The sequence below is a fragment of the Gossypium arboreum genome, chromosome 11, assembly GCF_025698485.1.
Source record: "Gossypium arboreum isolate Shixiya-1 chromosome 11, ASM2569848v2, whole genome shotgun sequence".
In the NCBI taxonomy this organism is placed as follows: Eukaryota; Viridiplantae; Streptophyta; class Magnoliopsida; order Malvales; family Malvaceae; genus Gossypium; species Gossypium arboreum.
The window spans coordinates 130127422-130199510 of record NC_069080.1 but is presented as its reverse complement, the minus strand read 5'-3'; the positions used below and the strand labels follow the sequence as shown (position 1 = coordinate 130199510).

The window sequence follows — 72089 nt, the reverse complement described above, 5'->3', positions numbered from 1 at the left end:
GTATCTTGTTAAACACGCATTGTCTTAATTCTCAAAAAAATAAGTTTAATTTAATATTTAATCGCGATTCGATTGAAATACGAGAATTTGAAATTTTTGGTTTTTTAGAAGGACGTCTCGTTTTTAACACGAGCCAATGATATCCACCCAATATATCAATGAAATCAGTGACTTAGTGTTGAAATCAGTACGTTGCATTATTTATTGAAATTAATTAAAAACATAAAAACCTAATATCATTTGCAATAGGAATTTGTAAATAATATGAACAATGATACAATTAATGAAAAACTATTAAAATACAATATTAGAATAAAAATAACAATAATATTCACAATAAAGAAAATGATAATAAAAATAATGTTCTAATAATATAATAAAAGAAATAATATATTTGTAATAATAATAGAAAATACTAACATGTACATGAAAAATACGTGTATATATATGTTTGTAGCACCCCAAACCCGCCCGAAGTTATGGCGGATTCGCATGCCACATCAAAACGTAAAAAAATTTCCATTCTAAGTCCGAAAATCGTACTTGATGTTCAAAAGATTAATTCATTAAGGGTTAAAGTGAATGGAAGTCATGCACGGTAGGAAACCGGAAAAAGGTGGTGAGTCCATCGGATCGCTAATACCAAGCTCCTTCGGATCCAATCCTAGACATGCATACCGCCATTGCCACACCTTAATGTCATGGATATTTCTAGGAAACCGATTTGATTAAGTCATTTTTAGGAAAAGTGATTAATTTTGGAAAATACTTTCATTGCGGAAGCTTTGCTTGTTGTCGTGTTATTTTGAAATCAACTGTTGTTTTTGAAAATGCGCCCTAAAGCTATCCAATTTCAACAGTTAAAATAAGTATTACCTATCTTAGTAATACATATTAAAACCATAAAAAATAGTTAAGTGGCCTTATTACATTTAAAAACCCAAAACTTCAATCGTAAATAAAAGGATGTCCAGTTCACGAGAAGAAAATCAAACTTTCAGAACGGGTGGTCACTCCGAATTCCCTCACAGCTCCAAGCCCACTATGGTTGGGGATTTCCTGCGTGGATGAAAATAAAAGGGGTGAGTTTGGGGAAACTCAGTGTGTAAATTAACCCAACCTAGTCTATATCAGCTCAAACCACAGAAATATAATAAGTTAGCCTTAGCCCAGAATAGAATTCAGAATAAAGCCCATAGGCCCATAGCAGAACAGAACAGATATTACATGTTTATGCAGAAACCCAACCCAGATTCATCCATAACACCCCCGTACCAGCGTTACACCATGTGGGGAGACTACTCGACCCACCCAACCGCTACACACCACAGAATTTGCAGCATGGCTGCCAGAACAGATAATGTGACAGAGTCACCAGATCTGAATAATCGTGGCGGGGCCACGAGCAGAATATATGTGGCGAGCCACCGGATCGAATATTTGTGGCATAGCCACCGAACGCTTCCTCCATAATATAACCCATGTCCCCATGCAACAGATATATAATCATGGCATACATCATACGTAATCAGATCGTCACCTTTTCGGTCAAAATTAACCCTAAGGGTATAACGGTAATTTTGCACGTAGGGTATAACAATAATTTTCCATACATAGGGGTATTATAGTAATTTAGCTACTTTTAGGGTTTTCATGCATATCCTAACTATTTACGTACTATCGAACACTTACGCGCATACTTACGAATTGGGCCGTTGGCCCATGAACCCGATCTTTGGCCCATTAAGCCCAAATTATCAAAATGTACGAAATCGCGTCATGCAGTTTATTACTTTAGATTACCAAATATACAAACCCAACTATCTTACGAGCATTCAGACATCATAAATTCCCAAAATACCGACTTTTCGGCATTTCGCTTTTCGGCTTTTGCCAATCTAGTCTATGAGAGGGTGTCGGTTACACACTTTTGCGACGATATCTTGTGAGATCCACACACGAACCGCCTACAATTGGATTACTAACACGTTAATCTAACTATTCAAATACAAACTACGTATTAATCCCTTACAATATTTGGCCAACCACACCTACAGATCATTGTAAGCTTATAAGAAAACAATAAGCAACTCATTAACAAATTTTTGTCAATGTTTACCACATAATCATAATTTCACTGCAAGCTGTCTTCCTGAGCAACAGTCACTAAATCATTTATAAATGGATCTACGAAACTCCAAATCAAGTTCCGTTAATTTTCCTTGAAAATAGACTCATATACCTTCTATCCATAAAATTTTCAGAAGTTTTGGTCTGTCCAATCAATACCAGATGTTTCTTAAAGTTTCCCATGTTTCACTGTTTGACTAATCTGACCACTCTTCATTACGAATCAAATTTCTCATTGTACAAAATTCAAAATATGTTCTTATTTATTTCATTAGAAACTAGACTCAATAAGCTTTAATTACATAATTTATTTAGCTTCTAATTCATCTCCCACAATTTATGGTGATTTTCCAAAGTCACGTTACTGCTGCTGTCCCAAGCAGATTTATTACCAAATCACTCTTTCATACACCTATCTTGCATGCATGTTATTTAAACATGTATATCACCAATCAATCATCACATATCTATGATTTTTACTTAAGCATAATCTCCATTTCATCATTTCAAAGCACAACATGCTAGCCAATTTTTCCCTTTAGCATCTAAGGCACATGCATGCTCATTTGTTTGGCTCAACTTCACGTATCTTCCATTTTTCATCAAAAGAACATGAAACAACAACCATTTCCTTCATTTTAATTCATGACCAAATGCTCACAACACAACTAAAAATCAAAATATACTTCAAGAGTTAAGGTAGAATCAAGAAGAACTCATGAACCTCAAAATAGAAGCAAGGTACCAAGAACTTACCTTCAATTTTCCTCCTCCTAATGACCGAATACTCAAGAGCTTTCTCCTCTCATTTCTCTTCTCTAACTTTCAGCTATGATGAACAAAGATGGACAAAACTTTGTTCTTTTCACCCCTTTTTCTTTTAATAAAACTTCATATTTCATCCATTTAATTCTTTAATACAAAAGACATGATATTCTTATCTTGAAACATTTACCTAACCCATTATCATGAAACATTTACCTAACCCATTATCATGGAACATTTACCTAACCTATTATCATGAAACATTTACCTAACTCATTATCATGGAACATTTACCTAACCTATTATCAATTTGTATCAATTTGTACCATAAATTATGGATATCAAGTGTACATTTTGTCTACAACAACATGATGGCTGGCCACTTCATGTAAAATGGGAGGTTTGTCATGCAAATCCTCCTATTTTGCACTCCTATTTATTTGGCCACTTCAATTTAGCCTATAGCATTTTCAAACATTTTCACATAGGTCCTATTTCATCATTTCACCCCCTTTTTCTTATGGAACAAAAATTAACTAAAATTGACGGGTTCTATCTTAAGCTTGGGCTTTTTAGAGGCCCACTAACATAATTAAACCTATGCCAACATTCACAGGATTCCCGAAAATTGGGCCGTTACAACTCTACCCTCCTTAAAGAAATTTCGTCCTCGAAATTTACCTAATCCAAACAGATGAGGGTATTGCTATTGCAACGTCTCTTCTGGCTCCCAAACTCAGAAGTTTCCCCTTCCTTAACTTGTTGAAAACGAGCAACCAAAGACTCATCGTTCAACTATTTTTCCTTAATCTGATCCAACTAGGTTGGCCTCACTTGCAACTCAGCCAACAGGCTTCCATCATCATACAGACTCAGACGAGCAAACATTGCTCTCGGATCGATCTGACTCTACGACTTAGAGCATCGGCTACCACATTAGCCTTGCTTGGGTGATACTCGATCGAACAGTCATAATCCTTAAGCAACTCAATCCATCTCCTTTGCCTAAGGTTCTGCTCCTTCTGAGTCAACAAATACTTAAGACTCTTATGGTCAGTGTATATAATACACCTTTCTCCGTACAAGTAATGTCTCCAAAGCTTAAGTGCAAATATCACTGCTGCCAACTCTAAATCATGAGTCAAATAGTTTCCCTCATGAGGCTTAATTTATCGTGATGCATATGCAACCACCTTACCCTCTTGCATTAACACGCAGCCCAAACCCACGTGTGATGCGTCCACCGCATACTGATAAAATCATTCCCAGACTCATTGAATTAACACAAGTGCTTGATCGAACTTTCTTCAACTTCTCAAAAGCTTCCTACTATTTCTTAGTCCATACAAACGGTACTCCTTTCCTTATGTGTTTTGTTAGAGGTGCTGCCATCACGAAAAACCTTCCACAAACCTTTCAGAGTATCATGCCGGCCCTAGAAAACTCCGTATTTACGACATCGACCTAGGCGGCTTCCACTCCAAAATCGCTTCAATTTTCCGAGGGTCCACCTTAATCCCTCGCAGAGACCACATGTCCTAAGAAGGTTACCTCCCTCAACCAAAGTTCGGACTTGCTGAATTTCACAAAGAGTTCCTTCTCCTTAATACTTACAAAGACTATACGGAGATGCTCATCATGTTTCGTTTTAGTTTTAGGATATCGTCAATAAAGACGACTCGAACCGATCCAAAATGGTTGGAACACACGATTCATCGATCCATAAATGCTGCAGGGCGTTCGTCGGTCAAATGGCATAACCGAAACTCGTAATGACCATACCGAGTCCTGAATGTCGTCTTTTGGATATCTGCCTCCTTGACCCTTAACTGATGATATCCAGATCGAAGCTCGATCTTGGAAAATACAGAAGCTCCTCTAAGCTGGTCGAATAGATCGTCAATCCTTGGAAGTTGATACTTATTCTTAATCGTCAGTTTGTTCAACTGGCGATAATCAATGCACATCTGCATCGTACCATCCTTCTTTTTCACGAATAGCACTGGTGCTCCCCATGGAGACACGCTTGGCCTAATAAAGCCCCTATCCAACAATTCTTGAATTTGAGCATTTAACTCTACTAAATCCTTCGGTGCCATCCTATATGGTGCGATAGACACAGGCGCCATTCCAGGCAACAAGTCTATTCCAAACTCAACTTCTCAATTCGGAGGCAATCCTCGAAGCTCCTCCGGAAAAACATTTTGGAACTCCTTTTCGGTCCTAACCTTATCCACTGTCAGTCCCTCCTCTTCCTACTGACTTACAAATACCAATTAGGCCTCACAACCTTTTCGAATCCACTTTTGGCTCTTAATGCCGACACCACATTGGACAAATAATCCCTTCTCTCACCTATCACCATAACCTCCTCATCCTTTGTAGTTCTTAACACCATTCGTTTAGAAGCACAATCCGAGTCGCCTTATGCTTAACAAGCCAATCCATTACCGAATGAGGTCAAACTCTCCGAACAGTAACTCCATCGATCTTCGGAAAAACATTGCCTTGAGTTTCTAAGGGTACATTCCTATACAGTTTGTCTACCCTAACCAAAGTGACCTAAGGGACTTAGTACAGATACCCCACTCACAATCTCCTCGAGCGTCTAAGTCGTCCATAATCTGTCTGTGGCCTCCAACCAATATTCCGCCACATTCGGGGCTATACCAGACATGCCCTTAAAGATCTCCGTTCCGTTAATCCCGAAGTCATTCAGAAATAGATCTTTGAATTTCCTTGCCCGAACTTGCTCCGGCAACCCTTTCCAGAACACGAAGCATTACCTGTGATAGGGCATCATCCTCGGCACCGCGGTCATGAGACTCTACCTCTGTTGTCGGTGGTACCGGTGCATCCACCGCCGGCATATGTCTCAAAGACGAAGATCTCGCACGAGCACTTCCTCGGCTCCGTCGACGGCCTCTTGTACTCATATCGTATTATCTTGATTACGAATTTTTATGCATCAATTAATATTCCGGTGTTTATTACAGATGTTTTATGAATCGACGAAGAGTTCGAGTTTGTTTTCGCAGAATCGAAGTCTAGCTACAGTTTCAGTCTCTTATCAGATTTTCCTATGGTTTCAATATCACCCTATCTAGAGTATCCTAGCAGGATTTCAGTACAGACAAATAATTCAGAAAAATATTTAGAAGAGTTCAGAGTAATACTTATAGGCTTGAGCCGAAGATTCGGAATGCCACCTTCTAAATATCTAAATTTTGAAAATCGCGTTTTTCGCAAACTTTATAAAATTTTCGCTTTCGAAATCTTTGTTTTTGTAAACCCATTCCACAGCCGAGTTGTTGCAACCTAGGCTCTGATACCACTAAATGTAGCACCCCAAACCCATCCCAGAAGTTATGGCCGGATTCGGCATGCCACATCAAAAACGTAAAAAAAAAAATTTCCATTCTAAGTCCAGAAAATCGTACTTGATGTTCAAAAGATTAATTCATTAAGGGTTAAAGTGAATGGAAGCTGTGCACCAGGTAGGAAACCGGAAAAAAAGTGGTGAGTCCATCGGACTGCTTAAGTATCAAGCTCCCTTCGGATCCAATCCTAGACATGCATACCGCCATTGCCACACCTTAATGTCATGGATATTTCTAGGAAACCGATTTGATTAAGTCATTTTAGGAAAAGTGATTAATTTTGGAAAATACTTTCATTCGGAAGCTTTGCTTGTTGTCGTGTTATTTTGAAATCAACTGTTGTTTTTGAAAATGCGCCTAAAGCTATCCAATTTCAACAGTTAAAATAAGTATTACCTATCTTAGTAATACATATTAAAACCATAAAAAATAGTTAAATGGCCTTATTACATTTAAAAACCCAAAACTTCAATCGTAAATAAAAGGATGTCCAGTTCACGGAAGAAAATCAAACTTTCAGAACGGGTGGTCACTCCGAATTCCCTCACAGCTCCAAGCCCACTATGGTTGGGGATTTCCTGCGTGGATGAAAATAAAAGGGGTGAGTTTGGGGAAACTCAGTGTGTAAATTAACCCAACCATAGTCTATATCAGCTCAAACCACAGAAATATAATAAGTTGTCCTTAGCCCAGAATAGAATTCAGAATAAAGCCCATAGGCCCATAGCGTAACGTAACAGATATTACATGTTTATGCGTAAACCCAACCAGATTCATCCATAACACCCCGTGCAGCGTTACACCATGTGGGAGACTACTCGACCCACCCAACCGCTACACACCACGTAATTTGCAGCATGGCTGCAGAGCGAATAATGTGACAGAGTCACAGATCATGATAATCGTGGCGTGGCCACTGTAGCAGATATATGTGGCGAGCCACCGGATCGGATATTTGTGGCGAGCCACCAGATCGAATATTTGTGGCATAGCCACCGTAACGCTTCCTCCATAATATAACCCATGTCCCCATGCAAGATATATAATCATGGCATACATCATACGTAATCAGATCGTCATGCTTTTCAGTCAAAATTAACCCTAAGGGTATAACGGTAATTTTGCACCTAGGGGTATAACAGTAATTTTCCAAACATAGGGGTATTATAGTAATTTAGCTACTTTTAGGGTTTTCATGCATATCCTAACTATTTACGTACTATCAGAACACTTACCGCACATACTTACCGAATTGGGCCAGTTGGCCCATGAACCCGATCTTTGGCCCATTAAGCCCAAATTATCAAAATGTACGAAATCGCGCGTACTGCAGTTTATTACTTTAGATTACCAAATATACAAACCCAACTATCTTACGAGCATTCAGACATCATAAATTCCCAAAATACCGACTTTTCGGCATTTCGCTTTTCGCTTTTGCCAATCTAGTCTATGAGAGGGTGTCGATTACACACTGTTTATGACGATATCTCGATGTGAGATCCACACACGAACCGCCTACAATTGGATTACTAACACGTTAATCTAACTATTCAAATACAAACTACGATTAATCCCTTACAATATTTGGCCAACCACACCTACAGATCATTGTAAGCTTATAAGAAAACAATAAGCAACTCATTAACAAATTTTTGTCAATGTTTACCACATAATCATAATTTCACTGCAAGCTGTCTTCCGAGCAACAGTCACTAAATCATTTATAAATGGAGCTACGAAACTCCAAATAAAGTTCCATTAATTTTCCTTGAAAATAGACTCATATACCTTCTATCCATAAAATTTTCAGAATTTTGGTCTCTCCAATCAATACCAGATGTTTCTTAAAGTTTCCCATATTTCACTGTTTGACTAATCTGACCACTCTTCATTACGAATCAAATTTCTCATTGTACAGAATTCAAAATATGTTCTTGTTTATTTCATTAGAAACTAGACTCAATAAGATTTAATTACATAATTTATTCAGCTTCTAATTCATCTCCCACAATTTATGGTGATTTTCCAAAGTCACGTTACTGCTGCTGTCCCAAGCAGATTTATTACCAAATCACTCTTTCATACACCTATCTTGCATGCATGTTATTTAAACATGTATATCACCAATCAATCATCACATATCTATGATTTTTACTTAAGCATAATCTCCATTTCATCATTTCAAAGCACAACATGTTAGCCAATTTTTCCCTTTAGCATCTAAGGCACATGCATGCTCATTTGTTTGGCTCAACTTCACGTATCTTCCATTTTTCATCAAAAGAACATGAAACAACAACCATTTCCTTCATTTTAATTCATGACCAAATGCTCACAACACAACTAAAAATCAAAATATACTTCAAGAGTTAAGGTAGAATCAAGAAGAACTCATGAACCTCAAAATAGAAGCAAGGTACCAAGAACTTACCTTCAATTTTCCTCCTCCTAATGACCGAATACTCAAGAGCTTTCTCCTCTCATTTCTCTTCTCTAACTTTCAGCTATGATGAACAAAGATGGACAAAACTTTGTTCTTTTCACCCCTTTTACTTTTAATAAAACTTCATATTTCATCCATTTAATTCTTTAATACAAAAGACATGATATTCTTATCTTGAAACATTTACCTAACCCATTATCATGAAACATTTACCTAACCCATTATCATGGAACATTTCCCTGACCTATTATCATGAAACATTTACCTAACCCATTATCATGGAACATTTACCTAACCTATTATCAATTTGTATCAATTTGTACCATAAATTATGGATATCAAGTGTACATTTTGTCTACAACAACATGATGGCTGGCCACTTCATGTAAATGGGAGGTTTGTCATGCAAATCCTCCTATTTTGCACTCCTATTTATTTGGCCACTTCAATTTAGCCTATAGCATTTTCAAACATTTTCACATAGGTCCTATTTCATCATTTCACCCCTTTTCTTATGGAACAAAAATTAACTAAAATTGACGGGTTCTATCTTAAGCTTGGGCTTTCTAGAGGCCCACTAACATAATTAAACCTATGCCAACATTCACAGATTCCTCGAAAATTGGGCGTTACAACTCTACCCTCCTTAAAGAAATTTCGTCCTCGAAATTTACCTAATCAAACAGATGAGGGTATTCTTTGTTGCAACGTCTCTTCCGCTCCCAAACTCGTAAGTTTCCCTTCCTTAACTTGTTGAAAACGAGCGACCAAAGACTCATCGTTCAACTATTTTTCCTTAATCTGATCCAACTAGGTTGGCCTCACTTGCAACTCACCAACAAAGCTTCCATCATCATCTGAGACTCAGACGAGCAAACATTGCTCTCGGATCGAATCTGACTCTACGACTTAGAGCATCGGCTACCACATTAGCCTTTCTTGGGTGATACTCGATCGAACAGTCATAATCCTTAAGCAACTCAATCCATCTCCTTTGCCTAAGGTTCTGCTCCTTCTGAGTCAACAAATACTTAAGACTCTTATGGTCAGTGTATATAATACACCTTTCTCTGTACAAGTAATGTCTCCAAAGCTTAAGTGCAAATTTCACTGCTGCCAACTCTAAATCATGAGTCAAATAGTTTCCCTCATGAGGCTTAAGTTATCGTGATGCATATGCAACCACCTTACCCTCTTGCATTAACACGCAGCCCAAACCCACGTGTGATGCGTCACTTGTACTGATAAAATCATTCCTGACTCATTTGAATTAACACAAGTGCTTCAGTCAGAACTTTCTTCAACTTCTCAAAAGCTTCCTACTATTTCTTAGTCCATACAAACGGTACTCCTTTCCTTATGTGTTTTGTTAGAGGTGCTACCATCACAGAAAAACCTTCCACAAACCTTCTGTAGTATCATGCCAGTCCTAGAAAACTCCGTATTTCTGACACTGACCTAGGCGGCTTCCACTCCAAAATCGCTTCAATTTTCCGAGGGTCCACCTTAATCCCCTCAGCAGAGACCACATGTCCTAAGAAGGTTACCTCCCTCAACCAAAGTTCAGACTTGCTGAACTTCACAAAGAATTCCTTCTCCTTAATACTTACAAAGACTATACGGAGATGCTCATCATGTTTCGTTTTAGTTTCAGGATATCGTTAATAAAGACGACTACGAACTGATCCAAAAATGGTTGGAACACACGATTCATCAGATCCATAAATGCTGCAGGAGCGTTCGTCAGTCCAAATGGCATAACCAGAAACTCGTAATGACCATACCGAGTCCTGAATGTCGTCTTTTGGATATCTGCCTCCTTGACCCTTAACTGATGATATCCAGATCGAAGCTCAATCTTGGAAAATACAGAAGCTCCTCTAAGCTGGTCGAATAGATCGTCAATCCTTGGAAGTTGATACTTATTCTTAATCGTCAGTTTGTTCAACTGGCGATAATCAATGCACATTTGCATCGTACCATCCTTCTTTTTCACGAATAGCACTGGTGCTCCCCATGGAGACACGCTTGGCCTAATAAAGCCCCTATCCAACAATTCTTGAATTTGAGCATTTAACTCTACTAAATCCTTCGGTGCCATCCTATATGGTGCGATAGACACAGGCGCCATTCCAGGCAACAAGTCTATTCCAAACTCAACTTCTCAATTCGGAGGCAATCCTGGAAGCTCCTCCGGAAAAACATTTTGGAACTCCTTTTCGGTCCTAACCTTATCCACTGTCAGTCCCTCCTCTTCCTACTGACTTACAAATACCAATTAGGCCTCACAACCTTTTCGAATCCACTTTTCGGCTCTTAATGCCGACACCACATTGGACAAATAATCCCTTCTCTCACCTATCACCATAACCTCCTCATCCTTTGTAGTTCTTAACACCATTCGTTTAGAAGCACAATCCAGAGTCGCCTTATGCTTAATAAGCCAATCCATTCCCAGAATGAGGTCAAACTCTCCGAACGGTAACTCCATCAGATCTTCAGGAAAAACATTGCCTTGAGTTTCTAAGGGTACATTCCTATACGGTTTGTCTACCCTAACCGAAAGTGACCTAAGGGACTTAGTACAGATACCCCACTCACAATCTCCTCGAGCGGTCTAAGTCGTCCATAATGCATTACGTGGCCTCCAACCAATATTCCGCCACATTCGGGGCTATACCAGACACGCCCTTAAAGATCTCCGTTCCGTTAATCCCGAAGTCATTCAGAAATAGATCTTTGAATTTCCTTGCCCGAACTTGCTCCGGCAACCCTTTCCAGAACACGAAGAATTACCTGTGATAGGGCATCATCCTCGGCACCGCGGTCATGAGACTCTACCTCTGTTGTCGGTGGTATCGGTGCATCCACCGCCGGCATATGTCTCGAAGACGAAGATCTCGCACGAGCACTTCCTCGGCTCCGTCGACGGCCTCTTGTACTCATATCGTATTATCTTGATTACGAATTTTTATGCATCAATTAATATTCGGTGTTTATTACGATGTTTTATGAATCGATGAAGAGTTCGAGTTTGTTTTGCAGAATCAAGTCTAGCTCTGATTTGATCTCTTATCGATTTTCCTATGGTTTCAGTATCACCTATCTAGAGTATCCTAGCAGGATTTCAAGATGCACAAATAATTCAGAAAAATATTTAGAAGAGTTCAGAGTAATACTTATAGGCTTGAGCCGAAGATTCGGAATGCCACCTTCTAAATATCTAAGTTTTGAAAATCGCATTTTTCGCAAACTTTATAAAATTTTCGCTTTCGAAATCTTTGTTTTTGTAAACCCATTCCACAGCCGAGTTGTTGCAACCTAGGCTCTGATACCACTAAATGTAGCACCCCAAACCCATCCTAGAAGTTATGGCCGGATTCGGCATGCCACATCAAAAACGTAAAAAAAAAATTTCCATTATAAGTCCAGAAAATCGTACTTGATGTTCAAAAGATTAATTCATTAAGGGTTAAAGTGAATGGAAGCTGTGCACCAGGTAGGAAACCGGAAAAAAGGTGGTGAGTCCATCGGACTGCTTAAGTATCAAGCTCCCTTCGGATCCAATCCTAGACATGCATACCGCCATTGCCACACCTTAATGTCATGGATATTTCTAGGAAACCGATTTGATTAAGTCATTTTTAGGAAAAGTGATTAATTTTGGAAAATACTTTCATTGCGGAAGCTTTGCTTGTTGTCGTGTTATTTTGAAATCAACTGTTGTTTTTGAAAATGCGCCCTAAAGCTATCCAATTTCAACAGTTAAAATAAGTATTACCTATCTTAGTAATACATATTAAAACCATCAAAATAGTTAAGTGGCCTTATTACATTTAAAACCCAAAACTTCAATCGTAAATAAAAGGATGTCCAGTTCACGGAAGAAAATCAAACTTTCGAGCGGGTGGTCACTCCGAATTCCTCACGACTCCAAGCCCACTATGGTTGGGGATTTCCTGCGTGGATGAAAATAAAAGGGGTGAGTTTGGGGAAACTCAGTGTGTAAATTAACCCAACCATAGTCTATATCAGCTCAAACCACAGAAATATAATAAGTTGGCCTTAGCCCAGAACAGAATTCAGAATAAAGCCCATAGGCCCATAACAGAACAGAACAGAACAGATATTACATGTTTATGCAGAAACCCAACCCAGATTCATCCATAACACCCCCGTACCAGCGTTACACCATGTGGGGAGACTACTCGACCCACCCAACCGCTACACACCACAGAATTTGTAGCATGGCTGCCAGAACAGATAATGTGACAGAGTCACCAGATACAGATAATCGTGGCAGGGCCACCAGAACAGATATATGTGGCAGAGCCACCAGATCAGATATTTGTGGCAGAGCCACCAGATCAGATATTTGTGGCATAGCCACCAGAACGCTTCCTCCATAATATAACCCATGTCCCCATGCAACAGATATATAATCATGGCATACATCATACAGAATCAGATCGTCATGCTTTTCAGTCAAAATTAACCCTAAGGGTATAACGGTAATTTTGCACCTAGGGGTATAACAATAATTTTCCAAACATAGGGTATTATAGTAATTTAGCTACTTTTAGGGTTTTCATGCATATCCTAACTATTTACGTACTATCGAACACTTACGCGCAAGATACTTACGAATTGGGCCGTTGGCCCATGAACCCGATCTTTGGCCCATTAAGCCCAAATTATCAAAATGTACGAAATCGCTGTCTGCAGTTTATTACTTTAGATTACCAAATATACAAACCCAACTATCTTACGAGCATTCGCAGACATCATAAATTCCCAAAATACCGACTTTTCGGCATTTCGCTTTTCGCTTTTGCCAATCTAGTCTATGAGAGGGTGTCGATTACAATTGCTTTGCGACGATATCTTGATTGAGATCCACACACGAACCGCCTACAATTGGATTACTAACACGTTAATCTAACTATTCAAATACAAACTACGTATTAATCCCTTACAATATTTGGCCAACCACACCTACAGATCATTGTAAGCTTATAAGAAAACAATAAGCAACTCATTAACAAATTTTTGTCAATGTTTACCACATAATCATAATTTCACTGCAAGCTGTCTTCCTGAGCAACAGTCACTAAATCATTTATAAATGGAGCTACGAAACTCCAAATAAAGTTCCATTAATTTTCCTTGAAAATAGACTCATATACCTTCTATCCATAAAATTTTCAGAATTTTTGGTCTCTCCAATCAATACCAGATGTTTCTTAAAGTTTCCCATGTTTCACTGTTTGACTAATCTGACCACTCTTCATTACGAATCAAATTTCTCATTGTACAGAATTCAAAATATGTTCTTGTTTATTTCATTAGAAACTAGACTCAATAAGATTTAATTACATAATTTATTCAGCTTCTAATTCATCTCCCACAATTTATGGTGATTTTCCAAAGTCACGTTACTGCTGCTGTCCCAAGCAGATTTATTACCAAATCACTCTTTCATACACCTATCTTGCATGCATGTTATTTAAACATGTATATCACCAATCAATCATCACATATCTATGATTTTTACTTAAGCATAATCTCCATTTCATCATTTCAAAGCACAACATGTTAGCCAATTTTTCCCTTTAGCATCTAAGGCACATGCATGCTCATTTGTTTGGCTCAACTTCACGTATCTTCCATTTTTCATCAAAAGAACATGAAACAACAACCATTTCCTTCATTTTAATTCATGACCAAATGCTCACAACACAACTAAAAATCAAAATATACTTCAAGAGTTAAGGTAGAATCAAGAAGAACTCATGAACCTCAAAATAGAAGCAAGGTACCAAGAACTTACCTTCAATTTTCCTCCTCCTAATGACCGAATACTCAAGAGCTTTCTCCTCTCATTTCTCTTCTCTAACTTTCAGCTATGATGAACAAAGATGGACAAAACTTTGTTCTTTTCACCCCTTTTACTTTTAATAAAACTTCATATTTCATCCATTTAATTCTTTAATACAAAAGACATGATATTCTTATCTTGAAACATTTACCTAACCCATTATCATGAAACATTTACCTAACCCATTATCATGGAACATTTCCCTGACCTATTATCATGAAACATTTACCTAACCCATTATCATGGAACATTTACCTAACCTATTATCAATTTGTATCAATTTGTACCATAAATTATGGATATCAAGTGTACATTTTGTCTACAACAACATGATGGCTGGCCACTTCATGTAAAATGGGAGGTTTGTCATGCAAATCCTCCTATTTTGCACTCCTATTTATTTGGCCACTTCAATTTAGCCTATAGCATTTTCAAACATTTTCACATAGGTCCTATTTCATCATTTCACCCCCTTTTTCTTATGGAACAAAAATTAACTAAAATTGACGGGTTCTATCTTAAGCTTGGGCTTTCTAGAGGCCCACTAACATAATTAAACCTATGCCAACATTCACAGATTCCGAAAATTGGGCCGTTACAACTCTACCCTCCTTAAAGAAATTTCGTCCTCGAAATTTACCTAATCAAACAGATGAGGGTATTCTTTGTTGCAACGTCTCTTCCGCTCCCAAACTCGAAGTTTCCCTTCCTTAACTTGTTGAAAACGAGCGACCAAAGACTCATCGTTCAACTATTTTTCCTTAATCTGATCCAACTAGGTTGGCCTCACTTGCAACTTTCAACAAAGCTTCCATCATCATCTGAGACTCAGACGAGCAAACATTGCTCTCAGATCGACATCTGACTCACGACTTAGAGCATCGGCTACCACATTAGCCTTTCTTGGGTGATACTCGATCGAACAGTCATAATCCTTAAGCAACTCAATTCATCTCCTTTGCCTAAGGTTCTGCTCCTTCTGAGTCAACAAATACTTAAGACTCTTATGGTCAGTGTATATAATACACCTTTCTCCGTACAAGTAATGTCTCCAAAGCTTAAGTGCAAATTTCACTGCTGCCAACTCTAAATCATGAGTCAAATAGTTTCCCTCATGAGGCTTAAGTTATCGTGATGCATATGCAACCACCTTACCCTCTTGCATTAACACGCAGCCCAAACCCACGTGTGATGCGTCCATGTACACACAATAAAATCATTCCTGCACTCATTGAATTAACACAAGTGCTTCAGTCAGAACTTTCTTCAACTTCTCAAAAGCTTCCTACTATTTCTTAGTCCATACAAACGGTACTCCTTTCCTTATGTGTTTTGTTAGAGGTGCTACCATCACAGAAAAACCTTCCACAAACCTTCTGTAGTATCATGCCAGTCCTAGAAAACTCCGTATTTCTGACACTGACCTAGGCGGCTTCCACTCCAAAATCGCTTCAATTTTCCGAGGGTCCACCTTAATCCCCTCAGCAGAGACCACATGTCCTAAGAAGGTTACCTCCCTCAACCAAAGTTCAGACTTGCTGAACTTCACAAAGAGTTCCTTCTCCCTTAATACTTACAGTACTATACGGAGATGCTCATCATGTTTCGTTTTAGTTTCAGGATATCGTCAATAAAGACGACTACGAACTGATCCAAAAATGGTTGGAACACACGATTCATCAGATCCATAAATGCTGCAGGAGCGTTCGTCAGTCCAAATGGCATAACCAGAAACTCGTAATGACCATACCGAGTCCTGAATGTCGTCTTTTGGATATCTGCCTCCTTGACCCTTAACTGATGATATCCAGATCGAAGCTCAATCTTGGAAAATACAGAAGCTCCTCTAAGCTGGTCGAATAGATCGTCAATCCTTGGAAGTTGATACTTATTCTTAATCGTCAGTTTGTTCAACTGGCGATAATCAATGCACATCTGCATCGTACCATCCTTCTTTTTCACGAATAGCACTGGTGCTCCCCATGGAGACACGCTTGGCCTAATAAAGCCCCTATCCAACAATTCTTGAATTTGAGCATTTAACTCTACTAAATCCTTCGGTGCCATCCTATATGGTGCGATAGACACAGGCGCCATTCCAGGCAACAAGTCTATTCCAAACTCAACTTCTCAATTCGGAGGCAATCCTGGAAGCTCCTCCGGAAAAATATTTTGGAACTCCTTTTCGGTCCTAACCTTATCCACTGTCAGTCCCTCCTCTTCCTACTGACTTACAAATACCAATTAGGCCTCACAACCTTTTCGAATCCACTTTTCGGCTCTTAATGCCGACACCACATTGGACAAATAATCCCTTCTCAAACCTATCACCATAACCTCCTCATCCTTTGTAGTTCTTAACACCATTCGTTTAGAAGCACAATCCAGAGTCGCCTTATGCTTAACAAGCCAATCCATTCCCAGAATGAGGTCAAACTCTCCGAACGGTAACTCCATCAGATCTTCAGGAAAAACATTGCCTTGAGTTTCTAAGGGTACATTCCTATACAGTTTGTCTACCCTAACCGAGTGACCTAAGGGACTTAGTACAGATACCCCACTCACAATCTCCTCAGAGCAGTCTAAGTCGTCCATAATCTGTTCTGTGGCCTCCAACCAATATTCCGCCACATTCGGGGCTATACCAGACACGCCCTTAAAGATCTCCGTTCCGTTAATCCCGAAGTCATTCAGAAATAGATCTTTGAATTTCCTTGCCCGAACTTGCTCCGGCAACCCTTTCCAGAACACGAAGCATTACCTGTGATAGGGCATCATCCTCGGCACCGCGGTCATGAGACTCTACCTCTGTTGTCGGTGGTATCGGTGCATCCACCGCCGGCATATGTCTCGAAGACGAAGATCTCGCACGAGCACTTCCTCGGCTCCGTCGACGGCCTCTTGTACTCATATCGTATTATCTTGATTACGAATTTTTATGCATCAATTAATATTCCAGTGTTTATTACAGATGTTTTATGAATCGCATAAAGAGTTCGAGTTTGTTTTCGCAGAATCAAAGTCTAGCTACAGTTTCAGTCTCTTATCAGATTTTCCTATGGTTTCAGTATCACCCTATCTAGAGTATCCTAGCAGGATTTCAGTACAGACAAATAATTCAGAAAAATATTTAGAAGAGTTCAGAGTAATACTTATAGGCTTGAGCCGAAGATTCGGAATGCCACCTTCTAAATATCTAAGTTTTGAAAATCGCATTTTTCGCAAACTTTATAAAATTTTCGCTTTCGAAATCTTTGTTTTTGTAAACCCATTCCACAGCCGAGTTGTTGCAACCTAGGCTCTGATACCACTAAATGTAGCACCCCAAACCCATCCTAGAAGTTATGGCCGGATTCGGCATGCCACATCAAAAACGTAAAAAAAAAATTTCCATTATAAGTCCAGAAAATCGTACTTGATGTTCAAAAGATTAATTCATTAAGGGTTAAAGTGAATGGAAGCTGTGCACCAGGTAGGAAACCGGAAAAAAGGTGGTGAGTCCATCGGACTGCTTAAGTATCAAGCTCCCTTCGGATCCAATCCTAGACATGCATACCGCCATTGCCACACCTTAATGTCATGGATATTTCTAGGAAACCGATTTGATTAAGTCATTTTTAGGAAAAGTGATTAATTTTGGAAAATACTTTCATTGCGGAAGCTTTGCTTGTTGTCGTGTTATTTTGAAATCAACTGTTGTTTTTGAAAATGCGCCCTAAAGCTATCCAATTTCAACAGTTAAAATAAGTATTACCTATCTTAGTAATACATATTAAAACCATCAAAAATAGTTAAGTGGCCTTATTACATTTAAAAACCCAAAACTTCAATCGTAAATAAAAGGATGTCCAGTTCACCAGAAGAAAATCAAACTTTCAGAACGGGTGGTCACTCCGAATTCCCTCACAGCTCCAAGCCCACTATGGTTGGGGATTTCCTGCGTGGATGAAAATAAAAGGGGTGAGTTTGGGGAAACTCAGTGTGTAAATTAACCCAACCATAGTCTATATCAGCTCAAACCACAGAAATATAATAAGTTGGCCTTAGCCCAGAATAGAATTCAGAATAAAGCCCATAGGCCCATAGCAAAACAGAACAGATATTACATGTTTATGCAGAAACCCAACCCAGATTCATCCATAACACCCCCGTACCAGCGTTACACCATGTGGGGAGACTACTCGACCCACCCAACCGCTACACACCACAGAATTTGCAGCATGGCTGCCAGAACAGATAATGTGACAGAGTCACCAGATACAGATAATCGTGGCAGGGCCACCAGAACAGATATATGTGGCAGAGCCACCAGATCAGATATTTGTGGCAGAGCCACCAGATCAGATATTTGTGGCATAGCCACCAGAACGCTTCCTCCATAATATAACCCATGTCCCCATGCAACAGATATATAATCATGGCATACATCATACAGAATCAGATCGTCATGCTTTTCAGTCAAAATTAACCCTAAGGGTATAACGGTAATTTTGCACCTAGGGGTATAACAGTAATTTTCCAAACATAGGGGTATTATAGTAATTTAGCTACTTTTAGGGTTTTCATGCATATCCTAACTATTTACGTACTATCGAACACTTACGCGCAAGATACTTACGAATTGGGCCGTTGGCCCATGAACCCGATCTTTGGCCCATTAAGCCCAAATTATCAAAATGTACGAAATCGCGCGTACTGCAGTTTATTACTTTAGATTACCAAATATACAAACCCAACTATCTTACGAGCATTCGACATCATAAATTCCCAAAATACCGACTTTTCGGCATTTCGCTTTTCGCTTTTGCCAATCTAGTCTATGAGAGGGTGTCGGTTACACACATTTATGACGATATCTTGTGAGATCCACACACGAACCGCCTACAATTGGATTACTAACACGTTAATCTAACTATTCAAATACAAACTACGTATTAATCCCTTACAATATTTGGCCAACCACACCTACAGATCATTGTAAGCTTATAAGAAAACAATAAGCAACTCATTAACAAATTTTTGTCAATGTTTACCACATAATCATAATTTCACTGCAAGCTGTCTTCCTGAGCAACAGTCACTAAATCATTTATAAATGGAGCTACGAAACTCCAAATAAAGTTCCATTAATTTTCCTTGAAAATAGACTCATATACCTTCTATCCATAAAATTTTCAGAATTTTGGTCTCTCCAATCAATACCAGATGTTTCTTAAAGTTTCCCATGTTTCACTGTTTGACTAATCTGACCACTCTTCATTACGAATCAAATTTCTCATTGTACAGAATTCAAAATATGTTCTTGTTTATTTCATTAGAAACTAGACTCAATAAGATTTAATTACATAATTTATTCAGCTTCTAATTCATCTCCCACAATTTATGGTGATTTTCCAAAGTCACGTTACTGCTGCTGTCCCAAGCAGATTTATTACCAAATCACTCTTTCATACACCTATCTTGCATGCATGTTATTTAAACATGTATATCACCAATCAATCATCACATATCTATGATTTTTACTTAAGCATAATCTCCATTTCATCATTTCAAAGCACAACATGTTAGCCAATTTTTCCTTTAGCATCTAAGGCACATGCATGCTCATTTGTTTGGCTCAACTTCACGTATCTTCCATTTTTCATCAAAAGAACATGAAACAACAACCATTTCCTTCATTTTAATTCATGACCAAATGCTCACAACACAACTAAAAATCAAAATATACTTCAAGAGTTAAGGTAGAATCAAGAAGAACTCATGAACCTCAAAATAGAAGCAAGGTACCAAGAACTTACCTTCAATTTTCCTCCTCCTAATGACCGAATACTCAAGAGCTTTCTCCTCTCATTTCTCTTCTCTAACTTTCAGCTATGATGAACAAAGATGGACAAAACTTTGTTCTTTTCACCCTTTTCTTTTAATAAAACTTCATATTTCATCCATTTAATTCTTTAATACAAAAGACATGATATTCTTATCTTGAAACATTTACCTAACCCATTATCATGAAACATTTACCTAACCCATTATCATGGAACATTTACCTAACCTATTATCATGAAACATTTACCTAACCCATTATCATGGAACATTTACCTAACCTATTATCAATTTGTATCAATTTGTACCATAAATTATGGATATCAAGTGTACATTTTGTCTACAACAACATGATGGCTGGCCACTTCATGTAAAATGGGAGGTTTGTCATGCAAATCCTCCTATTTTGCACTCCTATTTATTTGGCCACTTCAATTTAGCCTATAGCATTTTCAAACATTTTCACATAGGTCCTATTTCATCATTTCACCCCCTTTTTCTTATGGAACAAAAATTAACTAAAATTGTCGGGTTCTATCTTAAGCTTGGGCTTTCTAGAGGCCCACTAACATAATTAAACCTATGCCAACATTCACAGGATTCCTGAAAATTGGGCCGTTACAATGTTAATAATGATGATAATGATAATCTGAAAAATATAACAATAGTAAAATAATGATATTAATACCTAAATATAAACATAGATATAGTATCTAAAATATAATAATAATGAAAATATAAATAGATAAGAAATATAATAGATGAGTAATAAGAAAATGAAAATATCATAATAGTCATAATACAATAGTAATAGTGATTACAAAAATGATGATGATGATGATGATGATGATAATAATAATAATAAAATGATAATAGTGATATTAGTAATAAAATAATAGAAAATAATAGTACATTAATATATGTTAATAACAATAATAATATATAAAAATGGAAATAATAATATGGTAAGAAAAAATAATATGTTAATAAAAATAATGGTAGTAGTAATAATAATTAATGGTAATAAAAATACATAATAATGGTAAAACAATAATAGTGATAATAATAGTAATAATAATAAATAGTAATAATAATACATTAAGAATAATAATATGTTAATAATAATAAATTAATGAATTAATAACAAAATAGTAAGTAAATAAACACAAAAATAAAATATAATTATAATAGTAATATTAACAAAATAATAATAAAATAATAATAATAATAATAATAATATATAATAAAATAATAATAATAAAAGGAATAAAAACAATGTTAATAATAAGAATATTAATAATGGTAATAATAACAATGATATAAATAATAATATATACATGAAAAAATATAATAATAATAACAATAGAAGTAGTAATAATAAAATAAATATAAATATAAGTATAATAATAATAATAACATAATAACATAATAAAACAACAAAAGTAATGAAATGGACGAAATTAAAACTAAAAACGAAGTTTTGGGACAGATTTGAAATAAATAATGACGAAAATGGACCACATTGAAAGAGTGAATAGTAAGGAGGGACTAAAGGGGAAAATATCCCCGCCCTCCAAAACGCATCACTTCACGTGGGACGAAATTGAAATCAAAACAAAATTCCAGGGTAAATTTAGAAATAACGAAAGACTCAATTACCAAACTATAAAAAAGCAGAAGGACTTGCCGCGAATTAACCCCAAAAACAAAAACACGCAGATGCTCCTAGTAGGTCGGGTCAGCACGAGGATCCTGGGCTTAAAACGGCGTTGTTTTGGCGCCTAAAGGGGATGCCCAAAATGACGTCGTTTTGGGGGCTTTTTAAGGCAAAAGTTTGGGGAAAAAAATCATTTTCAGCTTGTTTTAAGAAAAAAAAATCTTTCCCCTTTTTGTTTTCTCTGAGTGCCTGAGAGTCCGACGAAAATTTGATCACCACCGTCGTACCACCACAGCCACTCCTGCTTGCCGAGCGATCACCGTGAGTTCCAAAAAGGTATTTTTTATTTTTTTATTTTTTGATATATTTTTAAAATATGTATGTAAAAATCGTAAAAGAAAATAAACAGATCTACGTGTATAAGTTTCGAAAATCAAATAAATAGAAGGGAAAATAGATAATAAAAAAAACACCTTTTGTCAGAATCTAATTCCTTTGTTTTAACACTTCTTGCTGTGATTGAACGCTTCTATTGGTGTTTGAATCTCTCTCTTTTGTTCTATTTTATGTCCAAAAAATTACATTTGGTTTTCTTGGCTTTTATAGCCATTTACAAAAATATTAAAAATACATGCTTGTCACTTCCGTTTTAATTCTTGCAGGTGCAAGTGGAGGAGCAGGTGGCGGTGGATATGACCATGGCAGACCCGGGCAGGTGGTGGTGTAGAGGCGTCAGAGGGCAGGTGGCCATAGGGGCGGCGGCTAGCTAAGCTAGGGTTTTCTAATTTCTGCCAAAATCTGTTTAGGTAGTGGGCCATAGAATTTGGGTTTTAGGGTTTTTTTAATTTTGGGTTTAAATTTGGGCTTATGTAATTTTAGTTGTGGTTTGGGTATTTTAATTTGGTGGGCTGGTACAGCTACCCCTCTTTGCTCGTTGTCGTGTAACGAGAACAGAGCAAAGATTTTCAAGAAAGACCAATTTTGTCCAGTCGTGCCGAGTCTTGACTTCTTTGGTGCTCCTCTTTTTCTAGTAGCCTCATTCTAGTCCACTGCATCTTCTTGCTTCGACCCACTCCACTGTAACTTCAGAGAAATAAGACTTGTGATATTGATCTGCTCCATTGCAACTTCAGGGAGATAAGGCTTGTTTTGATCTGCTCTATTGCAATTTCAGAGAGATAAGATCTGTTTATTTATAACTTCAATCTGTTCTACTGCAACTTCAGGGAAATAAAATTTGCTATCTTCAGCTTGTTCTACTGCAACTGGAGATAAGACTAGTGACTTCAACCTGTTCCACTGCAACTTCAAGGAGGCAAAATGTGTATATTCGATTAGCTCTAATCTTTAATCTTTATTAAAAAAACAAACATCGAAAATAGCTCGGCATACAAACTGACGTTCAATTCATCTCTCGGATTATGAGTTAATTTTTGAAGGAAGTAAAAATTCAAAATACCTCCGTGTGTGACCTGAGGCTTAACTCACCTCTCACAATATGAGTTGAATTTTTTGAAAAATAGAAACTAAAAGGCTCAACTCACTTTTCGCAATATGAGTCAATTTTTTTTTGAAGAAACATAAATTGAAAATACCTCAGCGTGTGTCCCGAGGCTCAACTCACCTCTTACAATATGAGTTGATTTTTTGAAAAATAGAAACTAAAAATACCTCAGCGTGTGACCCGAAGCTCAACTCACCCCTCGCAATATGAGTTGATTTTTTTGAAAAATAAAAACTAAAAATACCTCAGTGTGTGACCCGAGGCTCAACTCACTTCTCGTAATATGAGTTGATTTTTTAAAAACAGAAATAAAAATATCAGAATACCAAAACATATCATCTGGTGGAACTCATGTGTCTTTTCCTTGATCTAGTATAACTATCATCAAATCCTCTTGCTCTGCTGGAGTACTTGTATATGCCATGCATGATGTTATCATGATATGCACATGTTGGCCTTAAATGCCTTTATGCCTATATGATTATACTATGAGCCTTGGGCTTGTTTGTCATGTATCTCTTTTCATCATGCTTCTTGTGATGATGTGCATTCATTACTTCAATTCTTGACTTTTTCTTTAGGCTTTGTACCCGTTCTCTAGCTTTACGATTAATCTGTATTTCTTAGATACCACTTTTTTGCCCCTTGTTGAACTTTGTCCTTGCTTTGAGGCCTCGTACTTATCAAATTCTCATTCGGGTAATGCTCAACCTTTCTTTTGTTTAAAGTATGTCATTCTATTGTTTATTATTCAAATAAACCATACAATGAGATGCATGAAAATGGTCAGGTACGTACAAAAGAGATACTTCTTATTTATTTATTTCAAAGGTAACAAATAAAAAAGTTAACCAAGGATAGTAAAAATGTGTCATAAAGAAAAGGGAATCGCATTCAGTAAATACAAATGCTCTAGATATTCAACGCATGATCTCTTCCATGTTACTTAATCAAGAATCTTTTCGAGCATGGCTTCTTATGTAGAAGATTTCGAGCTTTCAGAGATGCCTCAAATACTATAGCCTTGCCGTTTGACCACCATTCAAATTGCCTTGCTCTTTAAGCTCAGGTTTGCTTCATTAGGACGCCCTCTCAGGTTTTTATCCTAATCCTTTTTGTTCATCAAGATGCCCTTTTCGGGTTTTCACCTTGATCTCTTTTTTTTTAGGCATAATATTTCTTTACAGCACTGAGTTCACTGGGTTAGGTAACTCTTTCCCATCCATCTCAGTGAGAATCAAAGCTCCACCTAAGAAAGCCTTCTTTACGACATATGATCCTTTCTAATTTGGTGCCCATTTTCCTCGGAAGTCCTTTTGTATTGGGAGAATCTTTCTCAGCACAAGTTTTCCTTCGTGGAATTCTCTTGGCCGTACTTTCTTGTTATGGGCCGCGATCATTCTCTTCTGGTACATCTGTCTATGACATATTGCCTTCAAACATTTTTCTTCGATAAGGATTAACTAGTCATATCGAGCTCGAACCCACTCTGCTTCCTCTAGTTTCGACTCCATTAAGACTCGTAGAGAGGGGATCTCAACTTCGATAGGTAGCACGGCTTCCATTCCATAGACCAGAGAGAAAGGAGTTGCTCCCGTAAATGTTCGCACAGATGTGCGATATGCATACAAAGTGAATGGTAGCTTTTTGTGCCAGTCTTTATATGTTTCGGTCATTTTCCCAATAATCTTCTTAATATTCTTGTTGGTCGCTTAAACTGCTCCATTCATTTTCGGGCGATAGGGTGAAGAGTTATGATGCCTTATTTGAAATTGTTCACGCACTTCCTTCATCATCTTATTGTTCAAATTCAAGGAGTTATCTGAAATGATTCTTTTAGGCAAACCATATCGACAAATGATTTCCTTTTTTAAGAACCTGCAAACTGCAGTCTTCGTCACATTAGCAAATGAAGCGGCTTCTATCCATTTCTTGAAGTAATCTATCACTACAAAAATGAATCGGTATCCATTAGAAGCTTTTGGGGAAATTGGCCTTATAACATCCATGCCTCACATAGAAAAAACCAAGGAGAAGCCATGACATGAAAGGGCGAAGGGGCTACATGAAATTTATCACCATAAATTTGACATTTGTGGCATTTTCGTGCAAAACTAATGCAGTCACTTTCTATCGTCAGCCAGTAATAACCGAGTCTCATAATCTTTCTGGCCATAGTGAAACCATTGGCATGTGTCCCACAAATTCCCTCATGGACATTTTTAAGTATTTTTCTGGCTTAACAGCATCCATGCATCTCAAGAGCACTTGATATTTTCCTTTTTTGTACAGAATGTCCCCATCAAGAACAAATCCTACTGCCATTCTTCTGATTGTTCTTTTATTGTTCTCATTTGCTTGTTCGGGATACTTTTGATTCTTGACATATTCTAAGATATCATGGAACCAAGGCCGTCCGTCTGACTCTTTTTCAATGCTGAAACAATGTGCAGGGACTTCATATATGCTCATTTGAAGAGGCATTATTTCTGTTTCTCTGTTCGCTTTGAACAGTGAAGCCAAAGTGGCCAGGGCATCAGCCAATTGGTTTTCTTCTCGTGGGAAGTAATTAAAAGATATTTCTTTGAATTCTTTAATCAGTACTGCCACTATATCGCTGTATTTAACTAATTTCGAATCTCTCACTTCCCAATCTCTACGAATTTGGTATATCACCAACGCTGAGTCCCCGTACACCTCTAAGATTTCGACGTTTCATTCAATAGCTGCACGAAGTCCCATGATACAGGCCTCATATTCCGCTATGTTATTAGTACAGAAGAAATTCAGCCTGGCAGTGAACGGATAATGGTTCTCTTCTAGTGATACTAAGACTGCTCCAATCCCATGCCCCAATGTATTCGATGCACCATCAAAGCTCATCTTCCATGACTTCTCTTTGGATGACTCACATTCTTTTCCCATAATGTACATCAAGTCTTCTTCTGGGAAATCCAATCTTAATGGCTCATATTCCTCTATTGTTCGAGTTGCAAAGAAATCCACTATTGCGCTCCCTTTTATTGACTTTTGACTCACACAAACGATGTCGTACTCTGACAGTAGGATTTGCCATCGTGCCATTCTTCCAGAGAGTGCAGGTGATTCCATCATGTACTTTATTGGGTCCAACTTTAAAATTAACCATTTCGTATGATACAACATATATTGTCTGAGCCTCCGAACTACCCAAACCAAAGCGCAACAAAAATTTTCAATTGACGAATACTTTGCCTCATACTCTATGAACTTCTTGCTAAAATAATAAACCGCCTTCTCTTTTCCCCGACTCATCATGTTGTCCTAGTACGCAACCCATTGAATTTTTAAATACAGTTAGATACAATATTAACGGTCTTCCTGGAGTTGGCAGTACTAACACTGGGGGACTAGATAAGTATTGTTTTATCTTATCAAAAGCCATTTGGCACTCCTCGTTCCATTCTCCTGGATTATACTTTTGAAGGAGTTGAAAAATTGGGTCACACTGGTTGGTAAGTTGAGCAATGAATCGAGCAATGTAGTTCAACCTTCCTAAAAATCCTCTGACTTCTTTTTGCATGCACGGAGGTGGTAGTTCTTGTATGGCTTTTATCTTATCTGGATCAACTTCAATGCCTCTCTCGCTGACGATGAAGCCTAGTAATTTTCCTGAGGTAGCCCCAAATGTACATTTGGATGGATTAAACTTCAGCTGGAACTTTCTCAGCCTTTCGAACAACTTCCTGAGGTTCCCAACATGCTCTCTTTCCTCCTTGGATTTGGCGATCATATCATCGATGTAGACTTCTATTTATTTGTGCATCATATCATGAAACAACACCACCATGGCCCTCTGATATGTTGCCTCAGCGTTCTTTAATCCGAACGGCATCACCTTATAACAGAATGTTCCCCACATCGTTACGAAAGTAGTTTTCTCCATATCCTCAAGAGCCATCTTTATCTGATTATAACCCGAGAATCCATCCATGAACGAAAATAATGAATGTTTGGCTATGTTATCCACCAATGTATCGATGTGTGGCAAAGAAAAATTATCTTTAGGACTTGCTCGATTCAAATCGTGATAATCCACACACATTTGTACCTTGCCATCTTTCTTCGGTACTGGGACTATGTTAGCTACCCATTGTGGGTATTTGGAGACTAGTAGGAAGTCACCATCGAATTGTTTCTTTACTTCTTCTTTTATCTTTATCGGCATTTTAGGTCTCATTCGTCTTAGCTTTTGTTGAATGGGTTTGCATTCTGGTTTCAGTGGGAGTCTATGGACCACTACATCCTCATCCAATCCTGGCATGTCCTGATATGACCATGCAAATACATCTTTGTACTCATGAAGCAAAGCGATCAAATCATGTTTGGTGTTATCTGAAATGGAGGTCCCAATCTTCACTTCTTGCCTTTTTTCTTCATTTCCCAAGTTTACTATCTCAACAGATTCTTGATGAGATAGAATCTGTTTATCTTCTTGTTCTACCATTCTTAGTAAGTCAGGAGATGAGACATAGTCTTCAACATTTTCCTCAGCTTCGAACTCTCCTAAACAAATAGCTTTCTCGAAATCGATTTCAAGATCTGTAACGGGTTTGCTCATGTAGTTAATATCTGAGCACCTAAAAGTTGAATGGAAAAGAAAACTATAGAGGAGCATCAAAGTATGGGGACCAACAAGCATAATATTATGGCATGATGTCAGATATATGTAATGACAGGCTATGAGAAGAGGGAAAAATTATGAAGTTAATGAGAATGAAAAGACCATGACAAAATGCATCTCTATTAATGTTCATTTAAATGATAAAGAGCAAATCATAAGCTCTTACAAAAGAATCCCTACTATTACTTAGGGACACACAAAAATGAGAGTGTTAACATTGAGTATTACTCTGGAGAAGACTTAGAAACTACAAGGAGATCCACAACAGTCCAATTGTTCAAAACGAATCTAGGAGGACAAGGGCGTATCATTGAAACATCTTTAATTGCATCATTTCCTTTGTCAATGACATTTATATTGACATTCTGAAGACCCTTTTCAATTAATAACAGCGTGCTTCATGGATTTTCTTGCCCGGGGTATATCATTCTTGCAGATGTAAATGTTTTTGACAAAGGAGGGTACGTTATGGGCTCCCATTCCAATTCTCGGGCTAAGGCTCTTGAAACCCTCCTTTCTTGATCTTTCTATAACTGTTTTCTTCTCTGTCGTATATTCGGCTGGAACCTTAAACCATATCGAGCCTTATGGGGCATGGTTTTAGAGCTCTAACTATCCTTTACTGATATCTTCCCAAACCTTTCCTCACTCGGGCTCCTTTTCCCACAGTCAGCTTAATTCCCATCTTGGTATTCCTTAATAGCTTAGGCATGAGAATTTTATTTCCTTCAGTAATGAACGTAGCATTGATGAATTCGAAGGAATGGAAGGAACATTCTACTGCATCCTTGCTTACTTCGAGGTATGGTGTATCAGTAGAGATAGATGCGACAATGTCTTCCTCACTTACAACAGTGACCAAAAGACTATACATGATAAACTTCACTTTTTGATGGAGAGATGAAGGAACTGCCCCAGCAGAGTGGATCCAAGGTCTTCCTAAAAGGCAATTGTACCAAGGCGTGATGTCCATGACCTGAAACTCGATGTCATATATATAGGGGCCCACTTCTAGAGGAATTTTGATTTTTCCCATGATTTCTCGTCTTGTCCCATCGAATGCTCTTACTGTAGAGTGACAAGGCCTCAGATAAGATATATCAATTGGAATTCTAGAAAGCGTGGCCAAAGGCATGACATTGAGTGCTGACCCGTTATCAATTAGCACATTCAGTATTATATAACCCTTGCAACGGGTTGTGATATGTAATGTTTTTACGGAGCCCCTACCATTTGGCGGTATTTCGTCATCACTGAAAGAAATAAAATTATCTGCGTTCAGATTATTCACCCACCTATCAAGTTTTTTGATAGATATATTGCTTGCCACGTAAGCTTGATTTAACACTTTTAGCAAAGTATTCCAATGTGGTTCTGAATTCAATAGTATGGATAATACCGAGATACTTGCCGATTGTTTGCTTAACTGTTCCACGACATTATATTCACTATGCTTGATGAACTTCAAGAATTCATGTGCTTCCTCTTCATTCTCATGCCTTTTAACTTCTTGTTCAAACAGAGTCTCAAGTTTGACCTCGGCCTCACGCATCGGTGCCTTTCCTTTTTGCTTCAAGTCATTAGTCTTCTTCATTGGTTCGATCACTTTAGAATAACACATCCCGCTGTGGGTGAAGTGTCCTACTTCGCCAACATTTTCGGTCGTGACTTTGGATTTTTCACCTTCAAGTATGATAATGTTGACATCATATTTCCATGGTACTGCCTTGTTGTCTTTGTAAGGGAAAGGAGATGGTACTTCAATTATCATCTTTGGTTTCACTTGTTCTTTTTTTGCATCGTAATAAATCACCAATGGCCGATCGGCACTATAAGGGAAACCCGATGATTGATTATCAAAAATGCATACTTCTCCTTCATCGGCTTCTTTCATTTTCTTAAAGAACTCGACTTCCTTGTTGTCCATCATGTCTTGAAGTTGTTTTTTGAATCCTTCACAAGACTGGATGTCATGTTCCTCGATCCCATGAAAATCACAAAAACATTGACTTTTTGTATTTCCTTCTTTGAAAATTCTGTTGGGATGACAGAACAGGCCCTTTTCAACCATTACCTCCCAAATCTTTCACAGCGGTGTCTTTATTTCAAAACACAACTTTTGGTACGCCACCTGTCTTCTTTTGTCACAGCAGTCACGTTCCCTTCAGTATGGTTAGGGAGCAGATTTCTAACCGTATTGCCAGCACCATCAAATCATAGAATGTCTGCATCAATAAGACCTTGAACCCTCCTTTTAAAGGCCAAATAATTTTCTGTAGAATGCCCCTAGTTTCCAGCGTGGTACATGCAACTAGCATTAGGATCGTACCATTTTAGGTATGGAGGCTTCAAGGATGCCATATAATGTGGGGATATTAATTGTTTTTCCAACAGTTTTGGGTACAGCTCTCCGTATGACACTGGAATTGGGGTGAACTGGGGTTTTTCAGGATTGGATCTTGCCGATCTTTGTTCATTTTTGGGTTAGTTTTGAGCAAGCATGGTATTTGGTAGGAATATGGCAAATGGTCTTTGGTTATCTGTGGCGTAGACGGGGTAAGGAGGAGGTGCTTGATAGTAAGGGCTTTGAGGAGGATAATAAAAGTTTGGAGGTGGGCGATATCGAGGTCGTGGCTGGACTGGGTAAGGATTAAAAGTGTGGTGGCTCCCAGTTCCCACTATATAGGTTTCTGCTTTTTTTTTTCTTTATGGGTGCTGCCCTTTTCAAGCTTTCGAAACCTTCCATCCTTCCACTCTTGATGGCATTTTCTATAAGTTCCCCGGATATTACAATATCTGCAAAGTCTTTCATGGCATTTCCTACCAACTTATCATAAAACGGTGCTTTCAAAGTGTTGATGAAGAGGATCGTTATTTCAGTTTTAGTCAATGGGGGTTCTACTTGAGCCGAAATATCCCTCTACCTTTGTGCGTATTGCCTAAAAGTCTCCGTCGACTTCTTTTCCATCATCTGCAGAGTTAGCCGATAAGGCACCATGTCAGATACATGCTTGTATTGTTCACAAAATGCTGACGTCAAGTCTTTCCATGATTGGATCCTTTCTCTACTAAGTTGATTATACCATCGAAGGGCCGATTCGACCTAGCTATCCTGGAAACAGTGTATTAGTAATTTATCTTCATTCACGTAACCAATCAACTTCCAGCAAAACATGATAAGATGTGCTTTTGGACATCTCGTTCCATCATATTTTTGAAATTTTGGTACTTTGAATTTCGGAGGCAGAACCAGATCGGGTACCAAACTGAGCTCTTTGGCACTCAATGCAGAGAAGGCTTCAGTACCTTCTATCGCTTTGAGTCTTTCTTCCAAACTCTTATACTTATCCTGAACACCATGATCATTCGTTTTCAGTTTGGCTATTTTTACTGGATCATCCAAATCTAGAACATTAGAATCGACAGGATTAGCTCCAGGGTTCGATACGAATATACCTTGCCCTAGATGAGCAGGGGGTACGGGTCGTTGCTCGAGGCTTGCAGGTTCCCCTTGAGGACAATCTCTTTGCATTATATGTGCATAAGGTGGAGTGAATCTTGGGGGACAGAGCGGATCCTGATCATGATTAACTCTCGACTGAGGCTCCATAATGTCAGGGCTCTGCATAGGTCCTTTTCCTTTGACCAAAACTGTCATCATCTCCATCATTTTGGCCATCTGATCTCTTTGCTCGAGCGATTCCTCTCGAGATCTTAACATCAGATCTCTTGCTTCCTGTTGTAACTTGGTCAACTACTCTTGCAATTCTCTTTGGGTCTTTTCCATCCTTTCAATTCTCTCATTGAACTCGGCTTCCATAATTTTAGCTTTTTGGCCCGTCCTATAAGAATGGCGTGATTCCAGGCTTGTAATGTCGCAGCTGCGGATTATACGGTTTTAGCCTCAGTGAATGATTATGGTGATATGTACATGTAATGAACTGATGAATGACAATTGAATGTTAGTCATGAATGAATGTGCAAGAATTTGGTTTTGATTTCAAGATGGCCCCTACTTAGGCATTTCATTAATCAAAAGAGTCTATTACAAAATGTTTCGCTATCTTTGATTCAATAGTTACATAAATTTTCTAGCCACATTGCCTTGTCTATTCACTCGTTCTAAAAATTCTGATATGCTTGATTTTTAACTCGGAAGGAATTGGCAACTGAGAGCTTCAACTTCATCTGATGATTGCACGACTTGTATAGCCATCTTGCGAATTTCATTGATCAAAAAGCTGAGTTGCATTTCCTTTTCTTGGAGAGCTCTTTCATAGGTGTGAGTGTCTCTATCATATTGACTATTCTTTTCTTCCAGGGCTTTTAGAAGATTATCCAACTGTTGTTGTTGAGCTTGCAGTGTATTTTCTAAATCTCCTACTTTCCCTCTTAGCTCTTGATGTTTAGACTGACTAGTCACAAATTCTGCAGACACAGTTTCATACTCAGCATTCTTCTTCCTTAACTCTATCATAGCACGCGCAGCTTTTTCCTCTTCTTTCTTTGCTTTCCCTTTCCAGAATTTCATCCCACCTTTGATGTTGCTTAATTCTTCCTTTCATTCTACCGATGATTTGTCCAACCCACTATTTTTTATAATGCTTCTTAATTTCTTATTTTTTAAATGAAGATCCCTTAAATCGTTTCTTACGATCTCAACTTCTCTTTGAGCTTTCTCGGTTTTAGATTTTTCAATTTGAACATCAATCTTCATCTGGTAGTTTTCCTCTTGAAGAGAATTGATATCTCGTAACAGCTTAGTCTTTTCACATTCAAATTCATGTCTTGCTATTTCCAACTCGGATGACAATTCTTCTGAGAAAGGATTCTGGAAAGTATAATCCGTCGGCGAGATTTGTTGACTGTTCACTCGTCGTTGTTTCCATATGTCATAATCTTGAGTGATGGTATCAGTGTAGAGAGCTAACTCTATTAGGTGAATTTCCTTCCAGGACTTTACAGTATCTCGAACTCTTTTCATGTAACCCTCGCCTGTAAAGGCAAACTCAGACTGTGCCAATCCTCCGGTAGTAGGTATGAACTGTCGTGAAGCAAACTGCCTTTGAACTATTAATGAGGCATATCCAACTCCTCCCCATAATCCTAGTAAAGGCACCCAATCTTGGCTTCCACATTTGTATAACAGAACTGAAGGACTTATCCATTGTGCTCTCTAGGTTATCTCTTTGGCGCAAAGGTTTTGAAAAACTGAAGCCCAGTGTTGTTGTTGACATCCTTTGGCCAATCTTTCTCAAGATAAGCTTTCAATGGGGCAAAGGTTTTTGAAAACATGTGGAAGGGTGTGCGCTCTACTTTCCAGAAATGGCTCAGAATCCAAACATTAAGTAACTACGCACATCCGATAAAATGTCCTTCCCTTTTTCTCCTACAACTGCTTAGAGATCTAAAAGTCTCAGCCAAGATAGTCGGGACGGGGTTGATCCCTTGCTTCAACCTTTCGAAGAAATCCACTACCGCAACTTCTACATACCTGAGAACCTTTGGGAAGACAATTAATCCATAAATGGCCAAAGCAAACAGATCTATCCTCTTCACAATATCTGGATGGTTTTGAACTAAATTCGCTGAGAAAACCATGGAACACAACTAACTTTGTTCTTTTTCTTTATTTGTTTTTCAGCCCACATATCAGTCATTCCCGTCAACCTCACTAACTTTTTCTTAAAGGTCGTTGGTTTGGGCTCTTTCACATATATCTTGCTGAATTGTACATTGTCAATGCGAAGCAAGGCAGCATACTCTTCTATGGTCGGAGTCATATCTTCCTGATTGAAAGTGAAACATTGGTAAGTTGGATCCCAGAATCGAACCATGGCTTGAATCAATTGTTCGTCTATGTTGACGGCGATCAAGTGAGTTATATCCCCGTACTTTTAGGTGAAGATGCCCCTAGTGTCTGAATCCCACTGTTTCCAAATCCGAGTCAAATCCTTGAGGTTATTCTGACGAACATTTGTAGCTACTTACTCGGGAAGATTGAAGATACATCCTTCCGTTAAACTGTCCCCTTTCGCTTTTTGAGTTTTCAAAGACCAGTCTCGAATCACGACATTTTTTTCGGTCACTTGTGTAATTGACTCCTCCATCAGAAACCCATTTTTGGCAACCAATCTCTAATCAACACCTTCCTAATCAAGATGCCTATGATCCATGATGAAAAATAAAAATAAAGACAAACAACCTTGGTTAGTAATCACAACAAATATGAACTGAGAAAAACTATGGAAACTTCAACAAATTAAGCTACTCGGTTCAATTCGTTTGCATAAACAGTGTAAATGTAAAGGAAATGAAAGGCAAGAGGCGTTTCTCCCATGTACTTATTTTGGTGACTATTAACAGACAGAGGTTCGACATTGCTCTAATTAGGTGGCTCATATGGTTCACTACATATAGTTTCAGTTTTAGACGGGTACTTGAATTGTTCGTACTATCATCTGCTAAGATTAGTACAGAGCCTCGGTCATTGCCTATCACAGGCTTATGAGTTCAATTCGAGGGATTACATTTACTTATGCCTATGCAGAGGGACAAGTTAACTCACGAAAGCATAAGTTATATGTAACCCGGAAGTATTCACTAGCCTGTGTTGAGGGACAAGTTAACTCACGAAGGCATAGCGTTTACTTCCACTTAAGTGGACGGAGCCCGAGTATGGAGCTCATGTTATGCAAAAATGCAAGTGCACGGTGTGTGGGGAGAAACTCACAAACCTTTACATTTTATTTAAAAACTAAATTAAAAAAAACTAAACAAGTTAGAAGAATATTTACAACATGATGCAAATGCATGCCTTTTCAAAAACAAAATTTAAGGATCACGACTAAGTATTAATTTGAACAAGGAATTTTGAAAATTTTGACAACACCCGTTTAATTCTAGACTCGAGTCTAAAAAAAATATCCCCAGTGGAGTCATCAGCTGTTTTAACGTAAAAAAAATCGCTTTGGTCGCTAGTTGAGGCGATTATTTGAGAATTTGAAAATGGAATTTCGGTTTTAAAAAGAAAAGGAGTCGCCACCGATCTTTTTTCTAGGTGTGATCGGACACCTAATAAATCTTCTTTTTTAGAAAAGATAATTTATTCTTGAACAAAAATGAAGGCCGAATTTGGGTCTACGCGAAAATCTAGAGAAAAATAGGGTTCGGGAGTCGATTACGCATGAGAAGGTATTAGCACCCTCGCGACGCCCAAAATTGGTATCTTGTTAAACACGCGTTGTCTTAATTCTCAAAAATATAAGTTTAATTTAATATTTAATCGCGACCCAGTTGAAATACGAGAATTTGAAATTTTTGGTTTTTTAGAAGGACGTCTCGTTTTTAACACGAGCCAATGATATCCACCCAACATAGCGATGAAATCAGTGACTTAGTGTTGAAATCAGTACGTTGCCTTATTTATTGAAATTAATTAAAAACATAAAAAAATAATATCATTTGCAATAGGAATTTGTAAATAATACGAACAATGATACAATTAATGAAAAACTATTAAAATACAATGTTAGAATAAAAATAACAATAATATTCACAATAAAGAAAATGATAATAAAAATAATATTCTAATAATATAATAAAAGAAATAATATATTTGTAATAATAATAGAAAATACTAACATGTACATGAAAAATACACGTGTATATATATGGTAATAATGATGATAATGATAATATGAAAAATATAACAATAGTAAAATAGTGATATTAATACCTAAATATAAACATAGATATAGTATCTAAAATATAATAATAATGAAAATATAAATAGATAAGAAATATAATAGATGAGTAATAAGAAAATGAAAATATCATAATAGTCATAATACAATAGTAATAGTGATTACAAAAATGATGATGATGATGATGACGATGATGATGATGATGATGATGATGATGATGATGATGATAATAATAATAATAATAATAATAAATAATAATAATAAAATGATAATAGTGATATTAGTAATAAAATAATAGAAAATAATAGTACATTAATAATATATGTTAATAACAATAATAATATATAAAAATGGAAATAATAATATGGTAAGAAAAATAATATGTTAATAAAAATAATGGTAGTAGTAATAATAATTAATGGTAATAAAAATACATAATAATGGTAAAACAATAATAGTGATAATAATAGTAATAGTAATAATAATACATTAAGAATAATAATATGTTAATAATAATAAATTAATGAATTAATAACAAAACAATAAGTAAATAAACACAAAAATAAAATATAATTATAATAGTAATATTACCAAAATAATAATAATAATAATAATAATAATAATAATATATTAATAAAAATAATAATAAAAAAGGAATAAAACAATGTTAATAATAAGAATATTAATAATGGTAATAATAACAATGATATAAATAATAATATATACATGGAAAAATATAATAATAATAACAATAGAAGTAGTAATAATAAAATAAATATAAATATAAGTATAATAATAATAATAACATAATAACATAATAAAACAACAAAAGTAATGAAATGGATGAAATTGAAACTAAAAATGAAGTTTTGGGGCAGATTTGAAATAAATAATGACGAAAATGGACCACATTGAAAGAGTGAATAGCAAGGAGGGACTAAAGGGGAAAATATCCCCGCCCTCCAAAACGCATCACTTCACGTGGGACGAAATTGAAATCGAAACAAAATTCCAGGATAAATTTAGAAATAACGAAAGACTCAATTACCAAACTATAAAAAAGTGGAAGGACTTGCCGCGCAATTAACCCCAAAAACAAAAACATGCGGATCCTCCTAGCGGGTCAGGTCAACACGCGGATCCTGGGCTTAAAACGACGTCGTTTTGATGCCTAAAGGGGCTGCCCAAAACGACGTCGTTTTGGGGGGCTATTTAAGGCAAAATTTTGGGAAAAAAAATCATTTTCAGCTTGTTTTAAGAAGAAAAAAAAATTCCTTTCCCCTTTTTGTTTTCTTTGAGTGCCTGAGAGTCTGACGAAAATTTCAGTCAGCCACTGTCGTATCAGCCACCGCTCGCCGGCGCCGGAGCCGTCGCCGGCCACCACACGCGGTGGCCAGAGTTCCAAAAAGGTATTTTTTAAAATATGTATATAAAAATCGTTAAAGAAAATAAACAGATCTATGTGTATAAGTTTTGAAAATCAAATAAATAGAAGGGAAAATAGATAAAAAAAAAACACCTTTTGTCCGAATCTAATTCCTTTGTTTTAACACTTCATGCTGTGATTGAACGCTTCTATTGGTGTTTGAATCTCTCTCTTTTGTTCTATTTCATGTCCAAAAAATTACATTTGGTTTTCTTGGCTTTTATAGCCATTTACAAAAATATTAAAAATACATGCTTGTCACTTCCGTTTTAATTCTTGCAGGTGAAAGTGGAGGAGCAGGTGGCGGTGGATAAGACCATGGCAGACTCGGGTAGGTGGTGGTGCAGAGGCGTCAGAGGGCAGGTGGCCATAGGGGCGGCGGCTAGCTAGGCTAAGGTTTTCTGATTTCTGTCAAAATCTGTTTGGGTAGTGGGCCATAGAATTTGGGTTTTAGGGTTTTTTTTATTTTGGGTTTAAATTTGGGCTTATGTAATTTTAGTTGAGGTTTGGGTATTTTAATTTGGTGGGCCGGGCAAAAGTGGGCTGGTACAAGGAGTATAGACGACATCTATTTATAAGTTTGTAAAACCATATTCTAATCAAAGTTAAATAGAAGTAATGTAGTAATGTTAAAATCTTCGGCCTTTGCCCTCGTATATCCCCTATCTTGTCACTTGTTTTTTTTTTAAATAAGAATTTGTATTACACAACTCTAAAATGTAATACGAATTAGAGTCATTCTGATACATCTAAAAAGGGTTAGATGTTGTGAAATAAATTAATCATTCATTTTATGCACTTCATTCATGTGTATACATCGCAAATATTATTTATTTACATCATCCAATGTGTACATCGCAAATATTATTGAATTAACATCAAACTTGTAATTAATTTATTTGTGGATTTGCCTTATGATTTATATTTTGCTTAGACATAGTTTATATTATGAGAGGAACATAGTACATAAGTTAATTATATGTTTGAAGTGAAATTTTACTTCTTACATTTATGTAATTCCTTTTAGTTATTGTTATATATAATTAATTAGCTTTATAATTTTTAATATATTATTTTTAGCTTAAAAAATTTAATTACACATTTAATACTTTAAATACTTTGACATTAGAAAAATTAAAAAATATTATTATAAGAAAAAATAATTTAAATTACAAATTACTTAAATTAAATTGTCCAAACATGAATGTGACTATTCTTTTCCCAAATTTCTATTTGATTAGTTGGCATATGCTTCACCATCATTGTTTAAAAGAAAAGTATTCTCATAATGAACGACTTTCATAACACAAATCTTGAGACTTTTATGATCTTCTGTAATCTCAACTAACCATTCAATCTTATAAAAATTATAAACACAAAATGTACATTTGAAGTACCAGTTATAGATATTGCTACTACTTAGGTTCCGACTCTAAAGAAAATGTCAACTTTTTCATTTTTAATTTTCAATTTTTCAAGAAAGAATTTTATAACAAATAATTAAAACTTTACTTATAACCAACAAAAATAAACACTATATCAATTGATTTGTTTTATGATTTGAGCTATAACTTAGAGTTTCATAAAAATTTGTAGCCATAATAAATACTGTACCAATAAGTGTTTGGTGTAGTAGTAAGGCATACATTACACTCTTAAAAAGAGAACGGGGTTTGAGCCTTAGAGACGATATTGTTGACAAAAATAACTACAACCCTTAAACATATACTATAAAATAGACATAAAAATATCAATAATAATAATAAAACAAAAGATACATAAAACCAAAGCTTATACTGCTCAAGTTATTGAAAATCGGTTTCTCTCACACATGTTTATCTTTTTATAACAATTGTTAGGTATAGTAAAAAAATTATCTAAAAAGAATTAGAAGTAGTGTAGTAAATTAACCAAATATTTTTATTGGTTATACACATGATGCGTGTATTACATCACAAATATAGTTATTTTACATTTTTTGTTCCAAAAATCTTCAAATCTCTAATTCTAACTTTATACCAATTTTATCTGTAAGGGCGAATTTCAACATCACCACCTTCATTGCAATGGTATGGAGTTTCAAACAATAACTTAATTGGAGAAATCCCTTCCTTAATATGCAAATTTACTTCCCTTATGAGTCTCTTTCTATCTAAAAATAATTTGGATGGAACAATTCTAGAGTGCATTTGAAACTTAAGTTTTTATCTCTTAGAAATTGATCTAAGAAATAATAACATTCATAGTCAAATACTAGATAATTTTACTAAAGGTTGCATGTTGAAAAGTTTTTGAATCAACAATAATGAATTAGAAGGGTCACTACCATGATCTTTGGGTAATTGCAAAGATTTAAACCTTTTCGATGTTGGAAGTAACAATTTGAATGACACTTTCCCAAATTGGTTTGGAAATTTGGATCAGCTACAAGTTCTTATCTTGAGGTTGAATAGATTTTACGGTCAAATGGATAGCTTTGATGTTACAGTTTCCTTCACTCATCTGCATGTTATTGATCTTTCTCATAATAACTTCAGTGGCTACTTACTCATTTTTTTGAACATTTGCATGCTATTAGAGAAAGGTATGGAAAGAAAGTTAAACCCAAGTAGAAGATGCAATTGGTGACATTACAGTGAATTATGCTAGTGGTTTATCTTTTACAGCAAAAGGGTTGGGAGGTGCAAGTGGCACCGAAAGGAAAAATGGTAGGCAAGTTGTTTAAAATTGAATGGGATAATTGCAATTTTGGTCCCTAATTTTTTAGGCCATTTGCAAGTTAGTCCCTGAACCTCAACTATAAATAGGCCTAACCATTTCTCATTTCAACCATCCCAACCAATCTTTCTCTCTTAGTTTTCTCTCTTCTCCCATTTGAGAATTCTTAAGGAATTCTATTTGTTTGTAATATTTTGGAGATAGTAAAGTTATCATCGGTGTTAGTGCCAGAGGCGTAGGTATAATTTACGAACCTCGTTAAAAATCTTGTGTTCTTTCTTGTCCTCTTTTTCTTTCAATATTTGAGGGTATAATAGTAGTATTTAATTGTGCTATTAAATTACGATAGAAGGAATATTCTGACTAAGGAAAGACTTGGTATTTAAGGGATCCTTGTGATCCACCTCTCTTCCCTGGGAATTGAACTTTGCGTGATTTTTTAGTACAATAATTTACACGCTTCCGACCCTATTAGAACAACAAGTGGTATCAAGAGCCGAAGGTTAATCGTAGTATGCTCTGTGGTTGCAGTTTAAACTGATCTTCCACATCAGAAAAGATTTCCTTAGGTATATTGAAAGATTACGGAGAAAACGGTCGGTGTAGAAGCTTCAACATCGTCCATGTGGACAAGACCGACAGTTGCAAATGCAAGATTGGCCGTGGAGATCTTTGATGGCACGGGCCATTTTGGTATGTGGAAAAGTGAGGTTCTAGATGCCCTTTTTCAGCAGGGTCTAGACATTGCCATTGATGAAGAGAAACCAGATGATGTACAGGAGAAAGATTGGAAGGTGATCAATCGGTTGGCATGTGGCACAATTCGATCATGCCTTTCTCTAGAGCAGAGGTATGCTTTTTCAAAGGAAACTTCTGCAAATAAGTTGTGGGTGGCACTTGAAGAAAAATTTTTGAAGAAAAACATTCAAAATAAGCTCCACTTGAAGAAAAGACTGTTTCGTTTCACTTACGTCCCAAGTACCACAATGAATGATCACATCACCAAATTTAATCAGTTAGTCACTGATTTGTTGAATATGGATGGGACATTCAAAGATGAAGATTTGGCTTTGATGTTGTTGGGGTCACTTCCTGAGGAGTTTGAGTTCCTAGAAACTACTCTACTTCATGGCAGGAGTGATATATCTCTGAGCGAAGTCTGTGCGGCCTTATACAGTTATGAACAGAGAAAGAAGGACAAACAGAAAAACTTAATCAGAGATACAGAAGCTTTAGTAGTCTGAGGTCGTTCATACACTCGGAAGAAAATTCAGAAAGGGTGATCAAAGTCAAAGTCCAGACTCGGGAAAGATGAATGTATCTTTTGTCATGAGAAAGGCCACTGGAAGAAAAATTGTCCAAAGCTGAAGAATAAGGGAAAAGCTGCTGTAGATGCTTGTGTTGCAAAGCATGATACCAGTGACTCTGAACTATCACTGGTTGCATCATCATCATCGTTCCATTCAGATGAGTGGATATTGGATTACCTATCATATGTCCCCTAACCGGGAGTGGTTCTCTGATTTAGTAGAACTAAATGGAGGAGTTGTTTATATGGGCAATGACAATGCACAGAAAGCTGTTGGGATAGGTTCAATCCAATTAAAGAACCAAGATGGATCAACCGAGTTCGATCGATGTTGATGCGTGCCAGTTTGAAGAAAATCTCATCTCATTGGGAGCCTTGGAATCTAATGGTTCGGTTGTTACTATGAGAGATGGGATTTTGAAAGTGACATATGGCGACTTGTGATATTGAAGGGCATCGGGAAAAATAACTTGTATTACTACCAAGGTAGTATGCAGTTATTGGAGCGATCATTGCAGCCACGGTAACAAAGAATTGGACTCAATGCGGTTGTGGCATATGAAGTTGGGACATGCCAATGAAAAATCCTTGCAAATTCGCAAAGCAAGGATTGTTGAAAGGTGCAAAGGCTTGCAAATTAAAATTTTGCGAGAATTATGTTCGGGAAAGCAAAAGAGAGTGAAATTAAACCATCGCTATCCATAATACAAAAGGTATTTTGGAATATGTTCACTCAGATGTGTGGGGGCCTTCCAAGACACCTTCATTGGGAGGAAAACACTACTTTGTTACTTTTATTGATGACTTTTCCAGAAGAGTTTGGGTGTATACCATGAGAACTAAGGATGAAGTGTTTGGAGTTTTTCTTAAATAGAAAACTATGATCGAAAACCAGACTGGCAAGAAAATCAAGTGGCTTAGGACGGACAATGGAGGGGAATATAAAAGTGATCCGTTCTTCGATGTGTTCTAAGAGTATGGTATTGTTCGACACTTCACAGTTAGGGATACACCGCAGCAGAATGGAGTGGCAGAGCGTATGAATCGAACATTCTTGGAGAAAGTTCGATGTATGTTGTCCAATCTTTGGGTTGGGCAAGCAATTTTGAAATGAGGTGTGACATCGCTGGCCATCTTGTTAATCGCTTGCCATCATCTGCATTAGAAAGAAAAACTCCTATGGAGGTATGGTGCGGAAAACCGGCACTGAGTATGATTCCTTACATGTGTTTGGATCCACCGCATATTACCATGTGAAGGAGTCAAAGTTAGATCTCGAGGGCAAAGAAAGCTCTCTTTATGGGAATCACTTCTAGAGTGAAGGATTTCGTCTTTGGTGCTTAAGCACAAAGAAAATGATCTGTAGAGAGATGTTACCTTTGATGAATCGCCACATTGAAAAAGGTAGCAGATGAAGATATTCAGACAAGCGATACTCCACGGCGGTGGAGTGTACTCCAAAACAGTGGAGTTTGAGCAGATGGGGATATGCCCGATTAATAAGTCTAATTCTCCAGCCACAATGGAGGAATTAGAGGTTGAAGAGGTTCGACCCAAGAACCATTAAGTACACGAGAACGATTGCGATTGCAAGGCCACGGAGAGAAATTCAGTAAACCCGCTCGATTCGATCGATATGGTGGCCTCACGCCCTTCCCGTTGTTGATGATGATATTCCTGTCACTTATCAAGAAGCAATACAAAGCTTAGAAAGTGACAAATGGAAATGCGCCATGGACGAAGAAATGCAGTCTCTCCGGGAGAACAATACTTGGGAGTTGGTGCAATTATCGAAAGGTAAAAGGGAAATCGGATGCAAGTGGGTATTCACAAAGAAAGATGGATCTCCTAGCAAGAAAGATGTTCGCTACAAGACAAGATTGGTAGCAAAAGGCTACGCTCGAAGGAGGAATTGACTACAATGATGTATTTCCTGTTAGAAGCATTCCTCCATTAGAATTTTGTTGGCCTTTGTAGCACAGTTGAATTTGGAGCTAGCTCAACTTGATGTTAAGACGGCTTTCTTGCATGGTGAGTTAGAAGAGGAGATCTATATGACTCAACCCGAAGGATACACAAATGCTGGTAGTAGAAATTGGGTTTGTAAGTGAACAAATCGCTATATGGATTGAAGCAATCCCCAAGGCAAATGGTACAAGCGATTTGATAGCTTTATGAGAAAGCGTATACACAAGAAGCAAATATGACAATTGTGTGTATTTGCGAAGTCGCATGATTGGATCTTTCATTTATCTACTCTTGTATGTTGATGATATGTTAATCGCTTCGAAGAGCCAAAAAGAGATAGATAAGCTGAAGGCTCAGTTGAATCAAGAGTTCGAGATGAAAGATCTAGGTGAGGCCAAGAAGATTCTCGGCATGGAGATAAGTAAAGATAGACAGAGAGGCAAGCTTTATTTAAATCAGAAGCAATATCTGAAAAAAGGTATTACAATGTTTTGGTGTAAATGAAAACACAAAACATGTAAGTACCCCACTTGCTGCTCATTTGAAACTTAGTACTCAATTATCTCCGAAGACTAAAGATGAAAGAGAATATATGGCGAAAGTCCCATATGCTAATGCAGTTGGGAGTTTGATGTATGCGATGGTGTGTACGCGACCTGACATTTCACAAGCTGTTGGAGTTGTGAGCAGGTATATGCATGATCCTGGAAAAGGACATTGGCAAGCTGTGAAATGGATTCTACGGTATCTTCGAAAAACCGTAGACGTTGGTTTAATTTTTGAGCAGGATGAAGCACTTGGTTAGTTTGTAGTTGGATATGTTGATTCCGACTTTGCTGGTGATTTAGATAAACGTCGTTCAGCTACGGGGTATCTGTTTACTATTGCGAAAGCCCCAGTGAGTTGGAAGTCTACCTTACAGTCTACAGTAGTTGTGTCTATTACAGAAGCGGAATATATGGCAGTTACAGAAGCTGTTAAGGAGGCTATTTGGCTTAATGGATTGTTGAAAGACTTGGAAGTTGTTCAAAGTCACATTAATCTATATTGTGACAGTCAGAGCGCTATTCATTTAGCGAAAAATCAAGTCTATCATTCAAGAACCAAGCATATCGACGTAAGATATCACTTTGTGTGGGAAGTCTTTGAAAAAGGAAAAATTCTACTTCAGAAGATTCCGACCGCAGATAATCCCGCAGATATGATGACCAAGGTGGTAACAACAATCAAGTTTAATCATTGTTTGAACTTGATTAACATCCTGAAAATTTGAGCACCTTTAGGTGTATGGCGCTCGAGAGCGCATTTGGAGGCACTACAAAAGATAGCTTTATCGAATTTGGGGAGTTGAAGGAAGTATGTGAAGATGTGATTATCCTAATAAAATCTTCAAGGTGGAGATTGTTGAAAAGTCAATTAAAGGGTGAGTTGAAAAGTCAAAAATGGGAGGTGCAAGTGGCACCGAAAGGAAAAATGGTAGGCAAGTTGTTTAAAATTGAATGGGATAATTGCAATTTTGGTCCCTAATTTTTAGGCCATTTGCAAGTTAGTCCCTGAACCTCAACTATAAATAGGCTTAACCATTTCTCATTTCAACCATCCCAACCAATCTTTCTCTCTTCTCCCATTTGAGAATTCTTAAGGAATTCTATTTGTTTGTAATATTTTGGAGATAGTAAAGTTATCATCTGGTGTTAGTGCCCGAGGACGTAGGTATAATTTACCGAACCTCGTTAAAAATCTTGTGTTCTTTCTTGTCCTATTTTTCTTTCAATATTTGAGGGTATAATAGTAGTATTTAATTGTGCTATTAAATTACGATAGAAGGAATATTCTGACTAAGGAAAGACTTGGTATTTAAGAGATCCTTGTGATCCACCTCTCTTCCCTGGGAATTGAACTTTGTGTGATTTTTTAGTACAATAATTTACACGCTTCCGACCCTATTGGAACAACAAATTATGCTAGTGGTTTATCTTTTACAGCAAAAGGGTTGGAAATAGAGTTTGAATCACTATTGTCCATTTGGACGATTATTGACCTTTCTAGTAATAAATTCTGGGGAGAAATTCTAGAAATACTTGGTGAGCTTCATTTACTTACTATCCTAAATCTCTCTCATAACTGTTTAATAGGTCCTATCCCATCATCTTTAGGTGATTTGTCGGAGCTTGAATCATTAGATCTCTCATCAAACAATCTCCAAGGAAGAATTCCAACGGAGTTAAAAACTCTTGGATTCTTAGAGGTGTTAAACCTTTCTCATAATAATCTCAAGGGACCCATTCCTCAAGGCAAACAATTTGATACTTTCACTGATGATTCCTACAAGGGAAGTTTGGATTTATATGATTTGCCATTATCAAAAAGTTGTGATACTGATGAGGAAACTCCAGCCAAATTTGATAGAGATGATGATGATGGTGATGAATTGAATTGGAAATTTTCTATATTGATGGGGTATGGATGTGGGTTGGTGCTGGGAAAGAGCATGCGATATATAGTATTCACGATTGGAAAACCATGGTGGTTGATTAGGATTGTTGGGCGAGTTCAACAAAGATTTACAAAAAGGTAGAGAAGCCAACTCTTCGCGAGTTCAACAAGTTGTAAACAGAACAGAAAACTTCAATGCTTGGTGGTATGCAGGCCTTTTTCTGTAGTTGTTTAATATATTTTTTGTCTTGCTACATTATAAATAAATACTAAATCCCTAAACCTTAAACATGAGGCCCTAGATCTTATATTTAAGACCCTATACTCAAAACCCTTAAATTCAAGATTCTAAATATGAGAATTATTAATATTTATTTATAATAGATATGTTTAATATTTAATTATCTTAAAAAATTAATAATATCTATTTATAAGTACTCCATATTTTTTATTTAAATTAATTATATTGTTTTTAGTTTATAATAGTTACGTAGTCTCATGCACCTATAGATCATCATTTTTTTTTCAAAATGTACAACTAATGAAATGATAAGTATAAAAATAACATGCATTAATCTCACAATGTCAATATTTCATGTAATTTGGTATAAAGGCGATGTGGTATCATGAAGTCTCAAGTACTCCAAGTTTCCAACATCGAGAAGCAAATCCGAAAGGAAAAGAATGATGAAAAGAAATTAAGATAAAAATAAAAGAATGAGAAAGATAATAGTAACTTTAAACTCAAGTGGAGAATGTATGGGCCAAATCACAAAATATACATTTGACTTCATAACCCGAATACATGGTATTGATAGACATAGTTCAACGTCTTGCAAGCCTCTCTAAACTTGCTTTTCGCATTCTTCTGGAGGATGACTTGGGCCTAAATCAGTTCAACCAAAACTAGTTCTCTACAATTATTAAAGTCAATGTTAATTTGAATGGGAAAAGAGAACATTTTCAAGTACTCCACAAGGCCTACGTGAAACCTTTCTTTATTGACACATAAACAAGCAAGATATTAAAGAGTAATAAATATTTTTTTTCAAGTAAATTGCAAAGACCTTGATTTAAAACAACCAACAAAGAGGGGATAGGAAAAAGAAATTTTTTAACTTTTATAAATTATTTGGTTTTTGGGGCCTTATAATTTTATCAGTAGATGATGCTGTAACTAATGACAATGATGATGGAATGACAGGTGACATTGGGACCAAATTATTTAAAGGGAGAAAGAGGTCACTAAACGCCATCAAATTTGAGAATTTAAATTATTGGACATGATTGTTGTTGATTCATTTCAAAGCTAAATTTTTAAAAATTAAATATATATTTTTAAAATTTTATAAAATTTTAAAATATTTTTAAAATTTATAAAGAAAGATAAATAATGTTCAAAATGTTCAAAAATTAAAGATTAATAAAAACCATTTTAAAGTTAAGTCTAAAATGAATCTAAACATAGTTGTCAATATTTACATTTAATTTGGACATCTGTTTGTCCAGATTCATTGAAGACAAATTTTCTAAATTAATAAGAAAGAACAGAGACGAAATGGGAAAAATCAAATGCTCCTCCCTCCTTTCGTTGGCTATTCTATCCAAAATTGCAAACAAACACAAAATAATGAGTGTGATTATCTAGATATGAAATTTATAATTTTTTATTAAAATTGTAGCACCCCAAACCCGGCCCAGACGTTATGGCCAGATCCGACATGCCACATCGAAGCGTTCAAAACATTTTATATTGTTGATCTAGAAAAAACCTACTTAGTGTTTTAAAAGATAATTTCATTATAGGTTAAAGTGAATGGAAGCTGTGCACCAGGTAGGAAACCGGAAAAGAGGTGGTGAGTCTATCGGACTGCTTAAGTACCAAGCTCCCTTTGGGTCCAATCCTAGACATGCATACCGCCATTGCCACACCTTAACGTCATGGATATTTCTAGGAAACCGATTTGATTAAGTCATTTTTAGGAAAAGTGATTAATTTTGGAAAATACTTTCATTGCGGAAGCTTTGCTTGTTGTCGTGTTATTTTGAAATCAATTGTTGTTTTTGAAAACGCGCCCTAAAGCTATCCAATTTCAACAGTTAAAATAAGTAATACCTATCTTAGTAATACATATTAAAACCATCAAAAATAATTAAGCGGCGTATTACATTTAAAACCCAAAACTTCAAACGTAAATAAAAGGATGTCCAGTTCACGGAAGAAAATCAAACTTTCGAGCAATGTGGCCACTCGAATTCCCTCACGACTCCAAGCCCACTATGGTTGGGGATTTCTGCATGGATGAAAATAAAAGGGTGAGTTTGGGAAACTCGGTGTGTAAGGAAAACCCATTCAAAGCCCAAGTCAGCTCCAGCCTATTGGGCCTAAGCCCATTCAGTAACAGTGGTCTTGGGCGAGCCCTTTCAGATTACAATAAACCGGGCCTTAGCCCTTATTCAGATAACAATATGGCCCATAGGCCCATTTCAAAATACATGCAACATCAATAACATATGCAAGCCCATTTGGGAGACTACTCAACCCACCAACCACTACACTCCACCCGTACCAGCCCTACACTCCATGTGGGGATAGCTCAACCCACCCACCCAACACTCCACAGATTGCGACCTTTGTTGCTCGATTATCATAAATGGAGGCAAAGCCTCCAAGACGTGGACAAGCCACTTTCAAGACTTCCTCCGTCAATATCCCAATCCCATACATCGATAATAACAACATGGCATGCGATAAATAACAACAATCAAACATGCATTTAGGTCAATTTAACCCTAGGGGTATTTGGTAATTTATCTACTAGGGGTAAAACTGTAAATTTTCCACTTTTAAAGGTATTTCAGTAATTTATCTATTTTAGGGTTTTTCGTGCATATTCCTACTTTTCACGTACTAACAGAATCACGTACCGAGGGTTCTTACCGAATTGGGCCCGTTGGCCCATCATTCCAATTTTGGCCCATTAAGCCCAAAAATATCGAGGGCACAAAAATCATGCACTTTGTAGTCCAAATTTTACAGCTTACCAAAAACATTAATCGATTTACCTCACGAGCATTCGCACACTCGTAAATCTACAAAATACCGATTTTCGGCATTTCGGCTTTTCGACTTTTGCCGATCCAGACTAAGAAAGAGGGTGTTAGTTACACACCTGTTTGCGACGATATGCTAACGAGATCCACACACGAACCGCCTACAATTGGATTACTAACACGTTAATCTAACTATTCAAATACAAACTACGTATTAACCCCTTACAATATCCGGCCAACCACACCTACAGATCATAGTAAGCTTATAAGAAATCAATAAGCAACTCATTAACAAATTTTTGTCAATGTTTACCACATAATCATAATTTCACTGCAAGCTGTCTTCCTGAATAACAGTCACTAAATCATTTATAACTGGAGCTACGAAACTCCAAATCAAGTGCCGTTAATTTTCCATGAAAATAGACTCATATATCTTATATCCATAAAATTTTCATAATTTTTGGTTTGGCCAATCAATACCAGATTTTTCTCAAAGTTTCGCATGTTTCCCTGTTTGACTAATCTGACCACTCTTCATTACGAATCAAATTTCTCATTGTACAGAATTCAAAATATGTTTTCGTTTATTCCATTTGAAACTAGACTCATTAAGCTTTAATTACATAATTTATGCAGCTTCTAACTCATCTCCAACAATTTATGGTGATTTTCCAAAGTCACGTTACTGCTGCTGTCCCAATCAGATTTATTACCAAATCACTCTTTCACACATAACTTGCATGCATGTTTTTTTTAAACATGTATATCACCAATCAATCATCTCATATCTATGATTTTACTTAAGTATAATCTCCATTTCATCATTTTAAAGCACAACATATTAGCCGATTTTTCCCTTAGCATCTAAGCACATGCATGCTCATTTGTTTGGCTCAACTTCACATATCTTCCATTTTCATCAAAAGAACATGAAACAACAACCATTTCCTTCATTTTAATTCATGACCAAATGCTCACAACACAACCAAAAACCAAAATAAGCTTCAAGAGTTAAGGTAGAATCAAGAAGAACTCATGAACATCAAGATAGAAGCAAACTACCATGAACTTACCTTCAATTTTCTTCCCCAAGTGACCGAACATTCAAGAGCTTTCTCCTCTCCTTTCTCTTCTCTAACTTTAGGCTATGATGAACAAAGATGGACAAAACTTTGTTCTTTTCACCCCTTTTTCTTTTAATTTAAATTTCATATTTCATCCATTTAATTCTTTAATACAAAAGACATGAAATTCCAATCATGGAACATTTACCTAACCCATTATCATGGAACATTTACCTAACCCATTATCATGGAACATTTACCTAACCCATTATCAATTTGTATCAATTTGTACCATAAATTATGGATATCAATTGCACATTTTGTCTACAACAACATGATGGCTAGCCACTTCATGTAAAATGGGAGGTTTGTCATGCAAATCCTCCTATTTTGCACTCCTATTTATTTGGCCACTTCAATTTAGCCTATAGCATTTTCAAACATTTTCACATAGGTCCTATTTCATAATTTCACTCACAAATGACAAAATTAAAGCATGAAATTTTGCCAACATTCACAGAATTCCCGAAAATTGGGGCGTTACAAAAATATATTTTAAAATTTTATTTAAAGAATTTTGAATAATTAAACAATATAAGTGTATATCTAACTTGAACTTTATAAGTTATGTCTAAGTTCAAGGAGGAAGTCGAATTTGATAATTAAACAATTCAACATTTGCTATGGTTGGTTAAACAGAAAATGTTTCAACTCAGATCTTACAAAAACTTGGAAAACTGATTTGCTTTGATGTTGGGTTTTTGAATGGTGCTTTGTTCATACCACTTGCCAAATGCATGCATCTTTGGAAAAAAGTATATTGTGGACTTTTTATTAGGTGTGATCGGGTCACCTTGAAATTTGATCATTTTAATAAAAGATTAAATTTACTAAAATAAAATTTAAGAAATGGGTTCGGGAGTCAGTTACATACGAGGAAGGATTAGCACCCTCATAACGCCCAAAATTGGTACCTGGTTGATTACTTGATGTCTTAGTGTCGAGAATTGAGAATTCAAAGAAAATTTAGAGTACGATGCCCTTCTTGCATGATTTGATTAAAATATTGCTAACTAAATTAAATTGTATGGAAAATGCCTTATTTTGAGTTAATCGAGAAGAAAAGATCATGCCGTGTAAGTTAGGACACGATGCCTTGAATCTTCGAAAATAAGAATAATCGCCATTTGATTATTACCTAAATCTTATATTTTCATTCTAAATAGGATATTCGATTACTTTAGTTTTAGGAAGAGGCCATACTCCGTAAGTTAAGAGCACAACTCCTCGAATCTCAAAAATAATGAACATTGCCTCAGTTTTAATTATTTATTTACGTGTTTTCGCCAAAAAAACCCGATGAATGTATGTAGCAATATTTACAATGCACAATAGTAGCAAAAATATGATATTAACAAAATAATAACATAAATAATGAAATGAAATGACGATACTATAATAAATACAATAATAAGAAATAATACTAATAAATATTCAATTAATAATACCATATGATAATTGTCGAAACCATTTTTTTAAAAACAGTTGACTTATTTAAAAAACAAAAAATTGTGGGAGTCGCCACCAATCTTTTTTATGAGGTGTGATAGGGTCACCTTGTGATTGATTGTTTTAATAAAATGCTTTGATTTACTAAAGTAACAATTTTGGTCTACGAAATTCGAGAAAATGGGTTCGGGAGTCATTTACATACGAGGAAGGATTAGCACCCCCGTAACGCCCAAAATTGGTACCTAATTGATTAATTAATGTCTTAATGTCGAAAGTTGAAAACTCGAAAAGAATTTAAAATGCGATCCCTTTTTATTAATGTTGATTAAAAAAGTACTTGAATACTGAAACGAGCATTAAATGTCCTCTCGTCTTGAGATAACAAAATGTCACATCCCGTAAGTTAGGACACGGCATTTAAACCCTCAAAAATAAGCTTACCTTTTAATCATTTTATTTTAAAATTTGTACTTTGATTTTTAAAAAGGGTATTCGGTTGTTTAAATCCAATGAAAAAAAGTCGAAACCCCGTAAGTTAGGCATGACCATTCTCGAGTTTCTAAATGCGGAATATTGCATTTATTGTTTATTTAAAATTCATGTATTTTAAAAACTAAAGGGATATTTGCTAATTTAGGTTCGGCAAGAAAATCGAAACCCCGTAAGTTAGGGTACGTTTTCTCGAATCTCTAAAATACTAGACATTGCTTATTTTGAAAATTTTCTTTTAAAAAAAAAAGCGAATGCAATTTTTGAACGATGTATACTTCTCTTATTTGGGGTGTAATGTAAAACCGACCTATATATTTAAACATAATGCATCAGGTGATGACGATGAAATAATGTGAAAATAGATATACAGGAAGAATATTAGGATGATAAATAACAAATAAATAAATGAATATCATGGTAGTAACAACATGAATGTAATAGTAATGCGAGCATCAATTTAAGGCATCAACAACAAAGTAAATGAAATAACTCAAAATAAATAAAAGGATAAAAATAAAAGATATTGAAAAGTAAATATAAATAAAATCCAATTAAAACATTTTTTTAAAAAGTGCTAGAATAATAAAATAAATAGATAACATGATATAAATAATATTAAATTTAAATATTTTTAAAGTAAAAGGATTATAAATAAATAAATGAATTGATAAATCAAGTCTAAACATAAAACAAGTAATGAATAAATAGATAGGTGAATATAATATATAAATATCATCTAAATTTTAGTATTTAAAAAGAAACAAACAAATAAAAATAAATAAATAACGAAATTAAACAAACTCGAATTAAATCGAAATCAAAATAAATTTAAAAGGGAAAATCAGAGTAAAAATAAAATATCAAGCCCAAATTATGACATGCGAATGAAATGGGGGACCAGATGGGATAATATCCCCGTCCCCCAAAATGCATAACCTCAATATATGGACTGTAATGAAACATTACAAACATTGCAGGGTAAAATTAAAAGAAAAAAATATAGGACCAAATCGCAACAGGCCATAAAAGTGGAGGGACTGGATTCATAAATAACCCGTCAAAGTGAAAACACGCGGATCCTGCTTACGGGTCGGGTCAAGTGCGAGTAAGGCTCGAAACGGCGCTATTTTGGCTTCTGAATTTGAACACCAAAACGATGTCGTTTAGTGTTGTTATATAAAAAATTTCGAAAAAAATCCTTCTTCTTTCATTTAAAAAAATTTTCTGAGAGCTCTCAAACTCTCTCACCCTCTCCCCTCATCCAAGCTCCGTCCTAGGTCTGATTGCTGGACCACCGTGGCGACCGCAGGTCGCCAACAACGGCTCCACCGTCTACAGTGGCCAAAAAATCAAAACAAGGCCATTTTTTTGGCCTTTCGACTTCCCCGATCCAAAAATGCCATCTTTCATCGGAGATGGCGGACTCAGCTCCCTCCACAATGGCACAAAATGGAAAAAAAGTAAAATTTTGACCCTTTTTACTATTTATTTTCTTTTAAAAGAAAAAAAGCTAGTAGAAATAAGAACAGAAAAATAAAGAAAATAAAAAAGTGACCTTTTTTTTATTTTGTTTTCGATTTCTCTTCGTATATTTCTATGAAATATTTTTGTATTCCAATCTCGTAAAAAAAATACAACTTGCTTGTGGTGGCTTTTTATAGCCGAAATTCTTTACAATTTTTGTTCTTTCACTTGCTTTTGTTTTTTGCTTGCTACTGCTTCTTCTCTGTCTTGTTGTCCTTGCAGGTATAGGGTGAGGATGCAGGAGTACAGAGGTTGACGTGGAAGTGGAGCGGCGGCTGGAGAGGGTTAGGGAGGCTAGAGTTTTCTTGTTTAGTTTAAGTGTTGGGCTAAGGTTAGAATTGGGCTACGATTTTGGGCTTAGTTTAATTTGGGCCTATATTTGGGATTTTGGCAAAAACTTGGACTATAATGGACATGTAATCTTGGACCGCTTATTTATTAGTTTGGGTTTTTGTTTTATTTTAGTAAATTTGGGCCCAGGTCAAAATTGGCCTATTACAGCTGCCCCTTCTTTGCTTATTGTCGTGTAATGAGAATGGAGCAAAGACTTTAAAAGGGCCAATTTTGCCTGGTCCTGTCGAATTTTGACTTTTTTGGTGCTTCTTTTCTTCAGGTAGTCTCGTTCCAACCCGCTGCAACTTCAGGGGTATATGAATTGTTGCTTTAATATGCTCCACTGCATCTTCAAGGAAATAAGATTTGTTGTTTTTAACCTGCTCCATTGCAACTTTAAGTAGATAAGGTTTGGCTTTGGTGGATTTGATTCGACCTACTGCAACTTTAGAGAGATAAGATCCGTAACTTGTAGCTTCATTCTGATCTACTGCAACTTCAGGGAAATAAGATTCACTATCTTCAGTCTGCTCTGCTGCAACTTCAAGGAGATAAGGTCCGTAACTTGTAGCTTCAATCTACTCCACTGCAACTTCAGGGAGATAAGGTCCGTAAGTTGTGGCTTCAATATGCTCCATTGCAACTTTAGGAAGATAAGATTCACCATAATTTGTAGCTTTAATCTGTTCCATTGCAACGTCAGGGAAATAAGATTCGTTGTCTTTAGTATACTCTGCTACAACTTCAGGGAGATAAGGCTGGTGGCTTTAATCTGCTCCACAGCAAGTTCAGAAAGATAAGATCCGCCATTTTCGATCTACTCCACTGTAACTTCAAGGAGATAAGATCTACAACTTCAATTTATAAGATCTACAACTTTAATTTGCTCCACTGCCACTTCAAAGAGATGAAATTTGTGGATTCACCGATCTTGCTACACCGTCCTCTGGGGGATATGACCTGTAGGACCGATTTCATAGACCTATGCTTATGCCAAATGATTAGGATGTCATGATTAGAATGAATCAAATGCTCCTAACTAGATGTGTATGATTGATATTTTCATGAATACAGAATGTCATGAGAATGATCCCTTCTTAATGTTTGGGTTGTCATTGCTTATTGTTCATCAAGGTTCTATCACTGATGCAATATCTTGTCTTCTTATTCAACTGATATCTTTGACAGAAACCCTGAAAAATAGTCACAATTTAGACTCTTCTTTTTCAAATATTTCCAACCCTTAGGTTTGGTGAGTTCTAAATAATAGTCCTGTTTCAAGTTCTTATACTATTTAGGAGCTTCCAGAGTAATATGCAGAACTCTTTTTATGGAAGTATTATTAGTCCATTACTCATTATTTCAATGCAAAATGCTTGAAAAGATCATAATAATAGACAAAACTCAAATTTATCAGGAATAAAATCTGAAAAGAATGGATTAATGAAAAAAAGCAAACATTGCTGGAATAGAAAATAGGTGAGAGGAAAAAATAAGTGCCCTAGATATCGTAGCCTGAGCTTCTCTGTATGAACTTCTTCAGGACCATTTTGAGCTCAACATGTGTTTAGGAGATCTAGAGTACTTTGTTGATGCTCCAAGATGTAGTATACCTCCTCCTTGTCAATTCAGGGATAGCAAGACAACCACATGCCCCACCTTCGATCAAAATTTGAATTGCTCTTTTCTTAGGTTTTCAATTCAAAACCCCTTTGGTCTCAAGGCGCCCTTTACGGGTTTTCGCCTTGGCCTCTCCTTTTTTTTTGGTGAAGTATTTCTTGACCGAATCTGAATTTACTGGCTTAGGCAGGTTCTTGTCATCCATCTCGGTCAATATCAATGCTCCTCCAGAAAAGGCCTTCTTTACCACATAAGGTCCTTCCCAGTATAACATCCATTTTCCTCTAAAGTCCTTTTGTATGGGAAGGATCTTTTTCAATACCAGGTCCCTCTCATGGAATTCTTTAGGGTGAGCCTTCTTATTGTAAGTTTGCATCATTCGTTTTTGGTACATTTGACTATGACAGATAGCTTTCAACCTTTTCTCTTAGCTTAAATTTGGCTGATCATATCGGCATTGGATCTATTTCGCTTCACCTAACTTCAACTCTGACAAAACTCAGAGGGAAGACATCTCGACTTCAATGGACAAAACCGCCTCCATTCCATAGATTAATGAGAAAGGAGTTGCCCCGATGGAGGTCCAGATAGATGTTCAATAGGCATAGATAGTAAATGATAACTTCCCATGCCAATCTTTACAAGTCTTAGTCATTTTCCCCATGATCTTTTTTTTTTGTTATTGTTTTTTTGTTTTTCTTTTTTTCTTTTTTTTTCACGGCACTTTCATTTTGAGGCGATATGATGTTTAATCTTGAACAAAATGCAAACTTATGATATCGTGCTGTTGTTCAAATTTAGTGCATTGTCAGATATGATCCTTTTTGGCATTCCATACCAACATATCATTTCTACTTTTCTCTCTCTTTTTTTTTTTTTAGAATTTGATGACTACCTACTTTATTACATTAGCACCTGAAGTAACTTCCACCCACTTAGTGAAGTAATTGATGACCATAAAGATGAATTGATGCTTGGAAAAAGCTTTTGGCGAGATCGGTGTACTGGCATCCATGCCCCACATAGAAAAAGTCTATGGAGAAGTCATGATAGGAAGGAGGCACATGAATCTTGTCTCCATAAATTTGGCACTTGTGACATTTCTTCGCATAACTGATGCAATCCCCTTCCATGATGGACAAGCAGTACCCGAACCTTACGATTTTCCTATCAAATATAAAATCATTAGCATATGTTCCTCAGACACCCTTATGGACTTTTTCCAAGATTTTCTTAGCCTCAACAGTGTCTACACATCTTAGTAGCCCAGACATATCTTGATACAAATATGTGAAGACATCTTTGAATTCTTGAAGTGACTCAATGAGGTCACGCTTTGTTTCTGTGACAATGCAAGCTCCAACTTTCACTTCTTTTCTTTCTTCTAAGATCACAATCTTTACTATCTCTTTATGAGGTAAAATCTATTTCTCTTCTCGTTCTACCATCCTTAACAAATCTAGAGATAAGTTACAGTCTCTATCATCTTCAAAGTCCTGAGATCCCTCTAGACACACGTCTTGCTCAAAAGGAGATTCTGGGTCAGTAGCAGCATCACTCATGTCGTTGATATCTGGAGACCTGTTGTAGGCACGAAGAAATATCCACAGAATAAATAAATTTAAAAACAATTATTTATGTGGTATGAATATGAATGAAATGAAGGAATAAAAGAATATTTTCTCAAAGTGAGACACAAATTCATTTTTTTATTGAAATAAAGATGTTGGACATGAGTCTATTTCACAAAAGGATTCTTATTGCTTCTAGGCTTAAATCAACAAGCGTATTTTAAACATTACTATGAATTAGCTCTAGAAACTACAGGAATCTCTTCCGCAGTCCAATTGTTTAGAACACTTCCAGGCTCATAAGGGCAAATGCCTGATAAATTTTTTCTTCCAATTCTTTCTTCGGAGATAGCATTGATGTTCCAATTTCTAAACATTCCTTCTAGGCCTTCAGTATATTTAAAGAATTCTAGTTCCTTATTATCCATCAGGCCTTGCACCAAGGCTCTGAATTCATTGTACTTTTGAATCTCGTGACCCTCTTCATTATAGAATTCATAGTAGTTTCTTGCTTCTCTGGGTTTCTCCCTTAAATCCTGTGTGATTAATCCTCATTCTACGATTTTCTTCCAAACCTCCCTTAGTGAGTTTTTTACCTCTGCTACATCTGTCTTGATTCTCTTCTCTGCACTCTCAATTATCGCGTTTACCCCTTTGTCAGAATGGTTAGGTAACGAATTTTCTACACCAGATGGATCATCGAATTTCACAATACCCATTTTGATGAATATTTCGATTATATTTTAAAAGCGATACAGTTCTTGATCGACTGTCCTGTGATCCTCACATGGTACTCACATTGGGCATTCGCGTCATACCATTTAAGGTATGGAGGCTGCATAGGTTTTAGGTAGAAAGGGGATACTATATGTGCATCAAACAAACTTTGGTACAACTCCCTCTACGTGGTTGGAATGGGCGTGAACCAGAGTTCTTTTGAGTTCGATCTTGGATTGGATTTTTGCCTTGGGGGATCTGATGGCTAGTAGTTGCCGTCCTTGGGTGGTTACGATAAACGACTTTGAATACATACTCGCATTATTCACCTCATTTTTCCTCTTTCTCAAGGCCTTTAAACTATTGATTTGGGGGCTCTACTTTTGTCTTTTCTGTTTGCAACGATCTTCAAATTGCTTTGGGAGCTCACTCTCACATTTTCTGTTTCCGCTATATCATCTAGATCAAGGAAAATAGGATTGGTTAGGTTACCCCCGGGTTAGAACCTGAATCTATTGGGAAGTTTATCGGTGTTGAGATACCGATATGGTATTGGGGTCTGATGTTAACAGACACCCTTTATGGATACGCATTTGGTTGTGCTTGGATGTTTGTTGGGGTAAAGCCTGGAGGATAAGCGGGGTCCTCGTTATCGTCCCTAGCATTGACCATAGGGCTCTTTCCTTTTTCTAACCCTCCAGCCAGCAACTAGGTTAACTGGCTCATCATATTTCTTTGGAATTCTAGCATCTGATCCCTCATATCTTGTCAAATTTTGGCCAGCTGCTCTTGCATCTGTATTTGTATTTGCTTTAATCTCTCCAACCTTTGATCCATCGCTTTAGTTTTTCCTCGTGTACCATAACAATGTTCGATTGGTTGGGTCTTGTTGGTTTCTAGATTAACTGAAATAATTTTGTTTTAATTAGGGTCTCTTTATGAAATTTAATACATATGATGTAATGCAAATGCATGGAATGAATGCAAAAAGAGGCATTGACTCTGATTCAATTCTGTTAGAACAACATTACTAGAAAACAAATTTCTTTACATAAAACGGATTACATATACGGCCTTGCCCTAATACTCAAATTGAAGACATCGATCCTTTTATTCATATCCGAATATTAAGATCAAATCTCACGAATTTTCCAATGGGTGCCTCTACTAGCTCCTTTTCGCTTGATCCAAGCTGCGACCCATTGTTCACTCATCCTCATGATGCTTGTTAGTTTATTTAAGGAAATCAGGATGTTAACAGCTCTTAAATAATCTTTGTCGGCTTGAATCCTCAGGCAACGAAGCAAAGTCATGTACTCCTCCGTCAGATTATCACCCTTCCCTTGTTGTGTTTACTCGGACCATATTCAGACGGCCGTATTATCCTCCACTTTATCAAGAAATCCATTTTCTATGACAAGCTTTCTATTTAGCAACTGAACGTGAATCAACACCTCTTTTCTATGATGATAATGTAATGCAATCATAACCAAAACAAAAGCAAATACGTCAGTACAAAACATACATAACAATTAGAGCACCTATTTGGATGACCTCTAGGGGTTTGGTTTGGCTCTACCTAGGTAGGCTCTTAGGGCTCATTATATGTTATTCGGTTCTAAAGTAAAGGTACCTGAACTAGTAGATTCCTCGATCCTCACCCATTATAGGCTCATACGGATTGAGTTCAATTCAGGGGAATACATTTCCCTATGGCTATACGGAGATGAAAATCTCACGAAGACATAGATACGGATGTATCCCGAAATTGATCCCCTATCCTGTACAAAGGTGAAGACCTCACGAAGGAATAGTTTCTCGCTTCAACTTAAAAGGGTATAACCGACCGGTTATGAAATGCAATATGCGAAAGTATATCCAAAGACTCAAACCAGAATAAACAAATACATCAAAATGATGCAAACCATAAAGGTGAAATGCAGCGAAAGGATCGCAAAATTAAACCAAATTATCAATTTCGACAAAAAGACAATAAATAATCAACCTGTGGCTTGAGTCACTTATTTTGTTCCCTAGTGGAGTCGCCAAGCTGTCGAAACTAATTTTTTTGAAAACGGTCGACTTATTTAAAAAACGAAAAAAATGTGGGAGTTGCCACCAATCTTTTTTTATGAGGTGTGATCGGGTCACCTTGTGACTGACTGTTTTAATAAAATATTTTGATTTACTAAAACAACAATTTTGGTCTACGAAATTCGAGAAAACGGGTTCAGGAGTCGTTTACGTACAAAGAAGGATTAACACCCCCGTAACGCCCAAAATTGGTACCTAATTGATTAATTAATGTCTTAACGTCGAAAGTTGAAAACTCGAAAAGCATTTAAAATACGATCCTTTTTTTTATAAATGTTAATTAAAAAATACTTGAATAAATTGAAATGAGCATTAAAGGCCCTCTCGTCTTGAGATAACAAAATGTCACATCCCGTAAGTTAGGACACGGCATTTAAACCCTTGAAAATAAGCTTACCTTTTAATCCTTTTATTTTAAAATTTGTACTTTGATTTTTTAAAAAGGGGCTTCGGTTGTTTAAATCAAACGAGAAAAAATCAAAACCCTGTAAGTTAGGGCACGACCATTCTCGAGTTTCTAAACGCAGAATATTGCCTTTATTTTTTATTTAAAATTTATGTATTTTAAAAATCTAAAGGGATATTTGGCTATTTAGGTTCGATGAGAAAATCGAATCCCCGTAAGTTAGGGTACGTTTTCTCGAATCTCCAAAATACCGGACATTGCTTATTTTGAAAATTTTCTTCTTTTTTTTAAAAAAAATAGCGAATGCAATATTTGAACGATGTATACTTCTCTTATTTGGGGTGTAATGTAAAACTGACCTATATATTTAAACATAATGCATCACGTAATGACGATGAAATAATGTGAAAATAGATATACAGGTAGAATATTAGGATGATAAATAACAAATAAATAAATGAATATCATGGTAGTAACAACATGAATGTAATAGTAATGCGAGCATCAATTTAAGGCATCAACAACCAAGTAAATGAAATAACTCAAAATAAATAAAAGGATGAAAACGAAAGATACTTGATGAAAAGTAAATATAAACAAAATCCAATTAAAACATTTTTTAAAAAGTGTTAGAATAATAAATAAATAAAATAAAATAAATAGATAACATGATATAAATAATATTAAATTTAAATATTTTTAAAGTAAAAGGATTATAAATAAATAAATGAATTGATAAATCAAGTCTAAACACAAAACAAGTAATGAATAAATAGATAGGTAAATATAATATATAAATATTATCTAAATTTTAGTATTTAAAAGGAAGCAGACAAATAAAAATAAATAAATAACGAAATTCATCAAACCTGGATTAAATCAAAAATAAAATAAATTTAAAAGGAAAAATCGGAGTAAAAATAAAATATCAGGCCCAAATTAGGACATTCGAATGAAATGGGGGACTAGATGGGATAATATCCCCGTCTCACAAAACGCAAAACCTCAATATGGACTGTAATGAAACACTACAAACATTATAGGGTAAAATTGAAAGAAAAAAATATAGGACCAAATCACAACATGTCATAAAAGTGGAGGGACTGGATTCGCAAATAATCCGTCAAAGTGAAAACAAGCGGATCCTGCTTACTGGTAGGGTCAAGTGCGGGTAAGGCTCGAATCGACTCCATTTTGGTGTCTGAATTTGAACACCAAAACGATGTCGTTTAGTGTTGCTATATAAACTAAAAAAATTTCAAAAAAAAAATCATTCTTCTTTCATTTAAAAAAAAAGTTCTGAGAGCTCTCAAACTCTCTCACCCTCTCCCCTCGTCCGAGCTTTGGCCTAGGTCCAGTCACTGGACCACCATGGCTACCTCGGGCGACAACGCCACCGTCTACGGTGGCCAAAAAATAGAAACAAGGCCACTTTTTTGGCCTTTCAACTTCCCCGATCCAAAATTGCCATCTTTCATTAGAGATGGAGATCTCAGCTCCCTCCATGACAGCACAAAATAAAAAAAAAAAGTAACATTTTGACCCTTTTTTACTGTTTATTTTCTTTTAAAAGACAAAAAAGCTAGAAGAAATAAGAACAGAAAAATAAAGAAAATAAAAAACGACCTTTGTTTGATTTTGTTTTCGATTTCTCTTCGTATATTTCTCTGTGAAATATTTTTGTATTCCAATCTCATAAAAAATACAACTCGCTTGTGGTGGCTTTTTATAGCCGAAATTCATTACAGTTTTTGTTATTTTACTTGCTTTTGTTTTTTGTTTGCTACTGCTTCTTCTCTTTGCTGTTGTCCTTGCAGGTACGGGGCGAGGATACAGGAGTACAAAGGTTGACGTGGAGGTGGAGCGGCGGCTGAAGAGGGTTAAAGAGGCTAGGGTTTTCTTGTTTAGTTTAAGTGTTGGGCTAATTTGGGCTAGGGTTTTGGGATTAGTTTAATTTGGGCTTGTATTTGGGATTTTGGCAAAAACTTAGACGATAATGGACATGTAATTTTGGACTGCTTATTTATTGGTTTGGGTTTTTATTTTATTTTGGTAAATTTGGGCCCAAGTCAAAATTGGCCTATTACAATAATAATGATAATAATAATAATAATGAAATAATATAAAAGATATAATTATATAATTATATTCATAAAATATTGATATTTGAACAAATTTTAATAGAAATAATATTAGTTACCAACAATAATAACTTATAATAACTTAATAATATTGATAGTATGAATAATTAAAAATAAAAGGACCAAAATAAAATAATCGAGAAATTCGAGAACCAAAATGTAAATTATATAACTTAAAAGGTGAAATATAAATAAAGTAATTAATGTGCTGGAAATTAAATAATGGTAAATAAAAGGTCTAAATTTAAGAAAGGTACAGGACTAAACTAAAATTTAAAGAAAATTAAAATCTAAATTAAAAAAATAAAGGACTAAATTATAATATGTAAAAATAAACAGGGACCAAAAAGGGTATCATCCCACCCTTATTACATGTGTCCTTCCCTTAGTGGGTCAACAGTGGGTTAGGGGATTAAATTGCACAAGAACAAAATAAAAGGGGGAAATATAAAATAAAATAAAGGAAATAGGATGAAATTAAAAAGGGTAAAAAGGGCGGAAGGACCAAAATAAAAAATATCCCCTCCCTTCAAAAAAACACGTGGACCTTGAAGGAATTCGGGTCGGGCATTCAGGTCACACTTCAAAACGGTGCCGTTTTGGGGCTTCTGAAGCCAGGTCAAAACGACATTGTACCGAGGCCCTATATAAGCAAAAAAATTTTGAAAAAATTCATTTCCTCCTTTTGTGTTAAAAAAAATTTCTTTCTCTCCTTTTCTCTCAAAAAAAACTTTAGGTCGACCATGAGGTGTTGCTAGTCTGCCGTGTCCACCAGTCATCGGCGACGGCGACTGCCGCCTCCGATGCCTAAAAATTCTCTAAAAAGGGCCCTTTCGATCTTTTAAACGTGTAAAACACGAATCTAAGTTTAGAATCCCCAAAAATTCGACCAAAATCCAACCAAAGGCAAAGAAACCTTTTGGTTTCTCCCTTTTCCAATGGGGCCTTCGACGAATCCCAAGGGATCAGAGCCCTCTCAAGTCGGAGAAGAGGCACCCGCACGACAAAGGCGCGGTGATACATGTAAAAAAGAAAAAAATCTCCCTTTTCATTTTTTATATTTTTTATATTTGCTTCAAAAAGAATAAAAGATATAAAAGAACCACTTTTTCCAAGAACTTTATTTTTTGTATTCTTTGTTCGATTGATTCCTCCTCTTTTTTGTTACATACTGTTTTCAGCCTTTATAGTCGAAATATAACACATTATATTTTTTTTGTCTTTTTCTTTCTTCTATTTCTACTTCTATCACTTGCTTTTGTTTCTTTGTTGTTTTGCAAGTGGTGGTGGCAGAGGGGCGAAGTCAATGGCATGCCTGCCGATGTGGCGAGGCTGCGATGCGAGAAGGAGCTAAGGTTTTTGATTTTTTTTTAAGGTTTTTGGCTTTTAGATTGGTGTTGTAACACCCTAAACCCAGCCTAGACGTTATCGCTGAATCTAGTGATGTTACATGGAATGGAATTCGAAAATGAGTTTGTCGAGTTAAAACTGTTCCAATTAATTAGCCTTTATTTTAATTCAGATTAAAAACGCATGTCCTTCATTACGTCTAAAATCATATCTTTTTAGCGGAAGCTTTATTTTAGAAAACCCGTTTGATCTTAGTGAAAATCGTGTTTTATCATGCCTTGCAGTAATAAATCGTAAAACCATTTAAAAAACTAAAAACTTAAAGCTAGAAAGTCTAAAGTCTATAAGTTACATCAAACCCCCAAATAAGTAAATAAATTTGAAAATCTTCAGAAAACAATCTAAAATTTATGTGTGGCCACCGTCGAGTCCTCCGCTGCGCTGATCTGTGAAGTCTGGGAATTACCTGTACAGATTAAACAGAAAGGGTGAGTTTTCGTAAACTCAGTGTGTAATCCCTATAGAAAAACATGCATATAGAAACAAATCAGAATACAGTCAAATATAGGTTGGGCTTGAGCCAATTACAGATTTGGTTTGGGCCTTAGCCCAACCAGATACAGTTTCTGATATATATTAGGGCCTTGGCCCATCTCAAATACAATATGCAATAGTAGAAAATCAACATTCTACCCACCAGCCTCTACACACCATCTTCGTCCATCCCTACACACCATGTGGAGATTAAATCAACCCACGCATCACTACACACCATGCTGTATCGAAATGCGACACATAATCAGAAATTTGTAGCAGATCTGCCAGATAATAGGCTTGATAGCCTTTCAGACACTTCCTCCAAATAACAATAACCCACGTCGATGCAATGCAATATAGAAAAGATGTCATGCTACTATGCAATTTCAGTCCATACATACAGATCAACATACATGCTCAGTTCAGTTATCATACAGACAGTTCACACAATTAGGGTCTAAGTAATGCTTACCGACCCTTTAGTAGGTTCACAGTCGACTTGGCCGACCCGTGCAACCTTAAGTAACTTTTTAGAAACACGGGCTCACAAGCCCATGTGGCTTGCCTGTGTGGCCTACACGGCCGAAATTGGCCTTGGCCGTGTGGATCACACAGCCTGGCCTAGAATCCCACACGCCCGTGTGGTTTACCCCTGTGGGTGCACACGTTCGTATGGCCCACACGGTCGAAATAGGTCTAACCCGTGTGTCACATATGACTTATCTGGCCATCACACGGCCGTGTCATACGCGCATGGCCTAGCTCATCAATCACATGCCTGTGTTTCGTCACATGGCCTACCACACGGGTGACTACACGCCCGTGTGGCATCAACAGTATGCTTTTTTGGCTTTTCGTCGAATCCCGTTTTTTGCGTTTTGGGTACACACCTGGTATCGCTTTGCTGCAAAAACACTCCCGAGCACTCTATAACCTATAATCGACCAAACGAACCCCAAAATAAGCGCTTAGAACAACATTAATCCAAATCAAAAGTGATAGACAACACTCCTGAAACAACTAAAACCTTTACCTTAAGACAAGTTGCAAAGATTCGACCATTACAACACCGATAAAACGATTCTAGCACCCCGATCTTCTCCTAAACACAACATACATAGTCAACTACCATAAACCAACATTACTAGGCATCAATTCCAATAGAAGAAGACCGAAAAGATTACTTACCAGATGAAATTAAACCACGGACGCAAAACAATTATCGATCGAGAGAACCAATAGGAAGGCACCAAAAACGAGAAACAAAAAAAATGTAATCAGCCCAATTTGCCCGAGGCCCAACAACCAATAAAACAAAATATTAAACCAAAAAAATTCAAATAAATTAAATAAGTCCAAATATTAAACAATCCAGTTTTTTTAAGCCCAAAATATAAATAAAAAAAAAGAAACCCATTTTACAATCATAAACCCAAGCCTAAATTAACCAAACCCTAAAAGCCCAAGCCCAAAATAGAAAATAAACCCTATCTTCAGCAAAAAGAACAAAGAAACCCTAGGACCAGCCACTGCCGCTCCTCCATGTTAGCACCTCCATACACAGCTGGCCTTCGTACCTGCAAACCAAACAAAAGAGGACAGACATAGCAAAAGAAAAATAGAGCAAAAATATTGTATTTTTATTTTTCTTTTTCAGCTATAAAGGCCATGAACAACTACGATGTAACCTCTTTTTTTTATGAACACAAACACGAAATCAAAATAACAAAAATAGAGAAATTTCAAAAAGGTTGTTCATTTATCTTGCTTTATTTATTTATTTATTTATTCTTTAATTGTTTGTTTAAAGAAATAGATTAAAAAAGCAAAGGGGTCAAAATCTTACCTTTCTTGCGCGTGTGCTGCCGTGGGAGGCCAAGGTTTGTCATTTTCGATGAAAAATGACGTTTTTTGTGTTTGTGAAGTCGAAAACCCCAAAAAAATAGGGCCTTTTGGTTTTCTGGCCACTGCGAACGGCAGCGCCGTCGCTGGCGATCGGCGGCCGCCATGGTGGTTCAGCACTGGAATCTGGGTTTGGGCAGAGGGGGATTTGAGAGAAAAACCAACATCTCAGTTTTTTTTTTTTGAGAAAGAAGTAGAAAAATGAAATTTTTAAGGAATTTTTTAGCTTTTATACGCATTTAAAACGGCGTTGTTTGACGCAACCCGCGCATTGACTCGACCCAGCTAAAGGATCCGCGTGTTTTTGCAGCCAGGGGATATTTGCGCCCCTGGTCCTTCCGCTTTGTCGCATATTTTTAATCAAATCCTTTTTGTTTCTTTTGACTTTATAATTTTACCCCATAACTTTCGCGCCTATTTCATTTTGGTCCACATCAGATTTGCGCGTTTCACAAGGCAAGAAATATTACCCATTTGGTCCCTCCTCGTATGCGCGCGTTACAATTTAACCCTTCCCTTTTATTTTATTTTCGATTTGCCCTTAAATCTTGGTTTTAAAATTCAAATTAGTCCCCTTTTGTTATTTTTGCTATTTTATTAATTATTTTAGTGTTATTATTGCTCTAATTATATTTTCTTTTAGGCTTATTATTATATTATTATATCATTATATCATTAACTTAATATATTATTACTACTATTATTATATTTCTAGATATTTTCTTACTCAAATACTATTATTTATCTATTTATATTTCTATCATTATTATATTTATATGTAAAATATTTCTATTTCTATTTATGTATTAATATCATTATTTTTATTATTTTTATATATTATTATTATTATCTTTATTATTACTATTAGTATTATTATTATTTTCTATCATTTTTATTACTTTTTTTACTATTATTATTTCGCACCATTGTTGTTATTATTACTACTATTATTTTTACTATTATTATTATTGTTGTTATTATTATTATCTATAGTATATTTATTCATAAATTGCTCCCTTAATTTTATTTACATTTTAATTTGCTATTTTATTTTCAATATTATTATTATTATTATTATTATTATTATTATTATTATTATTATTATTATTATTATTATTATTATTATATTGTGTATTTATCTAGAAATTGCTCCCTTAATTTTATTTTATATTTTAATTTACTCTTCTATTTTCAATATTTTACAAACCACTTTCTTCAATATATGTTTGTATATTTATTTATTTATTCACTAGTCCTTATTGTATTCTAAAATCGGTTTTGTCTTGTTTGGTGCCTATTTTATTTTTGTTGTCATTGAAATTATTTGTTGTTTATTCTATTTTATTCTCCTTCGATTGTTCGTGTTGGTATTAAAGTGATAGTATGTGATTATTGCATTATGTATACTAGGATTTATTAGTATTTCCATATTGTAGACATAACATTTTATTCATATATTATTGTTCCATGCTCCATATTACCATCTGAGTTTGTTTCGTTCAAATCGTATCGAGAATTAGGTCCCAACGTATTTATTCATAATGCGCCGTTTTATTATACTTCAAACAAAATAAATACACATCGTTTTAAATTTCATATTTGCTATTATTTTATAAAAAGAAAATTTTCAAAATAAGGCAATGTTCCGTATTTGGAAACTCGAGAAGTCGTACCCTAACTTACGGGGTTTCGATCTTTCTCGTTGAATTGAAATGACCAAATATCCTTTTAAAATTAAATACATGAGTTTTAAATAAAATTAAAAGGCGAGCTTATTCTCGATAGTTTAAAATGTCGTGTCCTAACTTACAAGATGTGACATTTTGTTATCTCGAGACGAGTGGGTCTTTAATATTCATTTCGATTTATTCAAGTAATTATTTTTAATAAAATTAGCAGTCATGCAAAGAGGGATCGTATTTTAAACTCTTTTTGAGCTTTCAACTTTCGACACTAAGACATTAATTAATCAACTATGTACCAATGTTGGGCGTTACAAGGGTGCTAATCCTTCCTCATACGTAATCGACTCTCGAACCCATTTTCTAGATTTTCGTAGACTGAAAGACACTGTTTTAATAATCTCTTGTTAAAATAATCAAATTACGGGGTGATCCGATCACACCTCATAAAAAGGATTGGTGGCAAGTCACATTTTCATTTTCTTCGTTCTCATTTTCAAAATAAAAGTCGACCTTGTTTTCAAAACAAAAAATTGGTTTCGACAAAAAAAGAAAAGAGAGAAAAGGAAGTTGGCGTCAGCAACTTGAAGAGGAAGAGAAAACAAAAATTTTGAAAACAAAAATTCAGATAGAATAACTAAAACTACCCAAATCCCCCAAAACACTCCCACTACCCCTAAAATTCCCCAAAGCCGTCCACCACACTCCACCACAATAGAATTTTGACTTCACTCAAACACTTCCAATCAACCGAGGTAAAAAAATAAATTTCATTGCTTACATAAAGACTCAAACACAATACCTCCATTACACCAACATTCCACTTAACCACCAAACCAACAAGCCCATTGATATATTCTTACTAACAATTAAACCTAAGCCTATTGAGCAAGGTTATGGCTTTATTTAGAAAAATTCCAAAAATTTACCAAAGTCATGACTTGAACTTGAGACCTCTCACACACACCCAAAACATTTAACTACTAAAGCAGATACATACTTGTGTCATAATTTAACAGAAACAAAAATATAAATTTTGGGGCGTTACAGGTGTAATATTGAGCTTTAAGGTTTGGGTAATTAGGCTAAATGGTTTTTGTAAATGGACTATTTTGTTTTTTGTTTAATTTTTGTTTGTTTCAGCTTATTTGTTTCTGTTGGGCCGGATAAAATTGGCCTGTTACAAATATTATTCAAATCTTATGGCCTTTTATTATTCAAACATTCTTTCTTGATTGAGAAAAAAATGGGAAGAATTCTAGATATGTAAATATATTTCTCAGAGCAAATAAACTAAATTAGTTTAAGGATTTGATATTATGATTTTGATGTAAAATATATTTAAAGTTGAAATTATTTATTTATGTTTTACATATTATTAAAATTGAGAATTTGATTTCAAATATATAAAAAATTAATAGAATTTGTAAATTTGTTGAATATTTATTTAGAATTATGATCAAAATGGTAGAATTTATAAATTTGTTGAATATTTATTTAGAATTAAGATCAAATTGGTAGAATTTGAAAATGAGTGAAAAGGAGAGTTACCAAAATATAATTGATTGAAAATATTAGTGACGAAATTGGAAACTAATGTTGTTTACCAACTTGAATTTGAATTACCAATGGCTGAATGGAGAAACAAGATTTTTAAGAGTTTCACGCGTTGAGAAACAAGATTTGCAGCACATGATTTGATTGATTTATCAAACAATGAATAATTAAAATGGAAAGTAAGGGTAAAAAGTTGAAAAGGATAGAGGGTGGAAGCAATGGAGAGATGAAAAATAATTCTGTGTTTGGCCCAAACGTGAATAATGCAGTCTTAAAATAACATTTCTTGTGGAAAGCTTGTGTGAAATTAATGGTGAAAAAGGAGGCCACTTTACAAATTCAAGTTTGAACTTTGAATGGAAGAAAGTGTAAAAAGCAAACCAATATGAGGGAGATTAATAATGGCTCAACGCATGAAAAACACCAATGTAGGTCCATCCAATCAACTGGGACTCATCAATTCATGTGACGAATTAATTTTCAAATTAGATGTTGGAAAAAATGGTCATTCTTTCGATTCATGTTAATAGAAAGAATTTGGGAGCAACCGTGAAGAATATTTTGAGGATCTCCATCAAACACGTTTCAATCAACCAAAGTGATTAAATGTTATGTTTTTGTGGGAAAGACATTGTGTGCAAAGTGGAAATATTTTAGCTCTATTCCACTATTGTTGTCCATGCTTGTCAAAGTTATGGTAAAACTCTACTGTTAAAAGATATAGTGAGATTTGGGTTATTATTTTTTGGATAAACTACAAAAATAGTCACTTTTGTTTGCTTCAGGTTTCATTTTAGTCATTTATATTATTATTTTGTTATGAACTGATCACTCTTCCGTTAAGTTTCATTATCTCTCTAAAGGTAATCCTACGTGGCAGTCCAACTAGATTTTAAGTACCAACTTGGATTTCCAAATAGAATTATTTAATGAAATTTTTTTAATGAAAAAGAAAACTAAAAAGAATAGAGGAGATGAACGGTTTTTTCAACTAAGATTTAGGGTTTAAAATTTTTAATTAATTAAATTTATTTAATTAAAAATCTATTCTCATCCCATTTGGAAATCCAAGTTGGCACTTAAAATCTAGTTGGACTGCCACGTAGGATTAGAGTTAGGGAGATAACGGAACTTAACAGAAGAGTGATCAGTTCGTAACAAAATAATAACATAAGTGACTAAAACGTAACATTTCAAACATAAGTGACTAAAATGTAACCTAAGGCAAACAAAAGTGACTATTTTTGTAGTTTACCCATATTTTTTTAAAAAAAAAGGAAAATCCCTAAAATTCCTCCCTCGTAACCGTCTCTCTATTCCACTCTTCTTTCTAGTTTCCATCCACCTTTACCACGTTTCCATTTTCTTATCTTTTGATTTTGATTTTGGGTTTTCTTTTCCCTCTTCTATCGAAATTACTTCGCTCTCTTTCCAGAACTTCTCTAGCTTTCTCTCTTTTTCCATGAATTTCTACTATTACTTTGGTTTGGTATGGTCGACCCAAATCCGGTGTTGTTGGTACTCATCTCAGTTTTGGTGTTGCCTGTGCATGATTGTGGTGTCGGGTAAGAGTATGTATTTTCTATGATGATGTAGTATTTGATGTCGGGTAAGAGTAAAGGATATATTTGGTGCTTTCAACGACACACCAGATATAGTGATTATGGAGTAAAGGATATATTTGGTGCTTTCAACGACACACTAGATATAGTGATTAAGGACACCTCAGACCACCAAATTAATTGTGGGAATACCCAACAATTAAGCCTTACCGAACAACCATGAAATACACATCCACAATTTTGCTCTTCGATAGCCTTATGAACTAGAAAGGATCAACTCGAATTAATGGCCTTAATCGTACAGGTCGTTTGAATCCAATTGCTATTTCCCTTGACGGATCTAACCAACCACTTAATTAGACACACCAATGTGTTCTTTGGTAAACCGAAAACGATATATGATTGTATCGGTTCTTCCAACTGTACGCCTATCAACACCGAATTAACGAATTCTTCTTAACTTGATGTCAATATATACGACATTATGAGACGATGGTATCTATCTTATGGATATATATAATAAACTAAATTACTTTAAGCATTTGATTATTGATATAAAAGATATTTTAAGCTGAGGTTTTTTATTTATGTTTTACATATTATTAAAAAATAGAAAAGGATAGAGGGTGGAAGAAATGGAGAGATGAAAAATAATTCAATGTTTGGCCCAAACGTGAATAATGGTGCAGTCTTAAAATAACTTATCTTGTGGAAATTAGCTTGTGTGAAATTAATGGTGGAAAAAAGGTGGCCATTCTTTAAAAATTCATGTTTGAATAGAAGAAAGTGTGTAAAGCAACCCAAAATCAGGGAGATTAATAATGGCTCAACCCAATTTAGGCATGCACTCTTAAAATAACTTATCTTGTGGAAAGCTTGTGTAGTGGCTGAAAAAGGTGGCCACTCTTTACAAATTCATGTTTGAATAGAAGAAAGTGTAAAAACGAAATATTGGTATCAACAACTAGTTTTTTTTAACTGGAAACCAAGTGGAAGGAAGGCCAGTTAATTTCATTTTAGGTGTAATTATATTATTAGTCCATATAATTTGTGTGACATATGAATTTAATCTCTTTAACTTAGTAATTTTAATCACTGTATTTTTAAAATTTTGAGATTCGGGTTAAATGGTACTGGATAACTATGTTAGATCAATCCT

General features: G+C 35.8%; 1 protein-coding gene and 3 long non-coding RNA genes across 4 annotated transcripts; 1 reads left to right on the top strand and 3 right to left on the bottom strand.

The window, feature by feature from the left end:
• Positions 1-756: 756 nt before the first annotated feature.
• LOC128283464 (uncharacterized) lies at positions 757-3045 on the bottom strand. The gene is made up of 2 exons (XR_008273812.1): positions 2887-3045; positions 757-1059 (listed from the first exon to the last, which is right to left on the bottom strand). It is a non-coding gene; the product is annotated as an uncharacterized LOC128283464 (long non-coding RNA).
• Positions 3046-18233: 15188 nt separating this feature from the next.
• On the bottom strand, positions 18234-20507 carry LOC128284270 (uncharacterized). Its single transcript, XR_008274658.1, has 2 exons — positions 20398-20507; positions 18234-18536 (listed from the first exon to the last, which is right to left on the bottom strand). It is a non-coding gene; the product is annotated as an uncharacterized LOC128284270 (long non-coding RNA).
• A 24308-nt stretch (positions 20508-44815) lies between these two features.
• LOC108459062 (receptor-like protein 9DC3) lies at positions 44816-45951 on the top strand. The gene is made up of 2 exons (XM_017758425.2): positions 44816-44849; positions 45509-45951. The coding sequence occupies exons 1-2, from the start codon at positions 44816-44818 to the stop codon at positions 45949-45951; spliced, it is 477 nt and encodes a 158-aa protein (XP_017613914.2).
• A 19638-nt stretch (positions 45952-65589) lies between these two features.
• LOC128284271 (uncharacterized) lies at positions 65590-66142 on the bottom strand. Its single transcript, XR_008274659.1, has 2 exons — positions 66074-66142; positions 65590-65804 (listed from the first exon to the last, which is right to left on the bottom strand). It is a non-coding gene; the product is annotated as an uncharacterized LOC128284271 (long non-coding RNA).
• Between the last annotated feature and the right edge of the window lie 5947 nt (positions 66143-72089).

Excerpts from the sequence above, each read along its gene's own strand:
- LOC108459062 (XM_017758425.2), top strand. The coding sequence starts at position 44,816 with ATGGGAGGTGCAAGTGGCACCGAAAGGAAAAATG. Across the intron at positions 44,850-45,508 it reads TGGCACCGAAAGGAAAAATG|GTCCTATCCCATCATCTTTA; the intron begins GTAGGCAAGTTG and ends ACTGTTTAATAG.